The following is a 72,089-nucleotide window of genomic DNA, read 5'->3' on the forward strand; positions in this document are numbered from 1 at the left end:
AGAACCCCAAACCCAAAACGTTTAGAGGGTATTTTGGCAAAACCCATTAGAACCCAAAACCTGAAGGTAATCAGAACTCAAAACCCAAACCCCAAAACACAAAAAGTGGCCAGTGCACATCCCTATATTAAAGTACTTCTTAAAATCAATTGAATATAAGTACTACTCAGTTCAAAAGTGTAGTTTAAGAAAATGATGGGCCCCATTACATGCTTGTTATCACTTGTTACTAATATTATATGGTGCGCCACCAATCAGCTCTTGTCGTGTTACATGCTATCAGGGTATTTATTATAGCTCAGAAAGAGATACAATTGTGAGCGATAAAGTACTAGCTAATCAGCTTCTACCTTACATTTTACAGGCAAAGGACCAGATGTATTAAGCCTTAGATAAAGATAAAGTGGAGTGTGATCAAGAGCCAATCAGCTCCTAACTGCCATGTTATAGGCTGTGCTCCTACAGGCTCAAGATAGGTAAGTATCAGTATGTATGGGCTTTGAATGTATTAAAGTTTTATTTTTATTGGGTGTCAGTGTGTTTATTTGACAATTTTTATTACTGTGGAACAACAAGTGCCAGCAGGCCCTTTAATGCCCTGCATGGTGGGACTTGTGGTTCTCCAAGTCCCAGCTTGCGGGGGGAGGCTTGCTGGGACTCATAGTTCCACAGTATTAAACAATAGTTTATTCTGTTTTTAACACTCAATCAGCCCGGTGACCACCGCACAGGGTCACCGGGGACAGCACCAGGCTTCAGCCTGGTCAGGTAAGTCCTGGAGGGGGGGAGCCCTTTATTGGGAGGGTCCCCACTCCCCCAGGGCCCCTGGCCAGGCTGACTGGACAGTAGGGTTAATGTTTTGGCTGCGGGACCTTATATAATAAGTGTCCCCCCGGCTGTGACATTACCCTGCTGGCTGGTTTGGCCTGGGGCTGGTTCTTAAAATACGGGGGACCCCTAGTCATTTTGTCCCCCGTATTTTGGGAACCACTCCCGGACCTGGAGCTTGGGGCTGGTTTTAAAAAATCAGCGAAGCCCTATTTGCCGGGTTTCCTGTTTTTTTTATTACCGGCCCCGGCTCCTTCAGCCTGGTTCTGGTTACAGCCGTGGGGGGGACCCCACGCCCTTTTTTAAAATTATTTATTTATTTCTCAATTTTTTTTGACACACTGCAGCCTGCACGGATCTGACTGATCCGTGCAGACTGCCTGTACGAATTCGTATTAGCGGCCAAATATACGGCCAGATAATACGAATTAATACGACATCGGAGGGTTACAAAGCAGTCGTATTTGACTGCTTTGTAAATTCCTGTCCGGAACACGACTTTGCATACGGCTGAAACAGCCGTATGCAGTCGTAGTCATTCGTATTAAGAATACGAATACGATTTTTTGCATTCGTATTCTTAGTAAATTTCCCCCGTAATGTTTACCTTATTTAGGAAATATAATCTTTTTTTACACAACATTTTTTGGTACTTCTTTACTTTCACGGCGCCAGCATGGCGCCGCGCGTCAGAGTCCCCTTGCGGGGCTCGCTTCGCTCGCCCACACTGCGGGCTCGCCACGCTAATTAAAATCAACTCCATGCCAACATGGATAGTGGAGGTATGAACTATCCATGTTGGCATGGCGTTAACTTCGTTTATTTTACTTAGTTTGTGGCGAGCGTAACCCGGAAGTAGCGCGGCGCCATGCTGGCGCCGTGAAAGTAAAGAAGTACCCATTTTTTTTATTTGAATTTATATAACAAATGTGAGTAACACTGGCATTTTTACTGGAAATTTTAAAAATCTCTCACAGAAATGTTGGCACTCCAAGGGTTAAGGATGCCTTTGAAGAATGTCATTTTAAGGATGCACTTAGAACCGGCATAGAAATCTCATCCCTCCTTCACAGGTAAAATTTATATTTGACTTTTCCATCTCTCTCTGACTACACTTTTCACACCCCTAGAAACACTGTCTGCAACTATAATCCTTTCTACAATGCATAATCCCCTCGGTTAATTAGATAGCTGAACATCCTGATAAACACATCTTCCCCTGTACCAGCTGATATACAGTAGTATTTAAGTGCATTATTGTCAAGGCCTGCAGTCAGGTAGCGCTTGGCCTGCATTTAGTAAGGATGCATTTGAAGAATAGAATTTCAAGAAAGCAGTTAGAATTGGAGTTTGAACTGGATTTGAACAACTCTAGAATCTCAAATGAAACTCGTTTCACAAACACTGCAGAGGTGGCCTGTCCTCACCTCTGCCATGAGAACAACTGGACTAGGCCTACTACTCCTTCATCTGAGAACATCAAGACTTCTCCTGGGCCTACACCTTAAGGTGAGCAAGCATGGATCTGTGTGGGGGGGAGCACCAGACCAGGCTCAACAGGGACATTTCCTTTGGACTTTAGAATGTTCCACACATTCTCACACCCACCAGTACATTTATAATTCTATCAAAAAAGTATCCCAATTGTCTTCCTTCCATTGACTACCTGCAAATGTGTACATACCCTGTGCTTTTTTATTTTCTTCTTAGAGTGTACTTTCACTCCACATGTTCTATTCATGTAGTGTGCACTTCCACTGTCTGCACAAACTGCCAGCAGCAACTTGTGCAGTACACCCCAGAGTGTTGCCTTGGCTGGTTCCTCCATGGGCACGATATGCTTCACTTGTATCTTTCCATACAGTGTAAATCATACTACTACACGCGTTTTTCCATATATGAATTGCACCCTTGTATGGCTCCTCCCACAGTGTAACCTCCGACAGTGCACCTAACATGGCTGTCTCATCTGTTACATTTGTGTATGAGATGAAAAATCCATTGACCTGAGGGTTGGGAACCTACTCTGAGCGTTAGGATTCTGCAATCACTCCATTTTGTGTCAACTATTCTATGTTAACCTATTACACCCAGGGTGATCCTACACAGCGCACCCAAGATGGCTGCCTCACCTGGTACCTTGTGAGGGTGAAATACACATCCATGGAAGTTATTACTCAACATTCCTACACCGAACCTGCGTTATGCCTACTAGATTTTCTTTTTGTTATGTTTGTGTGGCTTGTCTACTGCTTAAATCTTCTGTATTACTGTATGTACATATTTTTTGATGTATGTAAAGTACCTTGAATCCTGTTGGAGAAATACAATTATTATTATTATTATTATTATTATTATTATTATTATTATTATTATTACTACTACTTAACCTCCAAACAGCCCAACCATAAAATTAACACAATTCATATTTACTTAATATAACTATTAATTTAATGTTTAATATCTACATCTGCTTTCCTGCATGCACAATAGAATGATATTTGTTCAAATATTCCAAATACTATACATAACATATTACATGTTAACATATAAAATTATAACATAGCAATAAAATAGTATATAGCAAATACTGTGTGACATATAGACAACATATAAAGCTCTTAAGCTGATGCAAAGTGAATAATAATAATTACTTAAGTGAACTAGAGATTGTCCTGTCTGAAATCTCTGACATAATTAGCTGTTATAAAATGTGTTGACTGTAGTTTGCCAGATGATTCTCATAGCAGCAAAATTACAAAATAAGAGACATTTTTCCAATAAGAAATTTTAATAGGTTGCACAATAACATTTCTCAAAGAAATAATTCAGAAGATACCTGTAAAATGATTTTACTCTGCCTGTGTGGAATCTGATAACAGTGGCTCTTTTCTCTCGTGGGAAACAGCTGTAGTCAAGAATGTTATCGGCTGCTCATTGGATAAGAGCCTACAAACCTTATAAACTGGCGGAATTCAAAACAAGAGGAGGAAAATTCAATCAATAGATTGTTTATGGTTTCTATTTGTACATCAGTCGGCACCAATAATTGTCATTGTTTTTTAAAGGAGGACACTATTTATTATTTTATTTATTTTTTAACAGTTTCTTATATAGCGCACACATATTCCGCATCGCTTTACAGAGAATATTTTGAACATTCACATCAGTCCCTGCCCCAGTGGAGCTTACAATCTATATTCCCTACCACATATACACGCACACACAGACATTCTAGGGATAATTTTTGTTGGGTGCCAATTAATCTACCTTTATATTTTTGGATTGTGGGAGGAAACCAGATTATCCGGAGGAAATTTACACAAGCGCACGGAGAATATACAAACTCTGCACAGTTAGGGCCATGGTGGGAATTTAACCCATGACCTCACCACTGTGAGGCAGTAATGCTAACCATTAATGCTAACTGTTCTAGCCACAGTGTCACGTAGAAACTATCCTCACAGCTTTTACAAATTACACTTGTAGCAATTTATATTGCCAGTTAGAGAAAGGGTGTGGTATACTGGGCCAACATTTGGGATTTGGAGGGTCAGTATAACGACATTAGAATCCTGACTGCTGATACTCCACAGGGGGGCGAGAATAGCCCCTGTAAGTTGGGATCCTGACTGTGGGGCATTTAACAGTCAGGACTCCGATGTCTGTATAATGACCGTTGGAATCTCGATTATTAGGAGGTCATCCTGCACTCTGGAGAAAAGTGTCTTATTTTGCCACATTCAACATCATCTGATAACGCTTCTCATTCAATCCAACCTCTGATCGATCGGTTGATGAATACCCTCACACAACCTCTGGTTTTGAAGTTTGGTCATGTTGAAAGATTTTTAAACCTGTTGAATAATCAGGACACCAAATTGGTAATCATCTGACCAATATAAAAGTGTGTATGATCGTGCGACTAGTTTGTTAAATTCTTCTCCTAGCAGTACTGCTTTTATATATTCCATTAGGTCAACATGCAGAAAGGACAACATGGGTGTAGGTCGACATGTCATTAGGTTGACACAAGCATTAGGTTGACATGGGCAAGGTAGACAGTCAAAAGGTCAACGGGGTTTTCACTGTTTTTTTTACCCCGAATGTCGATACAGTCGACATGGACACTGAAACGTAGCACTGTGTCCCATATTCTAAGTGTCTATGACTTTTTATAAATAGGCCCCTAGCCTTCTATGGCCCACAAGCAGTAACTGAGCATAATACACAACCAGCGACAGGTACAGTAGAAAGCTTTCAGAATTGGTATGAGAGAAGGGAAATGACTGCAACACTTGTACCAGGAGTGTTGGCAGTCACAAATTTGCTACAATTTGCTGTTTTTCTTGCTTCTGACTTTTTTCCTGACATTGAAGGACAGGTGGGAGTTATGTAGCACTTAATATGGATATACACATTTAGAGGTATTGGTGGTGGGTCGCTAGCTATGATAGCTGCAACCTGTGATCCGATTTTTATGTCAATTATAGAATACCTCTATACGCCATTCTATGTTTTATATTAAAAATAATAACATCAACATCTTAAAATAATATTCAAACACCACTTCGGAAGGTCTTCTCTACTAATTCAGACTACCACTTACTGTACATCAGCTAGAGCATTTACCAACAATATCATTCTTAAAGACACAGGACATCGTGGTCTCCCAGGACATATGTTTTATGTTTTTACATTATTAATTATTTATTTATTAACAGTTTCTTATATAGCGCACACATATTCCGCAGCGCTTTACAGAGGATATTTGAACATTCACATCAGTCCCTTCCCCAGTGGAGCTTACAATCTATATTCCCTACCACGTACACGCACACACAGACATTCTAGGGTTAATTTTGTTGGGAGCCAATTAGCCTACCAGTATATTTTTGGATTGTGGGAGGAAACCGGAGTACCCGGAGTAAACCCACGCAAGTACAGGGAGAATATACAAACTTCACACAGTTAGAGCCATGGTGGGAATCGAACCCATGACCTCAGTGCTGTGAGGCAGTAATGCTGACCATTACACCATCCGTCATGATTATCATTCCATACTACAGTATTGCTGGATCCTTCACTTAAAACTTGTCTAGAGTCCTACCCAGATATTAGGTTTAGATGGAAAATATATGTGACAAATCTATTTAGAGGCTATTAAATCACTCAAGCAGAAAGAATGAGATTAGGATATTTGTTTTTGGGCACAATAAAGGTCTGTTTTAGATGTTGCAAAGTCCGATCGGTGCAGCAGTAGAAAGTATTCTCCAACATTTTTCAGCTAGTCTTGATAATGTTCCTGATAAACTGGAATTAATGGGAATTGAATTATTTGTTAAGCCTATGCCAAGAGGGGGAGATTGATTCCACAGACTTTATGAATTCTGAATACTTTGAGTCTGGAAGAGTCTATCGAAATGGACTTCAACTTTTCATCCTGAAACAATGGAGAATATGAATCATGAAGAACTAATTAGATTAGGATTTGATGGTAACTCATCCATGGATCCTATTTAATTAGTATCCTACTTATACAGTTGGGGTTGAATGAATGTAATCATTCAAAAGCCTCATTTGAAGAGCTTCAAGACAAATTATTGGAATAATGTGCATAATTCTGTCTCTTTACTTTGCAATTGAACTCGTCTTATTCTCTTTGATCATTTATCAGTATAAAGTGATCAGATGTGTAATATTAAACTTACATCCACATCATGCTAATGTATTGTACCTTTGCACTAGAGCTAGAAGAAATCTTGGGTGACATTTAATGAGATGCGAAAATGTGACTTTTGCGATATTTTCAAGAAAAACGTGCAAAATCCCGTTTTTGCATATTTAATGAGATGCGAAAAACAGCAAAAATCGCAGATTTTGCAGTGAAATCGCACTTTCTGAAAGTGTAATTTTTACTCGCGCCGGAACTCGCATCCAGATGTTTTCCCATTGAAAAGTATACAATTCGCATATTTAATGAGATGCGAATTTGGGAAATGTGTCTTAAATTCGCCAAAAAATCAGACCAGGTTCTGATATGCGAATTGCCAGAACCCTGCACAGATCATTGAGATGCATGGTCCTGTGGTAAAAAATGTGTTAAAGTGTTTTTTAGGAAAAAAAATGGTGTGGGGTCCCCCCTCTTGAGCATAACCAGCCCCGGGCTCATAAGCCGGACCTGGTTCCAAAAATACGGGGGACAAAAAGCATAGGGGTTCCCCTGTATTTCTGAAACCAGCCCCGGACTCTAGGACCGGTCCTGGTTCCAAAAATACGGGGGACAAAAAGCGTAGGAGTCCCCTGTATTTTGAAACTAGCACCGGGCTCCAACAGCCCGCGGTGTCATGCCACAGCCGGGGGACACTTTTTACATAAGGTCCCCCAGGCCGAAACATGAGCACCGTGGCTGGTCAGCCTTGGACGGGGTACCTGGAGGACTGGGGACCCCCCAATAAAGGGGTCCCCTCCCCCCCGGCTTCACCCGTCCAGGGCTGAAACCCGGGGCTGTCACCGGCATCCGTGGCCAGTGGATGCCGGCCTGATAGGGTTAAATCTGTCAAACCTAACATTGCTTTATACAGGAGAACTACAAGTACCAGCAGACCTTCCCCGCAGGCTGGGACTTAGAGAGCCACAAGTCCCAGAATGCGGGGCATTAATGGGCCCGCTGGGACTTGTAGTCCACCTGTAAAAAGAATGTTAAAAGAAAACACACACAGAGAAGTATAACTTTATTACATACACATACACACACCTCACTTTTACACCAATATACTTACTGATCCATAACAAAACTAAAAAAACAAAGGTTACAGTACTGTATATCCCCAATGAAACACAAGTTTTCTATATATTGTAAAAATCAAAATGCAACTGAGCATAGGCATAATAAGGGTGTGGCAAATGGGGCACAGGACACAGTGCCAGCACTATGGAGTTCAGCGCTGGTCTCCCTTCTGCATAGACGGCTCAGCCCGCAATGACAGCGGGCTGAACCGTCTTTCTCTGTTGCAGATAACAGCCTGTGTCGCGCTGTCCCAGCGCGACACAGGCTGAGAGCGTCATTGGCCGATGCATCTCCATGGAGATGAATAGCTCAGCGGGCGTCAGTGCGGGCTGAGCCGTCTATGCAGAAGGGAGACCAGCGCTGAACTCCTGTGTGCTGGCACTGTGTCCTGTGCCCCATTTGCCACACCCTCATTATGCCTATGCTCATTTGCATTTTGATTTTTACAATATGTAGAAAATTTGTCTTTCTTTGGGGATATATAGTACTGTAACCTTGTCTTTGTTTTTTTAGTTTTGTTATGACTATTAATATTGCTTTTTATTTATATGATATTGGAAGTAAGCAACGTTCATCTATTCTAGTATGTATATATATATATATATATATATATATATATATATATATATATATGCATATCTATCTATCTATCTATCTATCTATCTATCTATCTATCTATCTATCTATCTATCTATATATATTAGAATATTGTTATTGAATAGCTTTTGTGGTTAAATAAAACTTGTAATTTATTATACAATAATAGCTATGCTTATATGATTGTGAAACATTACTTAAAATTTGCATCACTCCAGGTAGCTATTTATTACTTACATTCCTTTGAGAAAATTGTGAAGAGCACAGGAACCTGTCAAGATGAAGCCCTTAAAGTAAATAATTGTGTCATTATAGAAAATACATTGATACTACTTGCAGTTCCAATGGTCCATGTGTCAGGGGGTGCATGTGAAAGAGAACATAGGCCATTTTGTATTGAGACTATATCTTGAGAGAGCAGGTGCATATGTTTGTTTTGTTTGTTTTTACTGCATTATGTGCCCATTCTATATCTGTATATATTACTGTGCACCTCCTCAGCGTTAATGAAGCCATTGGCTTGACTGTGACTGTCAGTGTTGGAAGTCCTATCCGCCAGTCACCCACATAACAAGCAGTCCCGTTGTGAGATGTAGGTCCTGTTAGAAGCTGCTCTCTGTCCCGCCATACAGCAATTGCCGGCTTCTATGGGCTGCAACCGACAAAGCCCATAGAAACCCGGCTTTTGCACATGCCCAGTACTGCCACTCATACTGTTGGCTTTGCAACAAACTTCGGTGATAAATTCCCATAGTGGTGGTGGTGGTGGTGGTGGTGGTTTAAGTATGTGTTGGGCAGGGGGTCCCCAAATATCTATTTGGTGTTCCTGAACTCAATTAATCCCCAGAAGTGCAGCAAATGTCAAGGGTTTGGATAGAGCAACTGATTCCTAGATACCCACAAGGTGAAAAGCACAGCAAGGAGTAAAACTTTAAATACAAACCATTTCCCAGATTTTTTTTGGAAGCATCCATTTTGGTGGGGAAGCTTACATATCCACTAGGGAAATTGCTGTTTGGATTGTGTTCCTACCTGATTCTGGAGATCCTGGAAGGACTCTCCAACACCTCCTGGAGGCTCTGATGAGCAGTGAGAGCTCCATAATCTTGGTTATATATATTCTGCTATTACTTAAATTGAGCAACTTTGAGTTTTTCCATGACTTTATTAGGAATGACTTTGCTGCTGATGAATCCTTAGCAGCTAATGAGCATTTACACCTGATATGATTATTACCAGTGATCCTAGTTTTGTACTGATGAATATTTGTATATACAGCTATTATGAATTAATGTGCGGGAACAAACTAGCATCATCTTGCTCTGAGTTTTGTTCAAGTCTTTTCCGTAACACACACTAATATGGTGCAAGATTTTTGGGTCCCAGGTAACTGGACTGCAATGTCCCACAAGATTTCTCATGGGGAAGCCTGTGAACATCTTTCAAACTGGAATGTGAGCAACATTATGGATGGTATCAGAGGCGTAAGTTCCTCCTTGTCACCCAGAGGCAAATTGCTAATTTTGTGCCCACCTCCCCTCAAAAAAGGTGTGACAATGGCCGGTGGGTCTGGGTCATACAAGATTCAGCTGTCTACTGAGGAAATGCCATTTGCAAGCATGTGTACAATGTTAATAATTTATTTTCATCATCTGACTGCACACCATAGGGTGATGCCTTCTTCTCAGCCATCAAAAAAGCAACATACTCAAACAGATGTCAGTGAGACTGGCTGTCATTTACACTGTGTTCTAAGCATGTGGAATTGGGAAACCCCAGTGAAAATGGCTGCCATGGCATTTTTTTGGCATTCTACACATGTGTAGAGAATGGGGGACCAGGACAGAGGTGGCTTCACATGGGCCTCCGCCCCTCTTAAATGCCCCTGCTTTCCCGATCACTTTAAGATGTTTTGGTCTTCCACATATATACTGATATAACAAGCTAGATATAGCTGGATCATATATTAATGGCTTGTGATATGATCAGACTGACACTATAAAAGGAATGACACTACAGATCATATGTGTAGCTAATAGATACTATGTTAACATTACCTAACAACTGACAGAACCAGGACACAGTACAAGTTTGGGGAGTGAACCTAATTCCTATTTTTAACCTGGGGTAGATAAAGTCTACAATCAATCATACACTCTTACGACTATTATTTTTTTTTATACTGTCTGAGTAGGATCTTACTGTATGTCAGAATTTTTTGACATTGACAAATTAAAAACCCCACCATTATTATCCTTATACTGTACCTACACATTAGTCATAGCCTCTGGTGAACACAGAACCATATTTAATATACTGTGGAGTAAACATTCCTTGTGGATACAAGGACTGGTGGCAGCAGCTATATATTGCGTTAGGGAGGTCATTCTGATGTGATCACTCCCCGCACGTTCGCATTTATGCGCAGGTACAGGCTCTGTTTGTGACCGGATGCCAGACTTGTATAGTCACCAGCCCATTTGCATGGAGCAGTGCAGGCAGGTTGCATGGGGCAGTGGGCATTTGTCACACCAATGGGAACACTCAGCGCTTTATGGGCGTTCCCATGCAAATTAAGGGTATTCCCATGCTAATGGCACCATGACACGGGTGTCGGAAACGGGCAGCTGACATCACCGGATGTTAGCTGCCTGCCCTGTTCATGTAGCTGCCACCAGAGAGTGACTTAGATTTGCAAACACTTGAGAAAGCAATCAATGGTCGATGACCATCGGATGATTTCTGCACCGCACGCAAGGCTGCAAATGCAGTGTTCCTGCGGGCGGCGGGTGGTGTTTAGTTGGCTCACAAAGCTGCAAAAACAAGAATGACCCCCTCTATGTATTACACAGATAGTCCTAGAGTAGATAATACACTTTTTTTCCCGGCTGTTCTGATCTGAATAGGGGATTCTCCTTTTCGTAGTGTCTCTTGCCGTGGATTGTAGGAAAAGACAAAAGAAATTCTATATAGTGTAATTATACGTTAAGTGGAACAGTTCTTCAAATTCTGCAATGGAACCATGAGGTTTCCGCTGGTTATTCTTAACTTCCGTTTTTAAACTTCCGTTTTTAACAATAAAGATTGTCCTATATAAAGAGAAAAAAATGAATCCACAAACATCCTTGACAAAGCACTGATGTGTGAAACGCGTTGGGTGAACCAGGAAGCCCCCCAGACGGAGACAGAGACCTAGAGCAAGCCGCCCGCCAGTGCCGCTACAAGCGCAAGGCAGAAGCCGGCAGGTGACGTCACTTGCAAACTCCGGAACTCCGGCAGAACTGTACTCAGCCTGCGTCTTGCAGCAGTACACAATTTAGTGCAGGGTAAGCCAGCCTCATACTCTCTCCTATTACTGGACTGCTTCTATAAACTCCAAGAAGGAGTGTAAACATTTTATTTGGTCACGTTTATTGTTTTATTTATATTTATTTTTATTATTATTTTATTTTTATTTTTATTTTTTATTTATATTTTTTTTATTTTTTATTTTATTTATTATTTTTCATTCTGATACATTTATTTTAGTTTGTTTGTATTTTATTTCGATATATTTTATTTATATTTATTTTTATTTTATTTTATTTTGTATTTTAATTTTTCTGGCTTTACCTTTATTTCTACCTATTCTTCTTACTGCTCCTATCAGTATACCTTGTACTCCTACTACGGTACCCGCCCACACTCATCCCTCCAGCGCTTGGGAAAAAAAACTATTATTTTTCTACCGTCTCCATATATCAAGCTGCTCCATACCCTGTAGCGCAATTCTCCTAAAAGGAATTTATTCCTTTTTTCCGCATCCAAGTATCTCCTTTAACGAATTGCCGCTCCTACCCCCCCTCCCCTCCAAAAAAATGGCACAATATTTAAAACATACTAATAAAAGAGAACAGATTGAAGAACTATTCTCATCATCACAAACAATTAATGTCCCACAAAACATTGAAGAAGAAGGCTTCTGTGAACAGTTTATGAAACTAGAAAAACTATATACAACAGAAATAAAACAATGGTGGGAGGTGATAACACTATCAAAATACGTGCAAGAAAACCTTATCCCCAAAGGCTTGAAAATACAAAAGAACTGTACATTTGAATCAATGGATACAAGCTTTAAAACCAAATGGAACAACAGTTTAGAACGATGCTCCAAAGAATTAATAACACTCATAATTGGAGACAGAAAACTATCATTAAAAAACATCAACGAGTCCATCAACAAAATAGAGAAAAAATTTGAACCACTCATCAATATGGAAGACTTTAAAAATTTAATGAAAATGACCAATATAAAAATGGAAAAAATAGAGGACGATCTCATTACAATCAAACAAAGAAAATTCCAGCGAGATCGAGACGAAAAAGAAAACCCAAAACACCCAATACAGCAACCAAGCTATACGAAACCAACAAGAAATCCACATTGGAAAAACAATATTCAACAAACATATCACGTACAAAAAAGAAATACGCCAAAAAGAAATACGTACAAAAATACAAGAATACAACAAAAAAATACTGAGACACCATCAGAAATGATAACAAATCCCTACAAACTTAGGTACTTATGTAGTAACTGGGCTGCCGATTTCTAAATCGGGTCGGATCGGGAGATCGCATCGCATCGCATGCGACCATGCGATTCGATGCGATGCGATGCGATGACCCGATTTTTCCATAGGAATCAATGTTAAAATGGACTGAGTCCATTTTAACATGTAATTCAATGGGAAAAAGGGGTCCTTTTCATACCCCTACTATCCAAGTGGGCATGGAGTTGGATATAAACCTGTGGCGAGCGTAGCGAGCCACCGAGCCCGAAGCGTGGCGAGCGCAGCGAGCCCCGCGAGGGGACGCAGATTTCTTAAACAGTATTCTGCGTCCCCTCGCGGGGCTCGCTGCGCTCGCCACGCTTCGGGCTCGGTGGCTCGCTACGCTCGCCACAGGTTTATATCCAACTCCATGCCCACTTGGATAGTAGGGGTATGAAAAGGACCCCTTTTTCCCATTGAATTACATGTTAAAATAGACTTGGTCCATTTTAACATGTAATTCAATGGGAAAAATGGGTCCTTTTCATACCCCTACTATCCAAGTGGGCATGGAGTTGGATATAAACCTGTGGCGAGCGTAGCGAGCCACCGAGCCCGAAGCGTGGCGAGCGCAGCGAGCCCCGCGAGGGGACGCAGATTTCTTAAACAGTATTCTGCGTCCCCTCGCGGGGCTCGCTGCGCTCGCCACGCTTCGGGCTCGGTGGCTCGCTACGCTCGCCACAGGTTTATATCCAACTCCATGCCCACTTGGATAGTAGGGGTATGAAAAGGACCCCTTTTTCCCATTGAATTACATGTTAAAATAGACTTGGTCCATTTTAACATGTAATTCAATGGGAAAAAGGGGTCCTTTTCATACCCCTACTATCCAAGTGGGCATGGAGTTGGATATAAACCTGTGGCGAGCGTAGCGAGCCACCGAGCCCGAAGCGTGGCGAGCGCAGCGAGCCCCGCGAGGGGACGCAGATTTCTTAAACAGTATTCTGCGTCCCCTCGCGGGGCTCGCTGCGCTCGCCACGCTTCGGGCTCGGTGGCTCGCTACGCTCGCCACAGGTTTATATCCAACTCCATGCCCACTTGGATAGTAGGGGTATGAAAAACACATATCTCACTCAATCTCACTTGCATCTGACACATTAATGACAACTGTAGTTAAGGATTAATGATATATTTGTGACAGAAAATAAAGCAAACAAACAAATTAATGTGACTTATTAAGCAATGTTAAGGCATGCAGGATACGGCCAAATACATCATCGCCAGCTAGGGACTTGCGCCATACAAATTCGGTCATGTAGCTGGTCAGATTGCTGCGAGCTGTTCCACGATGGCACTTATTCCTCCACTTGACACAACACCATAAACGTTCTATGTTCTGGGTGTGTGCCCCACTTTCTGGATCCACAAAGTTGAAGCGGTGGTTCACCCTGGCATGAGTGTAGCCAGCCGCCTCCAAATCAGTGGTTCGGTATGCTCGCCAGCAATCCGACATCACAGTGGACCCAGGTTCGATGTTAGCTTGAATAGCAGCCATCAGGGTTGCAGCATCTCTCTGGGCAACTGGCAGCATGAAGCATTGCCCAGTCTCTCTGCAGACACCGCCGAACACCCATTGCTGGGGAAGTAGTCGGCCCACATTGGACTTACGACGGACAAAAAGAGTCTCATCCACCTCGACCACTTTTCCTGGGCCTCCAATCTTGCGCTGCGGCTGAGCAAGAATATCCTGCTCACAGGCCTGACGCATAAACGCATTATATGCGACCACTGTCTTGATTGACAGATTCAGTTCCTTTTGACACAACTCCACTGATGTCAACTCCTGGCTCCACAAATATATGAAACGGACAATTGTGACAAAAGGGAGTCGGCACCCAGGACTAAATAGCGCAACACGAACACTTTTTTTCTTGCCGCAAGCCTTGATATAACACCGCCACTTTTGATCAGCCATGTTCAGGCGCATGGGATGCCCGTTGTCGCAGGTGGCTGTGGTGGGCAGAAGGCCATGTTGCTGCAGGAAAAGAACAGCAGCTTCTTCAGTCTGCGGCAATGTAAACAGCCTTGCCGACGACGCAGCTGCTGACGTGGAAGCTGTAGCCATATCCGTATCCAAATCTCCTCCAAAATCACCTCTCTCAAAACAGCACTTTCTCCTCTCAAACACCCTCACATTTTACTCCTCCCTAACCTCCTAAAATACCCTTTCTCCCAATTTTTGCCACCTGTGCCAAAGCCTAAATTAAAAATTAGGTGCAATAGGTGAAAAATCGGGCCCATCGCATCGGATCGCATCGCATCGGATCGCATGCGATTTGGTTGTATGCGATGCGATGCGATGCGATATCGCATCGCATCGCATCGGATTGTATGCCTTAACTTAAGGCATACAATCCAAAAATCGGCAGCCCAGATACTACATAAGTACCCAAACTTATAAGAAAATCATTCCAAGAAGGAAAACAAAAAGCACAAGAAGATGATGCCACAAACCTGAAAAAAATTCTAACCAGAATAGAAGAACTAGAAAAAGATGGGAGAAAACGATCCCAAAAAAGAAACTATGTAGAAAATGAAGAAAATGAAAGTGAAGACGAGGATGATGAAGAAGACCAAGATGATTTTTTAGACGTAATCTGGGGAGACGAGAAACCACCAGACTATGTCAAATCTGCACAGAAAAAAAGAAAAAACAACCCAAAATAAGACCAAGAGGGACAAGGGGAGGAAAAAAGAAAAAGAAAAAAGGAACAAAAGAAAAAGAAGAACCACAAAAAGAAACCGTGTTCAATTTAAGCAAAAAGACCCTAACACCAGAAGAATGGAATGTATTAAGGAAAGGACTAAAATTTGCCCCCCAATCAGAAATCAACAACTTCGATTTATATATAGACACACAGAAATTCGTTAGAAAAGTCTGCATAAAAAAGTTCTTTGAAAAAAACAAAAAAACACCAACGAATGAAGAAGAAAACGATGACTTTAAACACACAGACTTCAAACCTCGATCAACATTTTTTCCAAACCACATAAAAGGTCCTCATATAGAGACATTTCAAAAACTCGTTTTTTAATTTTATATTTATTTTTATTATTATTATTTTTTTTTAAAAACTCAAAGACCAAAATACCAGCAAAAACAGGAGCCCAAGAAGACCATGAGGTTCCCGCTGGTTATTCTTAACTTCCGTTTTTGAACTTCCGTTTTTAACAATAAAGATTGTCCTATATAAAGAGAAAAAAATGAATCCACAAACATCCTTGACAAAGCACTGATGTGTGAAACGCGTTGGATGAACCGGACGGAGACAGAGACCTAGAGACAGAGACCTAGAGCAAGCCGCCCGCCAGTGCCGCTACAAGCGCAAGGCAGAAGCCGGCAGGTGACGTCACTTGCAAACTCCGGAACTCCGGCAGAACTGTACTTAGCCTGCGTCTTGCGGCAGTACACAATTTAGTGCAGGGTAAGCCAGCCTCATACTCTCTCCTATTACTGGACTGCTTCTATAAACTCCAAGAAGGAGTGTAAACATTTTATTTGGTCACGTTTATTGTTTTATTTATATTTATTTTTATTATTATTTTATTTTTATTTTTATTTTTATTTTTTATTTATATTTTTTTTATTTTTTATTTTATTTATTATTTTTCATTCTGATACATTTATTTTAGTTTGTTTGTATTTTATTTCGATATATTTTATTTATATTTATTTTTATTTTATTTTGTATTTTAATTTTTCTGGCTTTACCTTTATTTCTACCTATTCTTCTTACTGCTCCTATCAGTATACCTTGTACTCCTACTACGGTACCCGCCCACCCTCATCCCTTCAGCGCTTGAAAAAAAACTATTATTTTTCTACCGTCTCCATATATCAAGCTGCTCCATACCCTGTAGCGCAATTCTCCTAAAAGGAATTTATTCCTTTTTTCCGCATACAAGTTTTCTATATATTGTAAAAATCAAAATGCAACTGAGCATAGGCATAATGAGGGTGTGGCAAATGGGGCACAGGACACAGTGCCAGCACTATGGAGTTCAGCGCTGGTCTCCCTTCTGCATAGACGGCTCAGCCCGCAATGACAGCGGGCTGAACCGTCTTTCTCTGGTGCAGATAACAGCCTGTGTCGCGCTGTCCCAGCGCGACACAGGCTGAGAGCGTCATTGGCCGATGCATCTCCATGGAGATGAATAGCTCAGCGGGCGTCAGTGCGGGCTGAGCCGTCTATGCAGAAGGGAGACCAGCGCTGAACTCCTGTGTGCTGGCACTGTGTCCTGTGCCCCATTTGCCACACCCTCATTATGCCTATGCTCATTTGCATTTTGATTTTTACAATATGTAGAAAATTTGTCTTTCTTTGGGGATATATAGTACTGTAACCTTGTCTTTGTTTTTTTAGTTTTGTTATGACTATTAATATTGCTTTTTATTTATATGATATTGGAAGTAAGCAACGTTCATCTATTCTAGTATGTATATATATATATATATATATGCATATCTATCTATCTATCTATCTATCTATCTATCTATCTATCTATATATATTAGAATATTGTTATTGAATAGCTTTTGTGGTTAAATAAAACTTGTAATTTATTATACAATAATAGCTATGCTTATATGATTGTGAAACATTACTTAAAATTTGCATCACTCCAGGTAGCTATTTATTACTTACATTCCTTTGAGAAAATTGTGAAGAGCACAGGAACCTGTCAAGATGAAGCCCTTAAAGTAAATAATTGTGTCATTATAGAAAATACATTGATACTACTTGCAGTTCCAATGGTCCATGTGTCAGGGGGTGCATGTGAAAGAGAACATAGGCCATTTTGTATTGAGACTATATCTTGAGAGAGCAGGTGCATATGTTTGTTTTGTTTGTTTTTACTGCATTATGTGCCCATTCTATAGCTGTATATATTACTGTGCACCTCCTCAGCGTTAATGAAGCCATTGGCTTGACTGTGACTGTCAGTGTTGGAAGTCCTATCCGCCAGTCACCCACATAACAAGCAGTCCCGTTGTGAGATGTAGGTCCTGTTAGAAGCTGCTCTCTGTCCCGCCATACAGCAATTGCCGGCTTCTATGGGCTGCAACCGACAAAGCCCATAGAAACCCGGCTTTTGCACATGCCAAGTACTGCCACTCATACTGTTGGCTTTGCAACAAACTTCGGTGATAAATTCCCATAGTGGTGGTGGTGGTGGTGGTGGTTTAAGTATGTGTTGGGCAGGGGGTCCCCAAATATCTATTTGGTGTTCCTGAACTCAATTAATCCCCAGAAGTGCAGCAAATGTCAAGGGTTTGGATAGAGCAACTGATTCCTAGATACCCACAAGGTGAAAAGCACAGCAAGGAGTAAAACTTTAAATACAAACCATTTCCCAGATTTTTTTTGGAAGCATCCATTTTGGTGGGGAAGCTTACATATCCACTAGGGAAATTGCTGTTTGGATTGTGTTCCTACCTGATTCTGGAGATCCTGGAAGGACTCTCCAACACCTCCTGGAGGCTCTGATGAGCAGTGAGAGCTCCATAATCTTGGTTATATATATATTCTGCTATTACTTAAATTGAGCAACTTTGAGTTTTTCCATGACTTTATTAGGAATGACTTTGCTGCTGATGAATCCTTAGCAGCTAATGAGCATTTACACCTGATATGATTATTACCAGTGATCCTAGTTTTGTACTGATGAATATTTGTATATACAGCTATTATGAATTAATGTGCGGGAACAAACTAGCATCATCTTGCTCTGAGTTTTGTTCAAGTCTTTTCCTTAACACACACTAATATGGTGCAAGATTTTTGGGTCCCAGGTAACTGGACTGCAATGTCCCACAAGATTTCTCATGGGGAAGCCTGTGAACATCTTTCAAACTGGAATGTGAGCAACATTATGGATGGTATCAGAGGCGTAAGTTCCTCCTTGTCACCCAGAGGCAAATTGCTAATTTTGTGCCCACCTCCCCTCAAAAAAGGTGTGACAATGGCCGGTGGGTCTGGGTCATACAAGATTCAGCTGTCTACTGAGGAAATGCCATTTGCAAGCATGTGTACAATGTTAATAATTAATTTTCATCATCTGACTGCACACCATAGGGTGATGCCTTCTTCTCAGCCATCAAAAAAGCAACATACTCAAACAGATGTCAGTGAGACTGGCTGTCATTTACACTGTGTTCTAAGCATGTGCAATTGGGAAACCCCAGTGAAAATGGCTGCCATGGCATTTTTTTGGCATTCTACACATGTGTAGAGAATGGGGGACCAGGACAGAGGTGGCTTCACATGGGCCTCCGCCTCTCTTAAATGCCCCTGCTTTCCCGATCACTTTAAGATGTTTTGGTCTTCCACATATATACTGATATAACAAGCTAGATATAGCTGGATCATATATTAATGGCTTGTGATATGATCAGACTGACACTATAAAAGGAATGACACTACAGATCATATGTGTAGCTAATAGATACTATGTTAACATTACCTAACAACTGACAGAACCAGGACACAGTACAAGTTTGGGGAGTGAACCTAATTCCTATTTTTAACCTGGGGTAGATAAAGTCTACAATCAATCATACACTCTTAGGACTATTATATTTTTTATACTGTCTGAGTAGGATCTTACTGTATGTCAGAATTTTTTGACATTGACAAATTGGAACTGTATGAAACATCATATCAGACACTACATTCATAGCTAATCACATACAGTGTCAATGCTTTAAAAGATCCTCAAAAATGAATTCATATAGCTAAAGATATGTACAGTACAATTTTCACTTACTGGAAGATTAAATATTGTGCGAAATTAATTAAAAACCCCACCATTATTATCCTTATACTGTACCTACACATTAGTCATAGCCTCTGGTGAACACAGAACCATATTTAATATACTGTGGAGTAAACATTCCTTGTGGATACAAGGACTGGTGGCAGCAGCTATATATTGCGTTAGGGAGGTCATTCTGATGTGATCACTCCCCGCACGTTCGCATTTATGCGCAGGTACAGGCTCTGTTTGTGACCGGATGCCAGACTTGTATAGTCACCAGCCCATTTGCATGGAGCAGTGCAGGCAGGTTGCATGGGGCAGTGGGCATTTGTCACACCAATGGGAACACTCAGCGCTTTATGGGCGTTCCCATGCAAATTAAGGGTGTTCCCATGCTAATGGCACCATGACACGGGTGTCGGAAACGGGCAGCTGACATCACCGGATGTTAGCTGCCTGCCCTGTTCATGTAGCTGCCACCAGAGAGTGACTTAGATTTGCAAACACTTGAGAAAGCAATCAATGGTCGATGACCATCGGATGATTTCTGCACCGCACGCAAGGCTGCAAATGCAGTGTTCGTGCGGGCGGCGGGTGGTGTTTAGTTGGCTCACAAAGCTGCAAACACAAGAATGACCCCCTCTATGTATTACACAGATAGTCCTAGAGTAGATAATACACTTTTTTTCCCGGCCGTTCTGATCTGAATAGGGGATTCTCCTTTTCGTAGTGTCTCTTGCCGTGGATTGTAGGAAAAGACAAAAGAAATTCTATATAGTGTAATTATACGTTAAGTGGAACAGTTCTTCAAATTCTGCGATGGAAATCTCTAGGACTGTAGTAGTGAAAATGAGCTCCTTTTAAACAAATATTGTAAATTCCCATAGACGTATGTTTACAGATACCACCGTAGTGATTAGCAATGAACAAGCAAATAGCTTACTTAACCTCATATATCGCTGTCTTTGATGTGTTAACCCGACCGGTTGTTCTTTGTTTATCACTACGGTGGAATAGATGTAAAGATACCTCTATGGGATCTTACAGTACTGGTTTAAAGTAAGCTTGAAGTAAGCACATCATCCTGATGACTTGATCCACTGGGTGACACATACTGTGGGAGTTAATTTTCCGCTCGGATCAGAATGATGGTCAAAAAGCATAATATCTACTCTAGGACTATCTATTTAATACATATCGTGCAGTAAGGTTGTATACTTCCGTTTGTTTTTTATTTTGTTGTAAACTTTGTGTATGGTGACACAAATTATTATTCACCTATATCGCAGCTTGGTTCGCAGTGATCCTGTGCTGTCTGTTCCCTCCCTATAGCAGCTATATCTCATTTAATGCCTCCACTGACAAATGTCCACCATATAATCTAAGCAAGGAGTTCTGGTAAATACCTTTATGAGGAATTAGTGTCCTTTGGCAATTTTGTATAGGACCGCATGGGGCTGTGGACAAATAACACTGGAACGCGTGTTCCCTAAGGAAACCAAGTAGGAGGTTATGTGCAATAGTGCTTTAACAAGCTAGGAACTCCTCTGCTAATGTTCTTCTATGTCATTTTAATCTGCAAACAATTACTGCTAAACTTTCATTCCACAGCTTTGTTACTATATTTTATTTATATACTTTAGCTCAGGGGTCAGGGAGTATTTTTACTTACAAATATATTTAGATATGCCGATGCTACCCCGTTGATTTTAAAGGAAGGAAAATCATATAATTATAATACATGCTGTACCCCCATAAATTGAAGATAAGTATGGTACACAGCCTGGCAGCTATTGATGATGATGATGATTACCATGTATGGCTGTGTGTGGTACAACATTTGTACCAAACACAGAAATACATGGTAATCATCATCATCATCATCAATGGCTGCCAGGCTGTGTGTGGTATAGCCATTTATAATGTGACGTCCAGGCAACTATTAGTGTCAGTATTTCAAGATGATATAGTGACAGTCTGTGCAAAATTCCCCCCCTAGACTAGAGATGGGTATACCTTGACAGGAGCCAATAACCAGGCAAAGAAACTCGGCATCACAGTGGAAGTACAGACTGCGCACTGCCAAGATGGTGCAGCAACTAGTCGAATCTACTGAAGAAACAGGTGGACTTGGAGGCGGGGCCCGGGGCATCAAGCAGGGAAGCCTGTTATACACAAGGGCCTGATGCACTGCACTGCATCAGGTCCTTGTACACTACAGTACTGTAACACACACAGCCAGGCATGCATATAGAATCTATACATAGATTCTATATGCAATTAAATGAAATTCCTGGGTTGTAATGGACGGTCTCTCTGCTGAGACACAGCCATCTGGGCATGCATATAGATATGTGTCTCGGCAGTGCAACCATCCATTACCCCAGGAATTTACCCCTGTTCCCTGACTACTGCTCTAGCTGATTGCAGCATGTTTGGGCCATCTTCTGGATTATTGTGTTCTTTTATTAGATACATTTTTGATTAAAGACTTGCAACTTATAGTATCATACTGTATCAACAGTGGTTATTTCTATTTATGTGATACTTTCTATGTTTTTGACTGCACTGAATGTTATTTTACATGTATTATGAATTAGTCTTTTGGGTATATTAATATAATGTGTGTGCAGTTATATACTTGCATATTTTTCTTTTAGCTGTAAGCTGTCTCTATGGCTGCAGTAGCTGTTGTAACTTCCTTTACAAAATATTTGTTTTGGGTAAGACCCAATTCATTAGGTGTAAATAAGTTAGGAAATATAATTTGATGTCTATTAACAATTATTTTATCTATAATATAAACAATTGTTATAGGAGGTGTTCCAATATCAAGCTAGATGGAGATTGTGAGCCATGGAGCTGGAGGGATCTAACCACACAAGGATAAAAAAGGAGGTGTAACCAAATATAAGTGCTGTCAAATGGAGCCAGTCCTTTTAAGGGATGGTTGCTGTAATACATGTTGTTAATTATAGTGCCACATTAGGAAGATGTTTTGCTGTTTTGAGAACACTATTAAAAATCAAAGGGTGATATACTGAAAACAAAAGGTGTGTGCTGATGAATATGGGAAATAAAAGAAATATGTTCTCAGAAGGAGTCTGTTGCCTAGAAAGGTTGGAAATCCAGGATTGGAGTTTACAGTGCGGAAGAAAAGCTAATGTGTTGCAAGGAGGTGATTTAAAGTTGCTTGAACTCCTCTGTGATAACTCTTTCAAAATGCTGTGTTGTTGCAATGTGATGTTCCAGAGATAGAGCTATCTAAAATGATAAAGCAGAGTAAAAAGACATCTAAAATGACAACTTAGATAAGTGACTTAAAGAAAAAGTCTGCTGCAGAGAAATTCTTTCATGAGCAAACTGTGGAAAAGTTATAGTGAATTATCCTCTTTAAAAAATATCATATAAGTCATAGGAAGAAAAAAAGAGACTGGGAATGAAAGCACTTAAGGAGATAGACCTCAAACTGGCAGAAATATTGGCGTGTGAGTGCGGCAGGTGTTCATGTGGGCGGCGTTTAGTTGACTCACAAAGCTTTGAATTTTGCAGCTTTGCGAGTCAACCAAAATGACCTCCCAGGTTCCATTGCATTTTACAAGTCGGATAAAACAAACCGGGTAGTTACAGACAGGGAAATTGTAGGAGGGCCCTGTGTGAAGATATGAGTTCTTTAATCATCCACACACCGAGCAGATTAAACCAAATTAATGGTTCATTTTCCACAGCACACAACAAAAAATACTATACAGGAAGAATAGGCCAATGTAGCATAGAATCAATATCCAAGTAGCAGTCCAAACAGGCAGTCCTTGTAGAGTTACAGTTCCACATCAATTCCACACAGCAAAACTATGTTATCCACACAGCAGTGATAGCATATTAGTCCTCTCAATTCCACAGGGATCCCCACCACAACCCTATCATGTATTCCACAAAGTTGTGAAAGTGCAGGGAACCAGCATACTATAAGTCCACACAACACTGGACACTCTACAAACCCAGGGAGCGGAAAACCTCCCAAATCCCCACGGTACCAGTAACCACCAGGGGATTTGCACAGTTACCTGATTGGTGGGTTTAAGCATCAGGTCTTTCCCTACTTCCTCCAACAGCTGTCCCTCTCCTGCTGTTAGATTTCAGAGATGCACAAAGAAAAGAAAGAAGGAACAATGACCTGGTAATTGGGTTATGTCCTGATTACCCCCTGTGGAGGTAGCCTTGTGGTGAGATGATGTACTTTTCCCCTGGATACTTCCTACATGACCATATAAGGATAATAGCATTTGATATACAGGGTAATGCCATATGAATGAAGTCCTGGGAACATCACACACACACACACACACACACACACACACACACACACACACACACACACACACACACACACACACACACACACACACACACACACACACTAATGACATAAGCATGACAGACATGGGGAATGGCTAAAATGTACATTAATTGCTGTGTAAAATAAGATATCAAAAAGACCCTTTTACCACCAATGCCATTCCTTAACCCCCTGCTCACAAGCTTACAATCTATAGGGAAATAGGCATTAATACATACGAATATGTATTCAGTATTGCATAATGGTCCACCATATTGCAAAGGTTCTTGTCAGCTGAATGATATGGTGACCCAGCAATGATTGGATGGAAAAGGTTTATGAAGCTTATGTAGGTAGTTCTGGAATTTGATTAGCTTTCCTGGGGAAATGAGTGTTCAAGCAACGCGTGGAGGTTTGGAGACTGGAGCAGAGTCTTATTGTGCGTGGGAGGGTATGCCACAGAGGGTGCAACCTGAAAGTTCTGCAATCATGAATGGGAGCAGGTAATACCAATGGATGAGAGAGGTCGATCTTGTAAAGTGAGAAGAGGACAAGTTGGTTTATGGCCTTGTATGTAGGGAAAAGTATTTTATATTGAATATAGTAGAATACAGGTAACCAATACAGTGACTGACAGAGCAGTTTTTCAGATGATGAACATCTAGCAAGGAAGATCAGTCTCATAGCTGAATAAAAAAGTGGTGAATTTAGCTCTGGGGCATATGTAATAGTGTAACATAGTAGTTTAGGTTGAAAGAAGACTTATGCCAATCAGGTTCAACCTTCTACAGGACCCCTTAGAGGGTAGAGGGTGTTGTCTAGATGTTACTGTAAATCCCCTTTTGATTTTTTTTCTTTGATTCCACTTTGGGCTAAATTATGTTTATCAGTTGTATCCCTGGATGTTTTTATCCAATAAATGTTTGTACAACCTTAATTTAAATATATTTATTGTGTCTGCCGACACCACTTATGAAAGAGAGTTCCATACTTTTATCGCCCTGACCATAAAAAAGCCTTACCTCTTCTCCACCATGAGCACATGCTCACATGTCCATGTCTCTGACTTCACAGTAAATAGGGTGTCTTACAGTTCCTTATATTGTCTCCTGATATATTTGTACATGTTAAGCATGTCTCTCCGTAAATGTCTCTTTTCAGCATAAACATTCCTATTTCAGCTAATCTGTCCTCGTAGCTTAATGACTCCAACCCTTTTATTAGCTTGGTTGCCCTTCTCTCGACTTTCTCCGGTTCTATAAATGTAATGTTCTTTTTGAAGTGAGGAGCCCAGAATTGTACTCCAAATTCTAGTGTCTGAGTTTGCTGGATGTGTGGGATGCTGGTCGAATTCATACTTTTTTTTAAAAAGAAGCAGTCATTTACAAGGCATGGTTTTACCTTCTAAATGATTGTAAATTTAAAGTCTAAATTTGGCTGGTATCCAGCACTTCCAGCAATCACGTATACTATTATATATACTCTGTTGTGTTCTAAAAGAAACACACTCTTTAATTGTTTCCATGCAAGAAAAAGTGTGAAATAGAGAGAAATAATCTGAGGACAGATATGCAAAATAAATTGAAATAGTTTGTCTTAAGGCCCATACACACTTGACGATTTTCAGCTGAAAATCGTTCAAAACAACCGTTTTGAGAGATTTTCAGCTGAAAATCGCCTAGTGTGTATGCCCCACAGATTGCCGACTAGCGATGATGTGCGCTCCCGCATCATCGCTAGTTAGGTGGGCAATCTGCTGGTTTTACCAGCACACCTAGCGATGATGGCTGGTTTTTCAGCCATCATCGCCAAGTGTGTACAGCAGCCGGGCTGAAAGATGAATGTCTTTCAGTCCAGCTGACAGCCAGCTCCCTCCCCCTGTTCATACTCACCCCTCCCCACTCCAACGCTGCCTGCCTCTCCTCTGGCTCCAACGCTGCGGCTGCACAGTGACAGCTTCTCTGCTCCACACACACGCCCGACGGGACGCCCCGCCCCCCAGCATAAAGCCCCGGCTGACTTGCGTGCTCCCTGCTCCTGCTGTGTGGAGATAACGCCACTGACCACCAGTGAAGTTGTTTTAAGGCAGTGATATATGCATTGCTGGCACATGCCAGCATTGTATATATTACTGCACCACTGGGCACCAATGAATTTGTTTTAAGGCAGTAATATATGCATTGCTGGCACATGCCAGCAATGTATATATTACTGCACCACTGGGCACCAATGACACATAAGCCAGTAATATATACATTGCTGGCACATGCCAGCAATGTATATATTAATAGCACCACTGGCCACCAATGTTATTTATAATGTAGTGTATATACATATACATATATATTATACATATACATATACATATATATATATATATATATATATATACACACTGGGCACCAATGTTATTAATAAGCCAGTAATAAATATATATATATATATATATATATATATATATATATATATATATATATATATATATGGATAGCAGTAGTGGGTTGGCGCCCCTTAGTGAGACCTTGGATAATTAGATCTGTTTAGCCTTTAGTCAGATTTCCAAAAAAACATAAAAGTAAAGTCCAAGATTCGTACAAATTTATTAAAATGTCTCTTGTTCCACACTACAATGGTGGTATTATCAGACCATAAAAAGTTCAGTAGTATAATTCATAGCAGCACAATAGACGATCCCAACGCGTTTTGTCCCCACACGGGACTTCATCAGGGGTTCGCTATAAACATAAACATACAGATATTCATACTTTAACATCATACATATCAATTTATACATCTACTATTATAATCACAATTTTTTAAAAAAAAGGGGGGAGGGACTTTACTTTTTGAAACGATTTTTTACAATTTAGTAGGCTAAAATTGTCAGAATATATCAATTGACAATTTGTTAATTCCCGGGAAGATGGAGAAACAGGTGATGAGAAGAAAAACGAAGAACAGGAAGAATTTCAGGATTCCAAGAGGTTTTTGAGAGAAATTGAAGAAAATTTGTAATTTTGACATACCAAAAGGTATAGGGACAATTTCCACAATTTTCTTGGTGAGAGTGTCTCCGACTGGATGTTGAACACTAAGTCCTTTAAGGTTCAAAGTTGCCTAATAAAAAGACGTGTCATATCTTTAGAGATCTCTCTAATAATTTCAAATTAACTAAAGGTGGGGAGTTTATGAAAGGAAGGATTCCTTACACAATAATATTCACATTAAAGTGTTTGCATCATTAATATGTAATTAATCCGGATGACCACTTACGTTATAACTCTGGGGCTTGATTCCCCAATATTTCGATCGATACAGACAGTCTATCAAGTCCGTATATGTGCAAATGATTGAATAGCTGTGGGTATATCTACAGAGTAAAAAATATAATGAGCATACCATTAAAATTGGACCCCTTACTAGGGATGAGGTTTATTTATGAACTGGAGCTTTTACCTTGGGGTTTATGGGTTCTAGAGCATTCACCCCGCCAATCTGTCCAAACTTAGTTCACCTTATAGGGATATTTCTGTTAGGTGATAATTACATAATAAAATAAATTGTTTAATAGGAATAAAAGGTATGGTGTTACTTTAAATAACAGTCTACTTGATTATATACCTACAGGTATAGGATCCGTTTACATATACACTCGGTATATCAATTAGGACTGCTCCGAATAACTTTGTCTGGTGGACACTCTCATTCAGAGACCGCCTTGGATCTGTAGAAAATGGAGTATTATGAATCAGCTAGCAGTTTTTGGCTCCGTTAAAGAGTTACTTATAGCCAGGTTCTAGGTGTTAGGTCTCTAACCTTATAAGTTGAGCCTTTCTGACCATATGTCAAGTAATCAAATCATAATTAAAGTTTATCCATACAGGTGGCCTCCTTAGGTGATATCTCCCATAATATTGTTTTACTATAACAAGGCAGGTAAATAAATGATGATAGAATTGGTATACATACCAAGATAAACTCGGGAAAAGGTACAGCCGGTACACAGTCATAAAATGATCGGGAATATGGTTCTCCCTGTCTGATGAGAAAATACATATACATTCTTAAACCCTTGCACCTATATACTCTATTCAGGCTAATTATATGTACAGGGTTACATGATGTTATAATAGTATTCCTTATTCACAACTTCCATGTAGATTTAGCATTGTATACACATTTAATTCCTACAGAGCGTGGTTTGACAGATGCAAAATTTAGCACAGAAATAACATAGCATAGCAATGATGACTTACCCTTTAGGAGATGTGTGCCAGTGCATAGGTTCAGTGGGAATGAAAGGCTCTGTCTGCTGGCCCAGGTATATAAAGGGACTGAGCGTGACATCACTTCCTGTGTGGGTTTAATGGGGGATACTGTAATTCATTCCAAATCACAAATGCTCCCATCTGATCAGCACTATTACTATACTCTCTATAAAGTGATATTAAATTATAAAAGATACTGTGAGTAATTTAACCTAACTGTCTGTGGGTGGTAGTCAGGGCCGGACTACCCAGCCTGCTTTGCGGCTGTCAGTCCGGTTCTCTTGACTACTAGGGACCTTTCCTTTACAATTATAACATTCCAATAACGTTAGTGGTGTAGTGGGAGAGTGGGGGATCCATCTCCGCTTGATGGATCACCCCTCCTAGGCTTCAGGGCTGCGGCAGAACAAATCTCTGCCGTGTTTGCGAGCGCTTCCGGATTGCGTTCCACCGCAACCGGAAGTGCGTTCCAAAGACCGGAAGTTCCGGTATACGGCGCTTTTGATCACAGCTCTCTGCTGTGAAACAGCTAGGAACCTTTTTAAAGGTTCCCAGTTGTGTCACAGCGTATTGAGGTAGGCCAAATACCATATAAACCTATATTAAGAACAAAATAGCATATTGTTGACCTTTATACTAATGAATTAGATGAGTGACATTTTAGTTTATTTTATTAGTGATAATAGATGTGTTTTATTCCGATATTGTTACAATACATATTCACCTTAATTTCACGGTGCCCTATAATATCTTAAGTGACTAACGTGTTTGCTATTGGGGTTGACCCCCGTCGTGTTTTATTTACTATATTTAATAGAGGTGCTTATAGTAATTTTAATCACATTAGGATTAATTATGTGCTCATCTTTATAGATGAGTTATATTTATTAGTGAAATATAGTGGTCTCCCTTAAGGAGTAGGTGCATTAGATCATAGTTTTTTTTTTTTTTTGACCCTAACCTATTAGGGGTTCAGAATATTCTATTGATATTTAGGGTTTGTTATGGGGTGTTAATTAAAAGGGGGATTAATTAGTGTATTCTAAATATATATTAATAGCTACCTAGTGCTAACTAATAAGGGTACGGGTATATAACAGTGGACCCACTAAATGATCTATTTAGAATATGCCGATATAGGTCTATGTTGCAGCTCTCGGACCCTCTGATCTACTCGAATTTGTCTGTGTCCCAATTTATATAGTTGTCTACTAGAATTTAACTATGTCCCAAATTTTGCAGTCGTCATTACAAATCCACGCTCGTACACATTCTGGATAATTCACTACATTTACATAAGCTTGGGGGTCGCCAGCCCAGTGATGAAGTAGTGGTATGGGGGATCAATATCCTGCCTGCCCCTAACTACTTTATGTGGATGCTTAGAGAAACGAAACTATATCGATGTTTTCGTTAAGGCCCTTGGGGCTCAGAGTGTCCAAATGGAAAATCCAGTATGACTCTCTTTTAGATAGAAAAAGGTCTCTATCACCTCCTCTATCATCTGATTTAATGTGTTCCAGAACCATGAATTTCAGGCTGTCTACCTTAGATTCGTGTTCAGTCTGGAAATTATATAAATAACTGGCACCAATGGGCACACATGTTATTTTAAATGCAGTAATATATACTGTACATTGCTGGAGCATGCCAGCAATGTATATATTACAGGCAATACTGGTCTCCAATGAATATTGGCAGCAATGTATACTCACTCTCGACTGGGCTGCTACTCTCAATGCTCTTAAACTCCCCCGTGGCAACGAGCACTTCACCCCCACCCCTCATTGAGCATGAAGGGCCCTGGGATTGATCATGAATGGCCCTGGGATCGAGCATTAAGTCCATGGCATTATGGTATGTGGCTTAATGGGCATCATGGTGTGTGGCATAATGTGTAATGGGAATCGCGGTGTGGCATAAGGTCTACTGGTGTGTATAACATGTAATGGGCATTATGATGTGTGGCATAACGTGTAAGGGGCAATACGGCTGCAAATAAAATCATAGCTATGCACATTGGCGGGATTTCCCTGGGCAGGGCGGCATTTACCTGATCGCTGGGCTCCGAATATACGCAGCCCAGCAATCAGTTCTGAATCAGGCCCCAAGAAAAGAAATGCACTGAATAACATGGCCCCTGCTCCCACCCTTGGAATTTTAACCCCTCCCATTATGAAAATATCTTTTTATATGAAAGATTTTTAGCAAAGTCTTTCACCTCCTGAAAATCTCTTGCTCTTTGGGGAAAATAGCTCAGTGCGTATGCACTATTTTGGTAAAAGATATATCTATCAAAGATTTTGGCAAAGTCTTTGGAAACGAAAATCTTCTAGTGTGTATGGGCCTTTAAAGCAAGTTTTACAACATAAACACAGATGCTCCAGGTCAACTTGGCAACAGTCAGAACAAATTCAGAGTATCTGGCTAAGAGAAACGTGTTTCTAGAGGAAATTCTGCATTAAACAGTAGAAAAAGAGGGATGTTTTGGGAAATTAACTTTATTATGCATGTGCTGTGGTTGAAAGGAGAGACTATGAGCCTTGTGAAGTGTTTGTCGTGTGTACAGAAACAGTTGAAAAGGAGTGTCCAAGAAGAAGAGCTTGAAGTAAAAGTGGAATCATTTGAAACAGCCAGACATAGGGCGGTATTCAATGTGAATACCGGCGACGTGCAGCGAATCCTGTTTAGGATTCGCTGCACATTCGCCACTGCTCGCTGCGTTCCGGAGCCTCGCCGGCTCAGGTATTCAACGAGTCAGGGGCTCGCTGCCCCTGACTGGCGAATTTGAGCTCCTGCGGCGGACGCCGCTGGGAGCCTGAGGACGGTGGCAGGCAGGGAGATGGAAGTCTCCCTGCCTGCCCCAGAACATTTGTGGGGGGGAGGTGGGCTCCCCAGGTGCCAGGCAGCACAGGCTGCCCCCCGGAGGTGCCAGCAGGGGACAGGGTATATTCACTACACCCGATCATGCATATATAATGATCGGGTGAAGTGAATATATGAATATCTAATGAGCGGCTCGGCTCCGGCCCCCTGCTGGCTGGTCTGTGTAAAAAAAAATATATATAATAAAATAGATATTTTTTTTATTAAATATATATTCATGTGCTTACAGCACATGAATAAAAATAGCATGCCCCTCCTCAGAATAAAATTTCAGATTTTTGGACACCAAATGTAAAAAACAAAACACTTTATTAAAAAAGTTCACATTCCACTTCACCATAAAAAGATAGCGATTGCTACTCGGTGAATCATGGCGAAAAAAACCTTGAAATGTATTCGCCATCTGGTCATTGAATAGGGTGATTCACCGTTTTAGTCAGAAATTCGCCTTACAGCACAAAATCGCAATAAAAACCTGGCGAATCAGCCTCATTGAATACCGGCCAAAGATTGGGTTGCTAAATTTGAAGATTGGTTAGGCCAATATTGTCAGTTTTTTAAGTATATCAAATGTGGCATTTCTGCAACCAACGTGGAACAATTAATGCAGCTGAATTTGCTTGTCTGATATTAATTACCTCTGCAAATTTCAGTCTGTGCTAATGGAACATGTTGAAGTTGTTTACTCTATTTATAATCCCCAATAAATAGATGTCCAAGATTATCTGAGAGATAATAAAAATATTGAACTGGCCAAAAATCAACAAAACCATAAGATGAGTTTAAAACATTTATGTGTAACATGGAAAAAAAAGAGTCCCAAATATGAGAGTGGAAGTCAGGGCAATCTTAACAACAGTGTGGGCCCCTGGGCAAAGCAATGCAATGGGGCCCTTACCCATTCTCCCCTCCTAGGGGTGGGGGGTGCTATCAGCAGCAGCTTTGATGTCCCACAGGTGGCAGTGGGTGCTCTATCTTCCACTCAACATGTAGGTCCTGGAGCAGTAACTTCTGCTAATTACTCCTTTACTGCACAGGTGGTGGGAGGGAGAACACTAATGTGTGGAAGGGGGCACTGAGCTGAATAAAAGGTCCCTTGTAAATGACTGCCAGGGAGGTAGGGGGTGTTTTATACGCAGGGGAGGGTTGGATAATGGAATGGGCTTAATATTCACCTCAAGATATTAACAACTTCTCTAGGTGTAGGAGTGTCTCTTATACTTACATTTATTCAACACTGTGTTATATATATATTTTATAGAGTTATTTACTTCATGCCATTATTCTGTATTTTGTTATAAGGAACTAAAGCACAGATCACCAGTAGAACCAGATCACAGCAGGAATAAGTAACTTGTGTAAGACACATTGGGGCAGATGTATTAAGCCTTAACAAGAGATAAATTCAAGTGTGATAAGGAGAGATAAACGTCCAGCCAATCAACTCCTTACTGACTTTTTTCGGTACTTATGTAGTATCTGGGCTGCCGATTTTTTGATTGTATGCCTTAAGTTAAGGCATACAATCAGATGCGATGCGATGCGATATCGCATCGCATCGCATACGATGCGATGCGATGCGATGTGATGCGATGACCCGATTTTTCCATAGGATTCAATGTTAAAATGGACTGAGTCCATTTTAACATGGAATTCAATGGGAAAAAGGGGTCCTTTTCATACCCCTACTATCCAAGTGGGCATGGAGTTGGATATAAACCTGTGGCGAGCGTAGCGAGCCACCGAGCCCGAAGCGTGGCGAGCGAAGCGAGCCCCGCGAGGGGATGGTATTCTGTGTCCCCTCGCGGGGCTCGCTACGCTCGCCACGCTTCGGGCTCGGTGGCTCGCTACGCTCGCCACAGGTTTATATCCAACTCCATGCCCACTTGGATAGTAGGGGTATGAAAAGGACCCCTTTTTCCCATTGAATTCCATGTTAAAATGGACTCAGTCCATTTTAACATTGAATCCTATGGAAAAATCGGGTCCATCGCATCGCATCGCATCGCATCGCATGCGATTTGGTCGGGTGCGATGCGATGCGATGGACCCGATTTCAAAATCGGCAGCCCAGTTACTACATAAGTACCCTTTTTTCAAACACAGCCTGTAACATGGCAGTTGGCAGGTGATTGGCTGGATGTTTATCTCTCCTTATCACACTTGCATTTATCTCTTGTTAAGGCTTAATACATCTGCCCCAGTGTACTATGCTTCAAAAAGTGATAAAGTGGAGAGTGAAACTTCCAGCCAACCAACCGTCATCTTTCAAACACAGCCTGTAGTGTGACAGTTAGGAGCTGATTGGCTCGTAGTTTATCACTTTTCCCTTTATTACTTTTTGAAGCTTAGTACATCTGACCCAAAGAGTGATCAAGTCTCTTCTCAAGACGGTTGAAGTAGCTATGTGCTGTCTGACCACGATTTGTCAACATTTTATAAACGTAATAAATTGAAATGGAAAGATCCTATATTCAAGAAGCAGTCGGATGTGGGTACTTGAACCACATACAATTGGACCTGCAAAAGAAAAGACCAGTACTGCGCTAGAATAGAGGTATATCTATCCAATAGACAAGTCATCACTGGGGGTCGCAAAGACCGACTTATATTATTAATGCTACTAATGCAAATGTTACTTCAAGCAATAAGTATAAAAGAAAGTACACTATACTGAAATAATAAATTAATTTTTAATTCTAACTGAATAAAAATAGGTAAATAATAATACAAAAATTATAAAAAAATAGAGAATCAATCAAACATAAATCATACAAAACCAAGTCCAATTGGGGATAAAGATAGACAATTCTCCAAGAATGTTATTGGACAAGTATTCCAACTATGTTAGTAAGCCAAATGACAGGAGAATGTCTCTGTATTGATAATTTGATATGCTTTGATTAGTATATGCCAGAAGTGGCTTCCCCAGAGAGTGAGGAAGCCACTGATCGTTATTAGGCAGAGAAATGCATTACAGATACTCACTTTTCCCTGGTACCAGATTTTCTGTGGACAGCAGTGCCATCAGAGTTTGCAGACCTCAATTGAAATTATCAACCCATCTGTGAACCACATTCTTCTACCAATATTTAATTGGCTACCTGTCTACACCTAAGCATGTTTTTCTAAATGCCAGCAAGCATAGCTGCCATCAAAATGGAGTGGTAATTATATAATATTACCAATAATAAGATTTCTCTTGCTTTGCTGCTGTGATGCTATACTGAACTGCTTCTGATATACTAACAGACTATTAACCACTAAACCGCAATGTTCTGATAAAGACCCCCTTTTTTCTCTGGCATATACTAATCAAACATATAGCAAATTACATTATCTATACAGAGACATTTCTCCTGTCTAGAACAGAAATGTATGCTTACTTCCACACTGGAGTGGTAACCTTTATCAAGGTATCTTTAGTTTCCACATAGGGTCCAATATTTTACATTAAACACATGTGCTGTATCAGCATTATGTATACAAAAAGGATCCTTTTATTCTAAAATATTCCATGTACAAACTTCAATCAAAACAGTAAAGTGAGGGCAGGTGGAAATGATACACACCAGGAGGTAAATTTGTCAAAATAGGATATTTACCTGGGATGTTCGGTCACCAGAAGGGGTGTAGATCATTGGATAGACAGGAACTAGGTTGACAAGCATTAGGTAGACACCACTACATGAAGGTCGACATGGGTTAGATCGACATGGTCATTAAGGTTGACATGGGGAAGGTTGAGAGTCAAAAGGTCGACACAGTCAAGGCAGCCTTAAAACAGACTCTAAAGTCAAAACACTGCTCTCCCTCCTGCGCAGAGTTTTTGACTTGTATTTTGCTAATTCAGACCTGTTAGCAAGGCTGCAATTTTTGCAGCTGGACAAAACTATGCTGCACTGCAGGTGGGGCACATGTAACATGTGCAGAGAGAGTTTAGGCCCATACACACTGGGTGATTTTGAGCTGATAACAGCTAACTTTTACCATTTGAGCTGCTTTCAGTGTGTATGGCCTGGCGATGAGCGGTCTGCTCTGATGCGCGCTCCAGCATTATTCCGGCTGCCGCCTCTTATCTGCTGGTATTACTAGCAGATGGGTGATGGGGTGAACAGCTTTCCATAGCGTTCCTCCTATGGAAAGCCATCCACCCCCACAAAAACCGCACAGTTTGTATGCCCCTTTGGATTTGGGGAAGTTATTTTGTTTCTGTGCAGGGTAAATATTGTCTGCTTTATTATTACACTGCAATTTAGATTTAGTTCGAACACATTCCACCAAAATCTAACTCTCTCTGCACATGTAACATCTACCCCACCTGCAGTGCAGCATGGTTTTGATCATCTGCAAAAATTGCAGTCTTGCTAACAGGCCTGAATTAGACCCAATTTCAGGGTAATTTGCACATAAATCTATAGAGCTTGATTGTTTCAATGAGCAATATTTATTTATGCAATGAGTGCTGATCAGATTTATTATTCATCTTTATATATCTATTTTAGTATTATTGATGTTTTATTGATTTTATAATAAACGTTTTTAAGTTGTTGAAAGACAGATATTCATTAGTCTTGTTAGTTTTGTATGTATGACCATCTGCTGTATAATTCTGAAAGTACCACAGGTCTGCATTTTCCAGGAAACAGTTTCCATTTTCCCTATTAAACATATTTATAGTCTCTCTCTTTCTCTCTTCTCTCTCTCTCTCTCTCTCTCTCTCTCTCTCTCTCTCTCTCTCTCTCTCTCTCTCTCTCTCTCTCTCTCATCAAAAATAATACCATTAATATTGTTTTTGGGGGACCAAAACATACAATGTACTTTTCATTCAATTATGATAAAAATGTATATTAAAACTGCTACATTATCCTTATACAGTATAATATGTAATATTATTCCAATATGCTTAATGTTCTTTCTATATCCTCCTCACTTTGGCCCTTATTCTGGTTGGTGCGGTCAGAGCCGCACACGGGGCTCCGACCGCACAAACCAAGGGCCGCCCACCAGACGGATCGCCACGGCCGTCCGTACACGGACGGCTGGCGATCCGCATTAAAATGGTGGAGGCTACGCCTCCACCATGGTGGGAGCTGCCCCCTGCATTCGATGGTCGTCGACCATCGAAGGCAGGCCCGCACGCCGCGGCAGCTCCCGCAAGCTAAGACCACACGGACAATCGTCCGTGTGGTAGCTTGTATGGGGGCTGAAAGCTGACATCCGGCGACGTCAGCTTTCCGCCCCCATGTCATGGTAATGAGGGCGTCATGCCCTCATTACCATGCATACGCCCCGCGTTTGCATGGGAACGCCCATGAAACGCTGGGCGTACACATAGGGAAATGAGGGCATGATGCCTCTCACGCCCCTATCCGCCCCCTTTGCGGCGGACGAAATCCGTCTGCGGCGAAGGGGGCTGCACATGCGCAGATTCACCTCTGCGCATGTGCAGTGTTAAAACATCGGCGGTACGGCCGCACGCGGGCCGTACCGTTCCGATTAGAATAAGGGCCTTTATTATTGACAGTACTTTCTTACCGCCACTGGTTTACGAGTAATATTCAAAAGGCAAGAAAAAGGCAGATTTTAGTCATTCTAATAGCATAGAAATAAAAAATGGCTTTGCCACTGTAGCTTTGAGGAGAGGAATGTAAAAGATAATAACAGTTCCTGGGGGCAACATTTAGGCATGCAGAAAAATGTGAGTTTGCAATGCTAAAGCCATTTTGTCCTGCTGTGTTGTATAATGTACCTATTTATCTGAGGTTGTGGTAACTTCAATGGTTAGTGATGCAAAATAACACTGATTACCGAATGAGCACATTTCAGCAGAATATGATAGGCAGATGTGAGAATGGGATAGACTATACTAAATGCAGGTTATGCAAAAATTGTAAAGTGTTTACTTACAAATGCATAAATTAGATTATATTCATAACCTCAATAGAGTACTATCAGGCTGTGTTCCCATCAATGAAAGGAATTACAGAAAAACTGTATAGAGCGCTGGTCAAGGTGGTTTGCTCAAAGTGAGCAGCTGCAACTGGGGACTAGTCAGGTCCATAGATATTTATGTGGAAAGAAAGAGAGGGTGTTGCAGCGCTCATATATTTTAATGAGTCAATCAATCAGTAAATAAAAAAACATTATTTAATTAATAACACATGACATAAAAACTGTAAGTGATAATCACATTAAAAACAACAAGTGGACCAATGGTTATAATCTGCTCTGGTAGACCTCAACAAGTAAGGGGATTAGAATAAGGCACTGGAGTTCAATCGTGTAGTCCCAATATATCGCTGGAGGTGTCCCGGCCCAAATTAGGACTGATATGCTTGTAGGGATCCTCTCTAAAGTGCGTTGTTGGTATTGACGGGATGAGGTACTCCGATAAAGTTCCAAAGAGCCACTGCAGTTACCCCAATCCAGAATTTGTGTGGGGGGCTCCTTTTGTAAAGTGCACTGTGCCAATAGTAGATACTCCTAGATGTACAATTTGTAGATCGGGTCCCAGAGAAGTAAGCAGGTGAAGGGCAATGTCAGCAAAGGTCCAGCTTGGCCACCAACGCGTTTCGCTGTCACTAAGGGGCAGCTTTATCAAGCCATCAATGTTCCCATCAATGACACTAGTGGGCCAGTGGAGAGCGCTGAAAACATGAAGGTGGGTGACTTAATGTAGCGGGGAAGGATGCATTAACTTACAATATTCCGGAAGGATGCCAACCACTGAAGATTAAATAATAGCAATTAATAAGAATATTGGTTGTACAGGTAAGTATTATTATTTTTTTTTACTCATTTACAGTTTCTTATATAGCGCAAAAAGTCAGTTAGATATAACCAAGCGCAGGGCACTAGTATTCATCCCAGCTGCCGTTTGTAAGGGATACTCGGCCCTCAAAATGAGAAAAAACTAAACAGAAAGGTAAACGGCGCTAATGGACCATACCACTAGTATCAAGAAGTATAAATTTATTTTAAAAAACACAAAAATGCAATTACAATACCACCGGCCGGTAGGACAATTTCAAAAATATATGTGCACAATAATTATTTTTACCATAAAAATATAAATGAATAACCTAAATCTCTAAACTGTGGCATGCATGCCTAGAAGCAAATAACTGCTAAGCCTACTATGTAGATACCCAATTGGGCTGATGTGTAATAGACCTGAGGCTTGGTAGATATTAATAACTGTAAGTAATATACTCAGTATTACTGCTCTGGTAGTTCTTATATCCCAGAGTCACACCATGGGCACAGAGATGTTATTTTAAATAGCAAGCGTGTTAGTCAGTCACACAAAAGCTTGGTTATACAAAGCCTTCAAGATGCTCAATATTGTTAGTAGAGCTGCAGATGCCCATTCATTCAAGCAATATTGCATATGGTAATTTTTGTAAAATATTTAGGCTTCCTTAGATGCAGGCAGATGAAAAAGATTTGTAATCCACTTTGGGTGAGAATTGCTGGCCTGGAGCGGGTCCCCGGCTGCTGGTCTTCCCGATAATGCAGCCCTCTCTAGGACTCCCTGCTCCGGCGAAGATCTCTCCGGCTCTCGTGGTTTGAATGTTAGCAGATTCCATTGCGCTTTACCAATGTTGACAACACTGAAAGAATAAACTGGGTAAAACAGACAGATAAAGAGGTTGGAGGTCCCTTCTGCAAGCTTACAGTCTATAGGGATATAGGAGGGAAACACAAGGACAGGCTCCAGTAATAGCATAGCAGTCCCACCAAGTTGCAAGTCCAGAAGGGAAGCTATATAATACATAAGTGCCTCAGAGGGTTATGCGTATGAAACTTAAATATGATAGGCTTGCCTGAAGAGGTGAGTTTTCAGGGAACGCTTGAAAGTTTGGAAGCTAGTAGAGAGTCTTATTGTGCGTGGAAGGGCATTCCATAGAGTGGGTGCAGCTCTATGAAAGTCCTGTAACAGTGAGTGGGAGCTAGTGAGAGCTCTTGTGCAGAGTTGAGAGAGCGAGTTGGGAGATTTTTTGTGATAAGTGAAGAGATATAGGTTGGTGTGTATGCAAAGTTCTTGAGCACATAGGAATAAATCAACAAGTAATAAAGAGTTTGCGTAGATGAAGATCAAACAATGGCAAGATAACAAGAGTCCTGATAACTCTGGGGCAATTAGTATATTCAGGTTATTCAACCTAAGCTGATAACACTGATGCATCTTATAGCTGGTGAAACTACTGTGGCCAAGGAGCCGGGGGAGAAAATGCAGCCTGAAGGCCGGTAAGTATGCAGCTTTGGAGCCAATGATCCCCATTGGCCTAGGGGCTGATGGTGAGTGTGGCCTGGAAGCAGGTGAGTGATGTGGCCTGGGAGTCGCTGAGCGATGCGGCCTGGGAACTGGTGAGCGATGTGGCCTGGGAGCCAGTGATGAATGCGGCCTAGGAGCCGGTGAGTGATGCAGCCTGGGAGCTGATGGCTAATGTGGCCTGGAAGCCGGTGATGAATTTGGCCTAGGTGCTGGTGAGTGATGCAGCCTGGGAGATGAGGAGGAATGCGATCTAGGAGCCAATGAGTGATGCGGCACTGAAGCTGGTAAGCATGGCAGTCTGGAGGCCGATGGCAGCTGCGGCTTAAAAACCAGTGGCTTGTGTGGTCTAAGAGTCGGTGGGGATGCGGCTTGGAAGGCGTGACAGGTGCAGCCTGAGAGCCATTGCTAGATGTGGCTTTGGACCCAGTGCCTGATGTGGTCTGAGAGCCGATGGCAGATGCGGCTTGGGAGCCAGTGACAGGTGCAGCCTGAGAGCCAAGGGTAGATGCGGCTTGGGAGCCGGTAGCAGATGCGTCCTTCTACAATGGTAACACAGTGGCTGCCAGGATCCTGCAGGGTATCCTGAACCAAGCGCAATAAGTGCAGAGTAAAATGGAGGTGGTAAAGGGGCAGTAGCTCTTCTGGTGGAAGATGGTAATAGAATGCGGCAAAGCAGCAGAACTCAGGTAACTTGGGAACTTTCAGAAGCCTGGAGCCTGAAAACTGATGCTGGATGAATCCACAGATTCATACAAATTATTCAAAGCACCTGGGAAGTGGGCAGAGATTTCTTATATTCATTCAGGGAGTGCTGATTAGCTGTGGCAGTAATTTGGATGCAACACCTGCATCTCACCTGAGTAATGTGGTCATTGAAGCAATTTAAGGAGTTTGTATAGGCATCATGGCGGCGTTCTCTACCCACAGCACCCACAGGAAATGTCAGACGACACTTAGCCATGCAAGGAAATGATACTGGCACATCACCCCAACCCACGGCAACAAACAGTCTCTGAAACTGAACACTCCAGTAAGCTGGAAAGTGACGCGCACTTATGGTGCGATTACTGCTGTTCCTGACAGGTATTACTATTGTGAACCCACAGAGCCTCAACCATATGTTCCACAATTTGGAAATCTTGTCACGGGACTTCCGTGCACGGCACCACCATGAGCTCATCAAAAGGCATAGGCGTGCGCAAGGGGGGTGCCGGGGGTGCACAGGCACCTCCTAATGGCAGGCACCCCCCGCACGATCGCAGCCAGGTCCGACATCACAGAATAGCTTTTTTTTTCGGGAGCTGGCTGCAGTGACAGAGGTGTCAGAGCTGCAGCAGGATGGACCCTGGCTGCCTGTAGGGGGAGCTGAAGTGCACAGACAGCTCCTCTCAGGCATTACTTAAACAGTGCTGGCCGAGTGAGGACTTCCTTGTGTTTGAAATGTGCTGCAGGTGAGCTGGAACAGGGGTGTGTGTATGTTATGAGGCTATGACTTTGTTTTAGTGGGGGAGGGGGAAGGTATATTGGTCTTTAATAATGCTGGCTACTTTTTTATGTTATGTCATAAAGGTGTGTGTTTATCAGCTTGTTGTAAGTATACTATGTGTGCATAGGGGGGCTGTGTATATGTATACTATGTGTGTGGGAGGGGGCTCTGTGTATACTACAGGACATTGTGTGTGTGCATGCTGTGCCTGTATGTATACTATGTGTGTATATATGTGTAGGCTGTGTATATCTGTGTATATGTATACTGTGTGTGTGTGTGTATATATTAGTGCATACTGTAGGGGGGCTATATATATGTATACTATGTGTGGGGGGGCTCTTTATGTATATACTACATCTGTATGTGTGTATGTGGGTGAGCAAAGGGGGGCAGTGCATATGTATACTATGTGTGGGGGGCTCTGTATGTTTGTATGTGTGTGTGTGTATACTATGTGTGCGGGCGGGCATTTGCCCCTGGGTACTTGGGGTACAAGTGTCCCGGGCCCCCCGCAGCCTCCTTCCCTTTTGAGCAGCTGACCAGATGCTGCCTGCCGCTGACAGGTAAAGTAGCTTCAGAGTGCGGCGTGCAGCATCCGGCCAGCGGCTCAAAAGGGAAGGAGGCTGCGGCTCCGGTGGGCATCTTATAAGAAGAGTGCCCAGCGCTACCCGGAAGTGCGGATTCACGGGAGCGCTGGTGTGAAGTGCGCACCCCCAGCAATGAGCATGAAACTCCCCTTGTCAACGAGCATTTAACCACCCCCTTCCCAGGGAGCATGTGACTCCTGGCAAAGAACATTTCACATCCCCCCCCCCCCCCATGGCATAATCTGTAATGGCCATCACAGTCTGAGGCGTAACGTGTAATGGGCATCATGGTGTGAGGCGTAACGTGTAATGGGAATTACACGTACAACGTGTAATGGGCATTATGGAATGTGGTATACTATGTAATGGCTGTGTGATGTGTAATATGCATGTAAGTATGTGTTAATTTTTGGCGCGCGCCTTTGACGTGCACAGTCTGTATTGTCCCTGTTTTACAAATTTTTTTTAAGCCCTAACATAATGTGTAATGGGCATTACGGTGTGTGGCATGTGTGATGGGCATTATTGTGCGTGACATTATGTCTAGTGTGTTGCATTATGTGTAATAATAGGAGATGATGAACACGCCCAGTAGATAGTGATGGACACGCCCCCTCCAATGGTGCACCCCCTAATAAAACGGGCTGCGCACGCCTATGTCAAAAGGGACATAGCCTCCACAAAAGGGGCTTGACTTTGCGGCACCGCAATCCTCAACCCTGTTTTTCATCACTATGGGGTAATGGCCAGCGCTACAAGAGCTGCTGGCATGCCCCCAGCCCATCTGTCTCCATGATCAAATGGCCTGTGCATGCACACAGCATCTAATCGCTGCTGCATTGCTAAGCAGAACACCAAGTGACAGGGGGGTCTCCTAACTTCCCCCCAACCACACGACACATTGCTCCAGCAGGTGAGACAGCACCCAAAAAATTTGACTGTCCCACAAAAATTGGGAAAGTTGGGAGGCATGTTTTTATTCTTGCATCTAATAACTGGTTGCAGTTGGCATTTGAATATTACTTTTATGGGAAAGTGAAGCTTTAAAAAAAAAATTCTGAATGAACAAAAATAAAATTGAAACACAAAGGAATTATCTAAGTGCTGGGGGCTGCATTAAGGATTCCATGAGGCTCAGGGGCATGCCCAGCCACTCCAAACTCCTTATCGTTTTGTAAGTCCCATATTAGGTCATTATTAAATAACTTTTTTGACACTTTGGGCCTTATTCTAGTTAACTCTTTCTGACAAAATCCTTCTTAAATGGACAAAACCATGTGCACTGCAGGGGTTCAGATGTAAAATGTGCAGAGAGAATTAGATTTGTGTGAGTTATTTTGTTTCTGTGCAGGGTAAATACTGGCTGCTTTATTTCTACACTGCAATATAGATCTCACTTTGCAGTAAAACCCCACCCAAATCTAATTCTCTCTGCACAAGTAACATCTGCCCCACCTGCAGTGCACATGGTTTTGTCCATCTAAGAAGGATTTTGTCAGAAAGAGTGAACTAGAATAAGGGCCTTTGTTATTTTGTGCTTTAGCTCCGTTAACATTTTTCTGCACTACATTAATGATACACTTTGTCATGGTTTTCTAGATGAAGCTAATTATCATTGCCAGACCATCAGACTTTCAAATAGTAAAAAAATAGAAATCATACAAAACATGACAAGTACAGACAAGGTTGAAAAAAGAGATGCAGATCTGAAACGTAGTAGGCCTGTTTGAAAATGTGACAGTAATGACCACAGGGCCATAACTACAGGGGGGGAGGGGGCATAATTACTGAGTCAGCCCAGTCAAGAGATGGCTCATGAGGAAGCATGTGCGGGAGGCGGGAGGAGCAGAGGGGACCAGCAAAGAAATTGAATATATACGTGGACAGCCCACGCTTGTGCCGCAACACAGCAGTCCGACCAGTGGATACTGCCTGGATGAATAAAGAGGGAGCGGTGGGCAGGACTTAAGTTATGGCATCCAGCAACACTGGCTTTGGAAGAAGAGACGACCACACTTCTATTATTTTGAGGTTGTAGGTATGATAATTTAATTACTACAAATAAATAAATACTGTCTATGACATAGACTTTGTTATGCAGGTGCAACAAAAGTCTGTGCCACACACCCTATATACCCCCTTATATGCAGTCTGCCATCTACCCTCTATAATATATACCCCCAATACTATGCTCATCTCCTTTTTTTTGGGGTGGGGGCACAAAATGTCTACCTTGACCCGGGCACAGGTTATCAGATGATACAGATTTTTACTATATATTTTAATGTATATTTTTTCTCTTTTATATATGTTCTTGGGATAAAACCGGTCTTCCAACCTATGTATTTTGATGCCACCCTTCACCCTATTACACCTTCTTATGATAATTTGATTGCTGCTTAGATAGATTTTTTGGTACTTGTTTCCTAGGACGGCGCCACCGATTTTAATTGTATGCAATCGGGTTGCAAAGATCGGGTCGCAAAGATCGGGTCAATCGCATTGCATGCCACCAAATTGCATGCAATGCGATTGACCCGACCGACCCGATTTTTTACATTGGAACCAATGTTAAATGGTCCCTGAGACCCGGTTTTACATTGCCCCCAATGTTAAATGCCCCCCAGACCACATTTTTCATTGTATGCCCCCCCATTGTGAACCCGAAGCGCGGCAAGCGCAGCGGTAAGCGTCCTCCGACCTTTTCAAACCCCCCACGCGCATTTCTTCAGACGTATTATGCGTCCCCTCGCGGGGCTCGGTGTGCTCGCCACGCTTCGGGCTCAGTGGCTCGCTGCGCTCACCACACTAAATAAAGTCAACTCCACGCCGACGTGGATAGTGGGGGTATGAAAAGGTTGGAGGACGCGTACCGCTGCGCTCGCCACACTCCGGGTTGGCGTTCATCATGGGGTGGCGTTAACAATGGGGGGGGGGCATTTGACATAGAAATTACCCATCAGGGTGGGTATACAATCAAAAATTGGGTATGGGGGGGCCATTTAACATTGCTTCCTATGTAAAATCGGGTCCATCGCATTGGTCGCATTGTATGCCATTATAATGGCATACAATGGACCCGATTTTACATAGGATTTTAACATTACATACAATGCTATTTAACATTACATACAATGCTTACAATGTAAAATCGGGTTGGTCGCGTCGGTCGTATTGCATGCCATATAATGGCATTCGATGGTCCCGATTTTACATTTGTCGGGAAACCTCAAAAAAAGCCCGAAAATCGGGTCCGTCGGGTCCCATCGCATACCTTAAGTTAAGGTATGCGATGGGACCCGATGGGCACCGTACTAGGAAACAAGTACCGATTTTTTTTATATTGTCTGTCATACAGTATTACTTAATATTTTTAAACTTTTTTAAATAACTTATGTTGTTTTATATACTTTCAGTCAAGAACCAACAACTTACTAAATGTAAACACAATTTTTTTTATATATGCTTAAGTTATGTCTTTCAATTAATCATAAGATATAAGATACATTGCAGCAGTCTTTATTATAGTACATGAGTCATTGCTTTTAATTTAAAGGTTTTTATTATATTGTTTGAAGTGTGCCTAGAATTTTACTTTCATACATTGACAGTACAGTAACGAGATGTTTTACTACAGAACTAAGTTGCCAGAGAACTATAATTCATTTCAGGGATAGAAAATGTTGTGTGCCTACCTAAATAGGGGCATATCTTCCTAAAAGCAGTTTCTACAAAAGCTTACAGTTCAAAAAATTGCCATTTAGCATGGTAAGTTCTTCATTTACCCAACTCCACCTATCAGATGGCAAATATAGAGGACCCCATCTTTTTCCGCAAATCCGTGTACTTATCCATAAAATTGATGCAATGTATTTTTTGATTCCGTGCACAACCCCAAACAAAAAAGTTCATACATTTGCCTGACTATAAATTCATAACTCATTCAGGGCATATCCCAAATGGTCATACAGAGATAATATCAAAGTCTGGTGGTGCTCCAAACAGAGTTTAATATCCAGTATGTCAGAGCCAGAGGAAAAAAACTCTTTCATTCTGGGGCACTATTTCCCAATGAATTAATTTTAAATACTTTATTTTAATTCAGTAAAACCCAATATAAGATGAACAAAGACATTAGCAATACATACTGTAGTTATATGCTATGGATCTACTGTAAGTTGTACTGAACTTGCCTACCTGACCCTCTCCATGAGGGAGAACATTCTCTGTTCCTGGGCTTCCCTGGTAATGTAGGATTGCCAGCACCTGTGGTGAAACACCTTTCTTATCAATTAACTAGCTCACCACAGGTGTTGGCAATGGGTGTGGATTGTATTGTCGACACCACTTAGGTCGACAGTCATTAGGTCGACAACGTTGGGTCGACAGGTGGCAAGGTTGACAGGTGTCCAGGTCGACATGGGTGAAGGTTGACAGGTGGCAAGGTCGACATGGGACAAGGTCGACATAGGTTTCGGTCGACACAGCGTTAGGTTGACACAGCTTAGGTCGACATGGTTTTTTACTGTTTTTTTATTACCTGAATGTCGACACCGTCGACATGGACACAGTTGGAAGTCAACCGCAGCCCCTCGCATCGCTCGCTATGCTTGCAACGATTCGGGCACGGTGCCTCACTGTGCTCGGCACACTATTTTATTCTCCCACCACGCCCTAGTGTCGCTCGGCACATGTCGGCTCAAAAAACAGTAAAAAAAAGCATGTCGACCTTCCGACCTGTCGTCATAACCCGTGTCGACCTAACGATGTGTTGACTTAAAACCATGTCGACCTTGACACCTGTCGAACTTCACCCATGTCGACCTTGTCACATGTCGACCTTGACACATGTCGACCTTCACCCATGTCAACCTAGACATCTGTTGGCCTTGCCACCTGTTGACCCAACAATATTGGCTTAATGACTGTCGACCTAAGTGGTGTCGACAATTCGACCTTATCCCCTGGCAATCATACATTACCAGGGAAGTCCGGGAACAGAGAATTTTCTCCCTCTTGGAGAGGGTCAGGTAGGCAAGTTCAGTACGACTTAGATCCATACACCCCAACAACATTCAACTATGAAAAATGTTAAGGTCTCAAAGAGTTTTCAGTACATTCTAATTTAGCCAGTGAGTATCAAGATGAGATTTAATAGTATATTCTCTAAATCTACCACAGATATGTGTAGAATCACAATAAATAATTGAAACCCAGTATGTCTTTTGGGTACTCTTTACTTAGAACGGCGCCCACGATTTTGATCGTGGGCATCGTTAGTAAAAATTGTGGCCATCTCGGGCATTGAATGCACTAAAAAATCGGGTGCGATGCGACCGACGCGATGCCCGCGATTTCCCATAGGGAACAATGTTAAATGTCTCAATTGACCCAATTTTCCTGTTCAATGCCTCAATTGACCCGATTTTTCCATAGGAAACAATGTGAAATGGCCCACAGAGGCCAAATAGGCACCCTGAAGTGTGAAATGGCCCCCACAATTGTTAACGCCACCCCACGATCAACGTGAACCCGAAGCGTGGCGAGCGCAGCGGTACGCGTCCTACAACCTTTTCATACCCCCACTATCCACGTCGGCGTGGAGTTTAGAATAGAAAGTGTGGCGAGCGCAGCGAGCCACCGAGCCCGAAGCGTGGCGAGCGCAGCGAGCCCCGCGAGGGGACGCGGACAGCTGTGAAGCCCGCGAGGGGACGCGGATACCTGTGAAGGTATCCGCGTCCCCTCGCGGGGCTCGCCACGCTTCGGGCTCGGTGGCTCGCTGTGCTCACCACACTTTCTATTCTCAACTCTAGCCGATGTGGATAGTGGGGGTATGAAAAGGTCGTAGGACGCGTACCGCCGCCCCTCGCGGGCTCACTGCGCTCGCCACGCTTCGGGTTGACGTTGATCGTGGGGTGGCGTTAACAATTGGGGTGGCCATTTCACACTTCAGGGTGCCTATTTGGCCTCTGTGGCCCATTTAACATTGTTTCCTATGGAAAAATCGGGTCAATTGAGGCATTGAACAGGAAAATTGGGTCAATTGAGACATTTAACATTGTTCCCTATGGGAAATCTCGGGCATCTCGTCGGTCGCATCACACCCGATTTTTTAGTGCATTCAATGCCCGAGATGGCCACGATGGGCGCCCTTCTAGGTAAAGAGTACCGTCTTTTGTTTTTCCTGTGACTAAGGGGGGTATTTTGGTTCACTCTTTCTGACATAATCCTTCTTAAACTGTGTACACACGGCAGTGATATGGGCTGAAATCACTGGAAATACGGTCGCAGGCGACCATATTGCCTGTGATGGGAGTGTGCCCCAGCGATAAATCGCCGGGTGCGCGCTCCCGTTTTCAGCCCCGTTCTAATCGCTGGTCACAGGAGCTTGCTCCTGCGACCAGTTAATTACCTCTGCGGCACTGCCGGCAGAGGTTTCTTTTCATCAGCAACCATCTCTGGTCTCCAATGAAAAGGAGACATTGAGCGATATATCGCCCCGTGTGTACGTACCTTACGATGGACAAAACAATGAGCACTGCAGGGGGGCAGATGTAAAATGTGCATAGAGAATTAGATTTGGGTTAGTCATTTAGTTTCTGTGCAGGGAAAATACGGACTGCTTTATTTTTACATGGCAATATAGATCTCACTTTGAAGTAAAACCCCACCCAAATCTAATTCTCTCTGCACAAGTAACATCTGCCCCACCTGCAGTGCACATGGTTTTGTCCATCTAAGAAGGAATTTGTCAGAAAGAGTGAACTAAAATAACCCTCTAAAAGACACTGATATTCAGCATTAAATCAGTATTCCCAAATATAGACACATCGGGGGGGGGGGGGGGGGGTGTCTATTCTACTACACATGTGATGTTGCTATAATTTATTATTATTATTATCGTTTATTTATATGGCGCCACAAGGGTTCCCCAGCCCCTGACAATACATAGATGAGCAAAGAACAATACAAGAAAGATTATGATTTACAGTACAAATGCAAATTAGAACAAGTAGATGGTAAATAAAAAGACATTTGCAACAGTGGACACTGATACAATGATAACAGTGGCAGAGATATATTCTAAGAAAAACACATGAAGAGAGAGGGCCCTGCTCGTTAGAGCTTACATTCTAAAGGTAAGGGGCAGACAAAGTGGGGTGACACAGCTGGGATAGAAGTGAACATAAACATAGGGTTAGAATGAGAAATGGCTAGATTTAATGAAGAAGTTGGTCTTCAGTGCCCGTTTAAAGTTTTGTAGGGAGGTGGCAAGTCTGATAGGGAGGGGTAGAGAATTCCAAAGATACAGTGCACAGGGGTCAAATTCCTGGAGGCGGGAATTGGAGAAAGTAACCAGTTTGCAGGAGAGGCAACGTGCATTTGGGGAACGGAGTGAGCGGGTGGGAGTGTGAAGAGAGACAAGGTCAGATGTGTAAATGGGAGAGGACTGGGTGATGGATTTGTATGCAACTGTATGTATGTGTCTGTATGTATGTCTATAAATATGTATAGATGTATGCATGTAAATCTATCTATCTATCTATCTATCTATCTATCTATCTATCTATCTATCTATCTATCTATCTATCTATCTATCTGTCTATCTCTCTCTCTCACTCTCTCTCTCTCTCTCTCTCTCTCTCTCTCTATCTATCTATCTAGATGCACACAGATATATCGGGTTACAAACCCCAACCGGACCAAATAATAAAGTCTGTGACAGCAACAGAATATAAAGCTGCCACTTTAGCGCAGTCTTGCACTAATCACACAATATCCATATTGGTTAAATTTCAATATTTATATTTATTAAAAGGACAATTCATATAAAATTTCAATTCTGTTCAAAGTGCACAATGAAAGGACAGACAAGACATACAGCAAAAACACTTATATATAAAAAAATATTTGTTATATACATATATAGGCTATATTGCAGCTGTAGATATGTTATATTGTATGAGGCTTTGAATTGTTGGAAAAGTTCTATCAGAGGCAATGGCTATGTATAGTTACCAGTCCCGCATAGTTACAAGTTCCAATCACTGCAGAAGTATACATACACCTTTAATTAAGGCACACTCAAGAAAATATTGTCATACCCTGGACTCAAACTCATGAAATATTACACTGTAGTCAGAGACTCTACCAGTGAATCTATTTTCTCTTGCATAAGAAGTATGTGAACTCTAAATATACTTAGTAAGAAAAAACAAATTGCTTCCCCCAGCACACTGAAAGATACCAGTAACCATATTTATAAACCACATGATAATATAATTCAACCTTGGTTGTATATATATATATATATATATATATATATATATATATATATATATATATATATAGCACGGCACTTGCACGTGCATCATGGTGGAGTGCGGAGTTAGACGCCGTAAGGTGTCCTCACACTTGTTGTAAATATTGGTTGCTGTCATCAAGTCTTGACAAAGGCTCACACTAGAGCCGAAACGTTGACCAGTGACATGGCAGCGTAAATAAATAAAAAGCACTTCTTGAACCTTTATCTTCAGTCTGGCGAGTGACCTCCTTCTGTACCCACTTGTATTGGATATCCCTTCTAAACAAAAGGATATTTTGAGTGTGCACCCCAGCAATATTGGATATGATTTGTGAGTGTCGTCCCTTGCCCTGGATATATATATATATATATATATATATATATATATATATATAATTAATCACGATGATGAAGTAGCACTCCTAAAAACCAATCAAGTTCAGGTGCTCGCCACGACTCTGCCCTCGGCAGGTAAACACAATCCCAACGTAGAGGCGGCACACAGGTCAGCAATAAAATAGAACATGGACCCTGCAGTAGGTCAACGTTTCGAAGCTTTATTCTTTCGCTTCTTCCTCAGGACCAAGTAACTTGGTCCTGAGGAAGAAGCGAAAGAATAAAGCTTCGAAACGTTGACCTACTGCAGGGTCCGTGTTCTATTTTATTGCTGACCTGTGTGCCGCCTCTACGTTGGGATTATATATATATATATATACATTGGGAAAAGGGGGGTGAGAAAAAAGCACTCTATAGTGTAGTAAGTGGATTTTCCATGGCATATAATATAAATATTGTGCGTACTGTTTTGCAATAATTTTAGTGCATATCAATGAATGATGTTGGTGTATCCTCTTGCTGCGGGTTACCAGGGGATTGCCTGGATAAATTCAGATAGCCTAATTTTTGGGAAGATCTGTGCCAGTGTGCTGAATGACAGGTGCCCTCTGGAGTGGTGTCAGTTGAATAGCGTCCAAGGATATGGTAATGTTCCTCCTGTAGAATAATGTCCACAAGTCCTGCTTCAGGTGTCCCAAGGTTGTGGCTAGATGACAGAGATTAAAAAGGAGGGAATGAAACAAGTATAAAGTAAAGATCAGGTGCCACTGAACATTGATATATGCCTTGCAGCACTTTGTGCATTTTCACATTTTGCCCCACTCTAGTTATGGTCCTGATATCACATACTGTACATGCTTTTATATTAGATTTCTTGTATCTTCATGTGCACTTTACAATCACAGTTATCTCAACACTTTATAGTTTGACTTTGTTCCAGTCGTTTTATATTTCTTATTGTTTAAGATCCACTGTAGCATAATGCCTTAATGTATTTATAATTTCTTTTCCATGAACAAATTACCTAGAATGTATTCTTCTAATCCACAGTGCATGCACTGATTGTTTATTAAATAATCTTATTATTTGAGTACACCATGTTGCTGCCTGTAATGGCATTATGGAAAGCCAAAAAGCTTTGAATATCTGTCATAAACACATTTCACAAAACAAACAAGTGGGGGAGCAGATTGGAGAGTGTCCATGCCTTTATAGGATGCAGCTGCACAAAATTGCATTGCACTGTTTAATTGTTTAATTATGATAAAAATAATCTTCATTTTAATCAAAGTTGGACAAAAACATTTTACATAGTTCGGTGTTTTATTTGTATTCAAATAATGTCAACTGTCTAAAGAGCCTCAATCCTGTTGAGTTTAATATTCTGTACCAGACATTTCTGGCTTTAATCAACAGAGGCTTTGAAATACTTATATTATGTATAGTAATTGTGTTCAATATTAAGTGAATATAATCTTAATAAAAACTGGAAATAAAGCAGGACAATTGAAATATGGACCTTCAAAGTTATCCTAAACCAAAAATGAATAATCAAAATAATAGCAAAGAGATTTTAGCGGAATGCAATGGAAATAAAACAATACAATTACTGTGCTGACATATCTCTATTTAGCCTTGTTAACACAAACCTGATTGGCAACCTGCAATGAAGTGTATAGAAGTCTAATGGACTATCGCAGTCACATCTGAAGATAATTAGCAAACTGTGCATGCAGCAGAGTAGACATGTACAAGTGATCTTGTGTTGGATGCCTGGCTCCAGTATGATTTCCCAACAGGCAAAATACTGACCGTCAAAATACCATCACGCATTGGCAGACAGTCAAAATACCGATATGTTCAAAATACTGACATTCATTATGCTGACATGGTCAAAATGCATTCACCATCAAAATGCCACAGTTAAAATGTCGGCATGTCAAAAATGTAAACAATTTTTTTACATTTTATTGTTGTCTATGTAGACATCGGTTGATATGGACAATGTATACGTGTACTGCTTCCCCTCTCATGGCTGAAAAATTCATGTCAACCTTTGTCCATGTGGACCTTCTTCATGTCGACATTTTGACCATGTCAACATAATGCATATCGACCTTCTGTCTGTTGACCAATAGTGGTCGATCTATTGACTGTCGACCTAGACACTGTCAACCTAATGGCTACATATCTACTTGCCTTGCAAATCGCTTCTGCAGTTTGACCATTGGATACCCTTTTACCATACTGACTACTAGCAGCGAGACACCTTTTTATTGATACTTAGGGCCAAGTAATGTAAATATCCTATCTACCCATGTTTCAGGCATTTAACTCTATACAAACTTGGATCGTGAAGTAAGAACAAGATGGTTACAAAGAAAATATCATGAAAAAATCATGTTGAATTTTCTACATGTTGACATTTTAAATGTCGACATCTTGCCCGTGTTGGGATTTTGACCATGAAAGCATAATGAAATTTGCCATATTGAACGTGTCAGTATTTTGTCTGCCGCCCAATGGTTGTCGGGAGGTTAATTGCATCCCGGTCACCTAAATGGATATAACTGGGCATCATTGGCCTATAGTCAGAGATGCACACATGCAGATTGCTGCACACCATTTTTAGTTGGATCCTTAGCATCAAGCACAGGTAGGTGCAGAGCTGTAGCTCATGATGACTCTTCTTCTTGCAGCCAGAAGGCTTGGGCTGGTTCCATCCCATAGATTCCTCTGAAACCATCTGAATATTGTTTGTGTATGCACAGATGTGGGCTCCCCTTTATGCACGCCACTTGCAATAACCTTTACACATTCCTGGATGGATCTACAGAATACACTGTACCTCTACTGTGTTAACCCTGTGTTATTCAGCAACCCATTCTAGCTGGTTAATAACCAATACCTGGTTCCCTATCATGTTGACTGACAGTCACACATGCTGGTGCCTATGTCTACACCTATAGGATTTGACAATAGGTTTCACACTGCACACAGAAATTACATTGTATGGTTGCCAGATACAGACACATTGTACTACAAAGACACAGGCTCAGACTGTGAATGTCACCTAAAGGCAGGAGTGACAAGATAGAGGGAGAGGCTGTACAGGGAAAACGGCATATTTTTGCTGACAACTACTGTTCATATGTAAATAAGACTAAATAAAGTAAGCAGAATTTATAAACAACAATAGTTATATGAAGAAACAAACCAGGTTAAAAAAGTAATTACCAAGCTGAGTCTTTATAGTCTGCCACAGTGATTTGTTATTAACAAACACACACCGCAAACCCAAACCTGACTCATAAAGTGAAGCTGCGTTGGATAAATCTTCCCTCAATGTCCAGATGGCTCAATGTCAGACCAATGACAGCGCTGAAGTGGAAGCACTAATTGTACTGGCAAGATCAAGAAGGCTCAGCAACACTTTCAAGGACTTTAAAACCTTACAGAGAGCAGATGAATGTGTTCCTCCAGTATAAAATTAAGTGTACGATGCAGGAATTTAAACAAGTTCAACAACTGAGAGACAGGAGATACAATCTAAAGATGGACACTACACTAGGGAAGTAGTTGCTTTTCTGGGTGCCATAATGAAGTGCATCAAGGCACTTGAAAGGGTTCTGCATGTTGGTGGTTCAGTACCAAGTAAAATGATTTTACATCAGTGTGACTTGCAAAACCAGTGCTGGCATCTGACGTTCAACAAGTATGTGGGCAAAGAGAAGTATAACTCTGTTCACCACCACTGGTGGCATCACTTGGGGGAATTACCGCACCCTGGGGTCACCAGAGTGCTGACTGCGTGAAAGGAGGTGTGATAACATGGTATCAGATTAAGAGGCACAAATTACATTGGATGCTAAGTCAAGCAGCAGTAAATGGTTAGGGTTGTCACACCCGTGCGAGAAAACAAACAAGAACAAGGGGAGTGTAAACCGCGCTAAAGACAATTCCTATAAATGGTGATATTTAGATATTGAAGGTGCCAATCATTAATGCAGTATAAAAACATATTTAATGAAATAAAAATTATAAATTAAAAATGCACATAAAAGAATTGCTAGTGCCTTAGAGAGCTAATGTAGAAACCAGTCCATACGGTACCGTATTTAATGAGTCCGATGGTGGATGGTGTGCTCTCTCTGAACCACCAACGTATTTCGCCATTGCTGTGGTTTTATCAAGGTGTAGAGAGAATTAAGACTGATGGGTATATATACCTGTACTGATATATTAATTGGTAGCATGATTGGCACCTGTGTTCACACAATAAATTCACGTATAATAAAGGTGGATATATCAATTTCTGCGCAGGTGCGGCAGCTGGGATGGGTTTTCAAGGGTGTTCTCCAACACTCTCAATAACAAATAGTGACAAAAGAAAAAATGATCCAACCCTTCACCAGCGTGTACCTTATCAATGTTACTTCCCTGTTTGTTTTTTGGGGAATTTTTCCAGTAGGTTTTTTTGTATTATTTCCACAGTAAGGATGTTCGACATCCATCCACATCAGAAGTCCATATGCAAAACAGATAAGTATCAGAGTATATTACAATTTTAATGATGTATACAAATCCCTATTACATTTAAAATCTATACATAATCAAATCACAAATAACAGGTGGAAGAAAAACAAGCACACAAGCACTAAAAGTGTTTGTGTGAAAAGTAAAAGTGCTTTTCAGGTATTTAATGTAATTTTTTAGTGATTATTTTATTTAAAATGTGATATCATTCCTACGTTATATGATTTAAAAAAAATAAAATAATGTAAAGTAGCAGTTTTTCTATGCACACATAATATCACAGGTGTTGGCTAATTAATAAGCTAAACCTGCTACAAGAAATGTGATACATTCATATACATTCATTCCCTTCTGAGAAAATCTATTACGTTGAGAAACACATTAGGTTTTTTTGATCTTGATCTTCCCCTTCTCACCGTGCCATTGCATGCCACCTTAAATAGCTTTCTGCACACTGATTTTTGGCATACTCACGCCTTAACCAGGAGCTTCTAAGACCCTTTGAAGTTCTATTATTGTTTTTAGTCTGTCACAGAAGACCCTACATCTGCTGTAGCCTTTCACTGTCAAGCGTCTTACAAGACCATCTAGACTTACCTTGGAGCAACCTACAATCCGCTCTCAAGGCCGTGCTACTCAGATCTGCAACTAACACCACATTGGGACGGAGTGTGTAAACTGGTGATGATTATCAGAGAGCCTGCCAGCATTACATAGCAGATCTTGGCTTACTGCACACTGAGTGTTAATTAAGCTGTATTGGGTTGTAAAACAGTGCTGTCACTATGACAACAATGACTCAGTCAATGCCAATTATAATAGTAGTCATTATTTAAAACTGAACAGCTAACTAACATTGTGGGTGGACTAGAAGTCACGGAGGAAAATATTACCTTCACACTGTTATTGCATATTACTAGATTAAATGTTCCTATTTTCATAAGAGACACAAGAGACTTATTTGTTATGAGTCTGACTCAGCAATTACCATAACCTTGAGAAGTGATCTTCTTGGATCTTCTCATGCGCAAAAGCCGCACAGTGCATGTGCAAATCTGTTTCATAGATGTCTCTCACAGTGACCCGATTGCCTGGCCATGCGGCTGCCAGTGACTGCATCCTTAGTCACAGATTCTGATTTTGACAAATTCTAACATCAACTAATCATAATTCAGACTGGCGGTAAATGGCATACATTCTAGCGGGTTGGGATCATTTGGTCTACAGCATGTTGGTCGACAAGCATTAGGTCAACACCACTAGGTTGACATGGTCCTAGGTCAACATGGGACACGGTCGACATCGGTCTAAGTCAACATGGATCTAGGTCAACATGGGTTTAGGTCCACAGGTCAATAGGTCAACACAAGCGTTACGTCGACAGTGTCTAGGTTGACATGGGGTTTTTCACTGTTTTTTGACCCAAATGTCAATACAGTCAACATGGACACAGTTTGAGGTGCAACTCATCCAGCTCGCTTGCTCGCAATGCTTCGGGCACGGTGCCTTGCTGCGCTCGGCGCACTATTTTATTCACCTACCACGCCCTAGTGGATAGCGGGGCATGAAATACCGCCTGTCAGCACATGTTGGCCCAAAAAACAGCGAAAAACCCCATGTCGACCTTTTGACTGTTGCCCTAGATACTGTTGACCTAATGCTTGTGTCGACCTAATAACCTGTCGACCTAAACCCACGTCGACATAGACCCATGTCGACCTTGACCCATGTCGACCTAGAACCATGTCAACCTAACGGTGTCGACCTAATGCTTTTGGACCAACATGCTGTAGACCAAATTACCATATCCCATTCCATCTGGGGTAAGGTCCAAAGTAGAGTCCCGAAGGTTCAATATTGGGACCCACCTTGTTTAATATATTCATTAATGATATTGGAAGTGACATAGTGAGTAAAATTGCAATATTTGCGTACAACAGGAAATTGAGTAAGAAATTAACTCAGGAGAGGATGTAGAAACACTACAAAGTGACTTAAATAAACTGGAAAGGTGGGCGGAAAGGTGGAAAATGCAGTTTAATGTTGAAAAGTGTAAAGTAATTCATTATGGGAACAAAAATGAACAAGCTACTTATAGGCTAAATGGAGTTATTATAGGGAATTCTGCTGCAGAGAAGGACTTGGGGGTCATAGATGTAAAATTGGCTAATAATGCACACTGCTCAAGTGCAGCATCAAAAGCAAACAGGACACTGGCACGCAGTAAAAGGGGTATGGATTCAAGGGAGCCAATGTGATAGTGCCTTTTTACAAATTGGTGAGACCACATTTGGAGTTTTGTGTTCAGTTCTGGGCACCACACCTTAAAAAGGACATAAATGAATTGGAACACGCACAGAGAAGGGTGACTAAGCTAGTAAAAGGTATCAAATCACTAGAATACAAAGATAGGTTAACCCAGGGCCGGATTAAAAAAGGGCCTGATGGAGCTACAGCTCCAGGCCCACTCTCCCCATTTCGTAGATGAGGCCCAGTGCTTTCCAACGAGCTCAGCCCCGCTTCGCTAGCCCCCTGGGAACGGGAGATACCGCCAGGCAAACCTGGAACGTTTTCCCCATAGGATAACATGGGACCCGCTAATTCCGACCTCCACCCGGTTCCGGCAGCTGCCAGTTCCTCCTCTGGCATCACAGAAGCTCAAGGTTGATCTCAGTCGAACCCAAATCGCTGGGCTTTCAATCTGATACCTGGTCCATATGGGTTCATTAGTTCTAGAGATATTGCGGATAAACCAATTATTTTTCATTTCTGATATGTAATTTCATGGCTGTTCATGTTGTTTGAGGACAGATATAGCTGGTTGTTTAAAGGGTGACCATATTCCCAGGTAAATCCCTGCATTTTCTGGTGTGAAAGGGGTATTATTTCACATTGCCAGGACTTGCAGTGCTCTGAATACAGCTGGGCAGCCCTCTGCTCTCTGCTCGGCTGTCAATGGCTGTCATTTCTGCCCGGCGGCGGCTGTCCCCCAGTTACCGTGAGCATGTATTCCCCCTTGGCAATGAGCATGTAATCCCAAATGGCAATGAGCATGGATCTCCTGGCAATGAGCATGGAACCCATGGTAATGAACATGGAACCCCTGGCAATGAACATGTAGGTAAGCAACACTTATGTAGCATAAATTTGAATAGGTATTATGGTGTTTGGCATAATATAGAATGGAGATTGTGGTATGTGGCTTAACATGTAATGGGCATTATGGTGTAAATTTTTAAATCGCGCATTTGGCGCGAAATGCCCCTATTTATGAAGCATATTGTGCATTATTGCTCAATCTGTTTGGTATAGTGCAGGCATGTCCAAACTATGGCCCTCCAGCTGTTGTGAAACTACAAGTCCCATCAAGCATTGCCACAGTTTTGCTACTAGGGAATGCTAAAACTATGTCAACAACTGGAGGGCCACTCTTTGGCCTGGTATATTGTGTATTTTGGCTCAATCCATGTGGCATAACGTGAATTTTGACTCAATCTGTGTGCCATAGTGTGGATTTTGGCTCAGTCGGTGTGAATTTTGGCTCATTGCATGTGGCATAATGTGTAAGAGGCAAGTACAGTATAAGGGGGTTATATGGTGTGGTAAACTTAGGTGACCACATAAAAGGTGCTGAAATGTTGTCTACCAAGTTTCGGCTTTCAGTATTTTTTTTATGACTGGAATGCCGCCTCATCCCGCAAGTATCTTAGGACATCGCATCCTGCGGGTGCACCTTTGGAGGGCACCCGGTAATATATCTCCCTGCATTTTTCCTATTCAAGCCCCCTGCCTTTTCCAGGCATATATAATTAGTTGAAAGTATTTACACAAATAGAGACAAACCCATGAGCAGACCACCCAACCAGAACACTGGTCACGCACACCACATTATTAGGTGCTGGCCACAACCGCTGTCGCATAATAGACCCTTGATAATTTTCAGCTCCAGGCCCATTTAGACCTTAATCTGGCTCTGGGTTAACCAGGCTGAATATGTTTTCACTGGAGAAATGGAGGTTGAGAGGTGATATGATTAGTATGTTCAAATACAGGAGTGGGAACTGGGACATGATTTTTCACTAACAGGTCTATACTTAGGATACGTGGGCATGAACTCAGGATCGAGGAAAATAAATTCTGTACTGAATTAAGAAGAGGATTCTTCACCATTAGAGCAGTAAAATCCTGAAACTCATTGCCGGTGGGGATGATTACAGCAACTACTGTTAATGAATTTTTTGTACATCAAAACTGGATGCATTTTTGGCCACTAATAGAATCAAAGGCTTACCTAAGCTTGAGATGAAATAAGCACCCTGTTTTTGTAGTAAGAATTAGTTAGAGCAGTTGTCATTGGTGGGTTAGCCAGTAGTGACAGAGTAGGGGGAGGAGTTTGAAAGGTTATATAAGTGTTGGCTGAGGTAAATTATCCCTCTTGCCATTTTAGATTTCCTGGAGATTGCGGTCCCTCTGGAGTCTGGATAGGCTAAGTGTTCTCTATTTTACTTCAATTTTCATCTTATTTACCTCAGCCTTGCTATTGCATTAGCTTGCTATCTCTGTCTTTATTTTCCTCCTTTCTTTTCTTGCTTTTCTGTCCATAAAATATTTTCATTCTCATTTGTTTTATCTGCCTTTATTTCAATTTGCATATACTTCCTGCCTTATTGCAGCCGTTTTTTCCTGTCAGGTTATATCGTTTTAGGGAGTTTTTCCGTAGTGTAGTGGCATGTCTCGCCCCAGACGAAGCGCCCCCCCCCCTCCCAGGCGTCTGGTGGAGGCGGCCAGGCCATTACAGGCAGCCGCATCCTCCCAGGCAGCCAGGGGAGCGCGCATGTCGTCGGCGGCGGCTGTGGGGGGTTCGCGCCCGGCCCCCGCAGTTAGTGCAGACGGAGGGCGCGCGGGTGCAGCAATTCGGCGTGGCGGGTGGCTGCTAGCTCTGCCGGGGGTGACGGCGGTATAATGGCGGCCGCAGGCATAGGAACGCCGCGCCCGGCCCCCTCGCCTTCCGGCCTGCAGGCTTGGTTGGCTAGGGGGACACAGTGCAGGGGTTCACCCATCAGTAGGTTTAGCATGCAAACAGGGGGGCCCAGGTCAGAGAGTGGGGGAACGGAGGTTGCAGCTAGCCCCGCCCCCTTGTCTCAGGCGGACATTTTGTCTGCTGAGGGGTTACAGCCGGCAAGGGGCAGTCCCACAGCTTTAGGGGCTGGGGACATGCAGCAGCAGGTGCATTTAATGAACCTGTCCCCTGTCAGCAGGTGCTGGCTGGCAACTTTCAGCCTGGGGGGCAAAACAAGCAAGTGGCCCATCACCATCGCCATAATTTCACCACCCTACCCTCTTCCCTCTAGTATGCAGCAAGGATTAAACAATCCTTCCCCACACACACACACACAAATACAACAGAAATGGGGGTACTTGTGTAGTTTCACGGCACCAGCATGGCGCCGTGCTACTTCCGGGTGTACGCTCGCCACGAAATATGTCCAAAAAAGTAACTTAACTCCATGCCAACATGGATAGTTCATACCTCCACTATCCATGTTGGCATGGAGTTGATTTTAAATAGCGTGGCGAGCGTAGCGAGCCACCGAGCCCGCAGCGTGGGCGAGTGAAACTACACAAGTACCGAAATGGGTAAAGTACGCGCCGAAGGCGCGCTGCAAAAATTTACACTGTAATGCCAATTAAACATAATGTCGCACACCGTAATGCCCACTACACATAATGCCGACACCAAAATGCCTATTTCACATAAAGCCATCATTGTAATGCTAATTAAACATAATGCCACACACGCCAACACCGTAATGGTCATTACACATAATGCCACACACCGTAATGCCCACTACACATAATGCCACACACCCTAATGCCCATTACACATAATGCCACACACCGTAATGCCACACACCAAAATGCCCATTACACATAAAGCCATCACTGTAATGCTAATTAAACATAATGCCACACACGGTAATGCCCACTACACATAATGCCAACACCATAATGCCCATTACACATAATGCCAACACCATAATGCCCATTAAACATAATGCCACACACCGTAATGCCAATTACACATAATGTCACACACCGTAATGCCCATTACACATAATGCCAACACCAAAATGCCAATTACACATAAAGCCATCACTGTAATGCTAATTAAACATAATGCCACACACGGTAATACCCACTACAGATAATGCCAACACCGTAATGCCCATTACACATAATGCCAACACCATAATGCCCATTAAACATAATGCCACACACCGTAATGCCAATTACACATAATGTCACACACCGTAATGCCCATTACACATAATGCCAACACCAAAATGCCAATTACACATAAAGCCATCACTGTAATGCTAATTAAACATAATGCCACACACGGTAATGCCCACTACAGATAATGCCAACACCGTAATGCCCATTACACATAATGCCAACACCATAATGCCCATTAAACATAATGCCACACACCGTAATGCCAATTACACATAATGTCACACACCGTAATGCCCATTACACATAATGCCAACACCAAAATGCCAATTACACATAAAGCCATCACTGTAATGCTAATTAAACATAATGCCACACACGGTAATGCCCACTACAGATAATGCCAACACCGTAATGCCCATTACACATAATGCCAACACCATAATGCCCATTACACATAATGCCATCACCGTAATTCCCATTACACATAATACCAACAACGTAATGCCCATATTATACCATATAACTGCTGCTTACCTACATGTGCATTGTCAGAAGTATATCACTTGTTGCCAGGGGTTACATGCCTCTCTCCAGGTGTTTCATTCTTGTAGTCATGGGGATTTTTTGCCAGGGGGAGCCAGGGAACATGTTCATCGCCAAGGGGTTCTATAATTTAAATAGAGCGCCAGCGCTACCCGAATCCGCACTTCCGGGTAGCGCTGGCCGCGCTGTTCTATTCTGACCGACAATAGAGGTATGGAAGTACCTCTAGTGTCTGTCTCCTATAAGGCGGCGGCCATTTTTGGAGAGGCCGTCGCCGTCAGCCGGGGAATGGATCAGCTGCAGCGGTGATGGCCGCGGGCGGCAGTGTATGCAAGAAGCACACCGCGGCCCAGCGTGCACACAGTATTACCGGCCTGGGGGGCATGTGGCACCCTGCCCCCCGGCCCAGCCCGCCCCTGCCTGTCAGCAGGCAGCAGGAAACCAGAATAAATGATTGGCAGTCACCTCATTCGGGGAGGGGTGCATTTACCCCTATTGTTAGGGCTAGGTTTTCACCATTACCCATGTTTGCACAGCCCCCAGCCACACCAGTATTAGTGCAGAGGCCCGTGCCGGTTGCACAGCCTGCAGGGCTGCAGGCAGTTAGTGGGGCTGTAAATAATTTAGCTACGGTCCAAACAGCTCAATTTAGGACTTGGTCGCCGTATTTTAATGCAACAGGGCAGCAGCAGGGAGTGCAAGGGAAGTGGCCAGTGGGGCCGCAGTGGGGGAACATGCAGCAGCCATTTTACCAACAGCAGGACCAGGCTTGGCTGAGCACCGTCCCTGGTAATCAGGGTCAGCAATTTTGGGCAATTAACCCGGGGTTTGTACAAGCCCCAGGGGGGTTTTATGGGGTTGGTGGCCAGCAAGGTGTCCCCTCCTCAGCGCAGCAGGGCAATCCTCAATTCCCACCTCCACCCCCCCCCTCCTATTCCGGAGGCCATACCTCACAGTGTGACGGTTGCAATTCAGCAGGATACTCAGGGCGGGGGGCCTGTCAGAGATGCAGGGGGCATTGAGGAGGTTATTACTTTGGATGCTGATGAGGAAAATGTTTTGAACTCTGTTCCTGTTAGTATTCCTTTGCAGGTGGTTTCGGAAGGTGCGGGGCCTGGAAGTGTCTCGGAAGTTCTGGAGTCATCAAGTCAAGTCGCGGTGGGCGCACTGCGCGGCGTGGGACAGACGGTTAGAACTGAAGAGCATGCGGGGCCGTCGACATCAGGAGCAGGTGAGATGACGCATACAGCACAGCAGCAGGTGGAAGGGTCTAATTCAGATAGTTCTACTGACTCATCCAGCTCGGATGGTAGGCCGCGCAAGCTAATGAAGTACTTTGCGCAGAAGATTAGGGGAAAGAAGAAGGGAGCAGGGAGTTCTAGGAGTGTAGCTAGCAGTGCAGCCAGGGTAGGTCCGGATGCATCAGGTGATGCTGTACATTGTTCTAACACGGCCATATTGAGGGGTGTAAGGTCTAAAATTAGAGACAAAATAAAGAAGGGGCGTTTCGTGGACATGTTTGCTATAACACACGAAGCAAAGAAAGAATTGAATGCAGCCAAGGCAAAAGGCCCGGCAGCAGAGGAGGCTAGGAGTTCTTATACCAACTGGTTGGCAGGGGCTTATGTGTTTTCAGCATGTTACACAGAAACCAGGCCATCGGAGCATATGAATATGTTTAAGTATTTTCATCTAATACATAACATGTATTCAACAGGCAGGGTTAATGCATGGAGGCAGTACGATGAGCTTTTTAGAAAAAAGCAGGATGGGCAAAAAGTTTTTAGTTTAGGGTTTAAGGATGTTGAAGTATGGTTGGAAGTTACCCAACAAATGAGGGGGTCAAGCGAAGCAGGTGGGGGCGAAGACAGCTTTTTCTTAACAAGCCCGGGTACAGTGTGCCCGGGAAAGGGAAATGCTATGCGTTTAACAACGCGCAGTGCACAAAAGGAGCAGGGTGTAGGTACAGACACGTGTGCTTGCTATGCAGCGGGAACCACCCAGCAAAGGAGTGTGCAAGATCAAGGGGGCAAGCAGCTGGGAAGGGAGAGGCTGGGCCTAGCAATAGGCAAGGCGGAGTCGCCAATTAGGACTGAGGAGTTAAAGAGGTGGTTAAGGCTCTATCCTCTTAGGGAGGAAGCAGCCTTTTTATTACAAGGTTTTTCAGAGGGTTTTCGTTTACCGGTTATAGATAGGGTGATTGCATCGGCAAATAGAAACCTGAAGTCAGCTAGGGATTTCCCAGAGGTGGTTCAGAAGAAAGTGCAGAGCGAAGTAAACTTGGGTAGAATGGTAGGGCCTTTTAAGGAGCCCCCAATCTATGTATTTCTCCGCTGGGGGTGGTGCCTAAGAGAGAGCCTGGGAAATATAGGTTGATTCAGCATTTATCTTATCCAGAAGGGGGCTCGGTGAATGCGTTAGATCAGGAGGTTTGTAGCGTTAGCTATGAATTGTTTGAACATGCATTAAGTTTGGTGCAGGGGTACGGTAAGGGATCCCTGATGGCTAAGGTAGATGTGGAATCAGCTTTTAGGATTTTGCCTTTACACCCGGAATCGTTCAAGTATATGGGCTTTAAGTTAGGGGGGGGAGTTTTATATAGACAGATGTTTACCGATGGGTTGTTCAGTTTCATGCTCATTTTTTGAGCGTTTTAGCAGTTTCCTGCAGTGGTGTATTAAGGCAGGTTGCAAGCAGCAAGGGGTAACCCACTATCTAGATGACTTTTTGTTAATAGGTCCGGCAGATAGTGAGGTGTGTAGTGAGTTACTTTTTTCAACCAGTGCATTGTTTGGGGTACTAGGGGTACCCATTGCAAAGGAGAAGACGGAGGGGCCTGTTAGTAGGCTATCTTATTTAGGTATTGAGATTGACACAGTATTAGGTATTTGCAGGCTTCCAGAAGAGAAGGTGTCGAGGTTGAAGGGGCAGTTGGAATAGTTTTTAGGGGTAAAAAGAGTCGCGTTGAAACAGTTGCAGTCATTGCTGGGGTTATTAAATTTCGCTTGTAGGGTGATCCCAATGGGAAGAGTTTTTTGTAGAAGGTTGGAAAGGGCTACAGCAGGGGGTTAGGAAGCCTCATCATCAAGTAAGAGTCTCTGCGGAATTGAAAGAAGATCTGAAAGTTTGGTTGTGTTTTGTGCAGGATTTTAATGGGGTTAGGATTTGGCAGGAGGCGGTGGCAAATGACGAGCTGCAGTTGTTTACGGATGCATCTGGGGCAGTAGGTTTTGGAGCGTATTTTAAGGGGCACTGGTGCGCGGAAGCGTGGCCGGAGGATTGGAGGTCGAAAGGACTTACTGCTAGTATGTTGCTGTTAGAACTCTTTCCAATAATTGTGGCAGTGGAGCTATGGGCTAGGCAGATTGCTAACAAGAGCATTGTTTTTTGGTGTGATAATTTGGGAGTAGTTCATTCAATTAACAATCAGAGGTCAGATTGTCCAAGGGTAATGCGTTTACTTAGACATCTCATTCTGCGATGTTTGCAGGAGAATATTTCTTTCTCAGCAAGGCATGTTCCAGGGGTAAAGAATGAAATAGCGGATGCATTATCTAGGTTCCAATGGGATAGGTTCAGGAGGCTGGCCCCGACAGCAGATCTTGATGGTGTGTCATGTCCTTCTCAATTATGGCAGATCATCGAGCCGGCATCGAAAGTCTAGCCCTGAAGGCTTTGGCCCCAAGTACGCTGAGAAGTTACTCGGCGGCTTGGAATGAATGGTCGGTTTTTACAGCAAGGTGGGGTGAGGGTAAGTGTGAAGAGGAACTTATGTTAGAATTCGTGTGGGCTTGCCACCAGGAAGGTAGATCTAGGGCAGCAATGTCCGGGGCACTGGCGGGAATCGCTTATTTTTCTAAATTAAAGGGTCAAAAGGATCCGACTAAGTCATTTCTGCTGTCTAAGGCATTAAAGGGGTGGGCCAGAGAGCAGAGGGTGGAAGGAGACTTGAGAAGGCCCATAGATCAGGGTTTACTGCAGGATTTAGTTACAGCAGTTTCGGGTGTGGCAGTGAATGAGTATGAATCAGCCCTTTTTGGTTTGGCATTTGTGCTAGCGTTTTTTGGGGCGTTTAGGATTGGGGAGTTAGTTGCAAGAAATAAATTGTGTGTGGTCTCTGGGGTGTTAAAAGAGAATGTGGTGATTAAAAAAGATTTAGCGTTGATAAAGATTCATAGGTCCAAAACGGATCAGCTGGGTAAGGGGCGCTGGATTTCCTTGAAGGCAGAGGAGAATAAGGGGATCTGTCCGGTAGAATTAGCAAACAACTTTGCTTTGGTTAGGCCAAATGGGGGGGTTCAGTGGTTAGTTCATAAGGATGGTACGCCGTTAACCAAATTTCAATTTTCTAGTGTTTTTGGTAAATGTTTGGTGGCTTTGGGCATCCCGGAGGAAGAATATGGTACTCATTCCTTTAGGATCGGAGCAGCAACTTGCGCAGCGGTAGCGGGCAGTTCAGAGGAGGCAATAAAGCGGCTGGGTAGGTGGAAATCTTCAGTTTTTAAGGCGTATATAAGAGGGGATAAGTTATAGAGAGTGCGCTCCTGGCGAGTTTGTTCTTTAGGTAACCCAGGGCCATAAGCCACCTGCCTTTTATAAAGGGGGATTGGATGGCGTTTCACTTTTTTCCTCTTAAAATCTGAGGTTTTGTGTTGTTCACATCCATCTGGGTAGCCTAAACAACTCAGTTTACCTTACCTTGGCTAGTTGCTTTAGATATGATAAGTAATTTAAGTTTCTAATGGTTATTCTGTATAATTTTTATTATAGGTTCGGCTGATGTGATGGGTAGGGTGTGGATTGTAGGACACTCATATATATATTGGGCAGGAAAGCATGAGATCAGGACCAAAGGGGCTGGTAGGGTGAAGTGGATTGGTGTGAGAGGCCTTTGCTGGTACAGATTATGGGGCATATTATTGAATTCAGAGGCGAAGTGGGGTGCTCCAGATGTGCTGATCATTCACGCAGGTGGTAACGACTTAGGGTCGTGCAAAGGCGTTGAATTGATTCTGGCAATTAAGAATGATCTGCAGGGCATTAAAGAGAGGTGGCCCGAAGTAAGGTTGTATTGGTCGGAGATGATTCCGAGGAGGGTATGGAGAGGGACACAGGGAGGAGCTGCATTGGATAAGGTGAGGAGAAAGCTTAATGCAGCAGTGTCCAAGTTTATCTGGAGCATTGGAGGTTTTGTGATTAAGCACCCAGGGATCAGATATGAGCAGGTGGAGCTTTATAGAGCGGATGGAGTGCATCTTAATAGGGAAGGGATGAAACTATTTGTCACAGCCTTGTTGGAAGTGCTGGGTATGTGAGGAGTTTTAGCTGGGTGGCGGACTCCGGCCTGCGGTGGTGGCCTTCGTTTTGGCGGAGAGCATGGCTCCTCGGTTGAAAGAGATTAGCGTGACAGAAATTGGCTAGCATTTTCCCTGGGAGAGAGGCGAGTCGGTCACTACCTTAGGGGAGGACCAGGTCACCATCTTAGGGAGGGACCAGTGCTCTGCCAGTTAAGGGAAAATGAGCTACTCAGTAAGGTTACGCAGGGCGTGGTTATGGCCACGCCATTTATGCAGCGATACATAGGCGATTGCCGAGGGCCATGCTTCTTGGGCCACTTTTGATTAATCCTTGAATTTCCAGCCATTCGATTGAATAAATTTTGGCTGTGACCTTAATTTTCCAATTTATACAGTTGTCTGAGTCATTATTTATTGTCTACGAGTCCATTTATTTGTGTCCGAGTCTTTATTTCAATGGCGTCGAATTCTGAATGAATAAAACATATGGGTGACTTAATAGAATCAAAAGCTTACCTAAGCTTGAGATGAAATAAGCACCCTGTTTTTGTAGTAAGAATTAGTTAGAGCAGTTGTCATTGGTGGTTTAGTTCTAAGTGCTGGTTGGTTGCAGGTCAGGTGGGTTAGCCAGTAGTGACAGAGTAGGGGGAGGAGTTTGAAAGGTTATATAAGTGTTGGCTGAGGTAAATTATCCCTCTTGCCATTTTAGATTCCCACCCACCCACCCACCCGAAGTAAGACATTTTGTTGTGTAAGTGCAAAGGTTTAGGACCTTGCAGGAGGAGGAGAAGGAGAAGTTGCAAAGGCTTAGGGCCTTGCAAATTGAAGGGCGAAGGAGAAGTGCAAAGGTTTAGGACCTTGCAAGAGTGATGGAGGGCGGAGAGCATGGCTCCTCGGTTGAAAGAGATTAGCGTGACAGAAATTGGCTAGCATTTTCCCTGGGAGAGAGGCGAGTCGGTCACTACCTTAGGGGAGGACCAGGTCACCATCTTAGGGAGGGACCAGTGCTCTGCCAGTTAAGGGAAAATTGAGCTACTCAGTAAGGTTACGCAGGGCGTGGTTATGGCGCAGCGATACATAGGCGATTGCCGAGGGCTATGCTTCTTGGGCCACTTTTGATTAATCCTTGAATTTCCAGCCATTCGATTGAATAAATTTTGGCTGTGACCTTAATTTTCCAATTTATACAGTTGTCTGAGTCATTATTTATTGTCTACGAGTCCATTTATTTGTGTCCGAGTCTTTATTTCAATGGCGTCGAATTCTGAATGAATAAAACATATGGGTGACTTAAGGGAATCCTATAGATATGACTTACTCAAGTCAGTAGTTACAATTTAGATAGGTTGAACCTGATGGACTAACATCTTTTTTCAGCCTTAATTACTATGTTACTATATTATTATGTTACAGTTGTATTTGAAATAATTAAAAATGTACAAGACAATTTGGGTGGGTTTATTATAATGAAACAGGAAATTAAGGGACTGAGGACCCCAAACAGCTCAAGATTTCCAGGTCACCTAGCAGATGCACAGGTGTATTCATTACTTACACATTTTAAAAGATCTGCAGGTGGAGCAAATTATTTCACTTGTGATTCGGCAAGGAGACCTGAAAATATGAACTGTTTGGGGTCCTAAGAACTGAGTTTAATAACCTAAGAGTTATAGGTTCTAAACAAAGAGTATCCCACTGTGTAGATAAATAAAGAGGTATCTTCCCTATTTACTAAAATAAAATAATTGTTTATTAATGAGCCTTCCCAGCGACTGACCTCACTGCATGTCACTGATTTATAAATAATGTACAATAGACACTGTAGCAGTATTCAGAGGTAGTAGTATTTGCAGTGGCCCAGAGAGGTCGGAACAAGTACTATTTGCCCGGGCCCGGCCCTTCCCCCTCCCTCATTGCAAGCAGCTGGGCAGTGGGAGAGAGAACAGTATGCCATTGCAGCGCAGCCTCATCCCCCAGCTCAGCACATGCTGCTCAGTGCTGTGTGCTGAGCTGGGGAGAGAGCCAGCTGCAGCACTAGCCTGTCCTCTTTCCCTGCAGTGGTGTGTGATGTTGTCCACACCCCCACTGGGTTTTTATCCCAAAGGGGTGTGGCCACACCCCCAGTGACCACACTGCTCCAGGTGACCACACTCCTTCTATGTGTCCACCCCCTTCATTTAACCGGGGCACAGCCAACCTGTTGGTGCCCCTGAGTATTTGTATTGGAGGTGTGGGGACATCTCTTAAAGTGGAACCACTTCCAGCTGCTGTTACAGTATATGCAAGGGAGGAAAATCTAAATACGGTAATATTTTCTTTTATATATACAGTATATTGTAATCGTCTCGAACCTGAACATTTTTAAAACAAATGTTATTGCTATTGCTGTATTTTACCACATGGCTATGATCTTAAGGAAGAATTTAATATTGCTCAGCTTATTATGTCTCTATAGAGAATACAGCTACTCGCCCCAAGGTTTCTCTCAATTGCAGAGATTATAATAACGGAAATATTGTCACAAACTTAATAGATATTCTGAACCTTATGGATTAATAAATGATTTTTACAGGAAATTATGTTTTAGCTTTAACTTAGTAAATGAACGTATTCTATGAAACAGGTTCAACAAAAGGTTTTCCCTAGAAATACTAGAAGTGACACTATAAAGCCAAAGATTACTGTCAGTTCTCCATGGTTCTTTGCAGGATTTATACATAAGCTTTAGTGTCTATATGCCTTCAATTATTAAAACTTGTATGGTTTGTGAAAGAGTACGAGCCTCCGGATCGAACACATAGAGATCGCTGGATCTACTGTAACTCATATCGTCTGAGTGCTTTGCTTCATTCAGGCAATGTATAGTTGGGGCTCCTTTCATTGTATGCAATCAAAAGGCTTCTGTGGCTTTCTATAGGAGGTGCAAGATCCATGTAGTTTTTTAAAAGGTTATTTTAGGCCAGTAATAATGTGTTTCCATCTTTTTCTCATGGTATTTGCTGCAGACTAGTCACAAGTGGAATTAATCTACAGTATAGGTGCCCTGATTATAGAGCTTTTGGTATAAAAACACAGTGAAGGAATAATTGACATTCAGGTTGGGCAGACTTATAAAATTGTTCTGTTTGACAAAAATTAAATCAGTCATCTCAGGCAAATATAAAGCATTAGGAACAGTACTGGGTGTGAATCAAAGAGCAACACCATACAATAAAGTTATAAGTTCCAGATCTTTATGTGTGTTTTCATGACTTTGACTCATGAATCTGAATAACAATATGTGTTGGTTTACCAAGGGATGGTGAAGTTCACAGAGCTAAGTAAAATCATAACAAATTTGGGTATGTAGCATACTTCCAATCTTGCAAAGTTCCAATGATAACTGTCTTCTCCTATTGACCAATAGCAACCTTTACTTTTTCATTTATTACTACTTCTTAGAGTAACATATATGTCCTGAAACTGGATTATATTATTTGGTAAAAGAATTCGAATTTTCCATAAATTCATTTATCTAGAATAATAGAAAAACAAGGATTAACAATGTCCATTCTTTTGACGGGACTTAGTGGGGTATTTATCAAAGCATAGAGAAAGATAAAGCAGAGATATATATAAAGCACTAACCAATCAGCTTCTAACACTAATTTTACACTATGGGCCTTATTCTAGTTTACTCTTTCTGACAAAATCCTTCTTAGATGGACAAAACCATGCGCACTGCAGGTGGGTAAGATGTTACTTGTGCAGAGAGAATTAGATTTGGGTGAGTTATTTTGTTTCTGTGCAGGGTAAATTCTGACTGCTTTATTTTTACACTGCAATATAGGTCTCACTTTGAGGTAAAACCCCACCCAAATCTAATTCTCTCTGCACATGTAACATCTGTCCCACCTGCAGTGCACATGGTTTTGTCCATCTAAGAAGGAATTTGTCAGAAAGAGTGAACTAGAATAAGGCCCAATGGGGCAGATGTATTAAGCCTTAACAAGAGATAAATGCCACGGTGATAAAGAGAGATAAACGTCCAGCCAATCACCAGCTAACTGCCATGTCACAGGTTTTGTTTGAAAAAAGTCAGTTAGGAGGTGATTGGCTGGACATTTATCTCTCTTTATCACCCTTGCATTTATCTCTTGTTAAGGCTTAATACATCTGGCCCAATGTGTTTTAAAAAGGACAGTGACAAGAACGGATTCTTGTCACTGTCATTTTTAAATGGCTAACCTTGACACTCCAGCTGTTGTGGAACTACACATCCCAAAATGCCCTGCATCAGTTTTACTATTTGGCCATGGAAAAGCTGATGCTGGGCATGCTGGGATGTGTAGTTCAACTAAAGCTGGAGTGTCAAGGTTAGCCATTTAAAAATGACAGTGACAAGTGCCTCCCCTGCCTCCCCCAACTGCACGTCCCTGCCATCAACCAGGGTAAAATATACATACTGTTCCTTTCATACTGGCCGTTCAAACACAGTTTAATTCAACTTAAACATTTATGCTATCACACACTGGGGGCGATGTACTAAGTCTAAAATAGAGATAAACTGGAGTGAGATAAAGTACCAGCCAATCAGCTCCTTTCAGGTTACAGGCTATATATAAAAAAAAAAAAGACAATTAGGAGCTGATTGGCTGGTACTTTATCTCTCTCTCTCTCTCCATTGTTTCTCTCTTTAAGGCTATGTATACACTATTATGATGTTGGCCTGCAAAATTCTGAAGGTGGAAAAGGCCTCCATTAAGGAAGCTTGGAGGGTCCTTCATTATACATTCCATTGTCGTTAGCATACCACCTGAAAGGCCATGCAGTGCCAACCGGCTGACATCACTAGTGTCTGTGGGCAATTGTAAATTCAGAATACATACTTAGCGATATGCTTGATTTGTCATTCCGATTCGTCCGTAATGGCAAATCGTACCAATATCATATCAGTGTCTACCCAGCTTTAGTTCATCTGCCCCAATATCGTTATATTGTGGTTGAGGAACTCTTGTACTATGTCTATGGTTTGAAAATGACACTGAGATTTTTTAGGATGAGAGAGTAAGAAAGTGAGAAATATGGTAAGAAATCTCCAGGTTTTTTTTTAAAACGGCAACTATTTACACCGCAAAACCAGCTTGATTTTGCAGTGTAAATGATTGCCGCTTTAAAAAACTTTACCAAATCTCTCACTTTCTGAAACTCTCATCCTATTAAATTTTCCCCTTTAAGTTTTATTCACAGTCCTATAAATTTAATGTGACCATATTTTATGCTCCTAATGTACTTTATTTTTTTTATTTTATACATATATTGAATATTTTACACTTTTGTAGTATATTAATGTCTTCATTTATGTATTAATGGTAGTAGAACATTCATATATATTGTATAGCGTTTATTCTAGTTCATTCTTTGTGACAAAATCCTTC

Source organism: Crinia signifera, chromosome 4 (assembly GCF_055691185.1).
Source record: "Crinia signifera chromosome 4, ASM5569118v1, whole genome shotgun sequence".
Lineage (NCBI taxonomy): Eukaryota > Metazoa > Chordata > Amphibia > Anura > Myobatrachidae > Crinia > Crinia signifera.